Genomic DNA, 51,886 nt, shown 5'->3' on the forward strand with positions numbered 1-51,886 from the left:
AAATATAAAAAAAAAAAAAAACTATGGAGAACAGTTCTACTCTGACACACAAGTGGTCGCTGTGAGTTGGCATTGACTCCACAGCAACTGGTACTGGTAAGAAAACATACAGAGCACAGAATAAAAAATAAACCTCTTCTTAAACTTGCTGTTGTCCGGTCATTCTGACTCATAGTGACCCTATAGGACAGAGCAGAATCTTTACAGAAGCTGACTGCCACATCTTTTTCCTGCAGATTGGCTGGTGGGTTCAAACTGCCGAGCTTTCAGTTAGCAGCCAAGTTCTTAACCACTGCACCACCAGGGCTCCTAAACGTCTTCTCAGGAGGAGGAAAATAGAGCCTGTGCAAAAAGGAAAGTAGAGGCAGCGTAAGGCAGGACGGCTGTGTCACGAGGAGGAAGGGGCCAGCTCTCCATCAGCCTCAATCCCTGACGCTCTTCGGATCCCTGTTTCTGTTCCTGTTTCAGTCCATACTTTCAGTATAATAATTTCATTGGCAGTTTTTTTTCTTATTACAAAAGTACTTTAAATTTACCCTAGAATGTTTAGAAAATGTGAATAAACAGAACACAAGAAAATAAAGCACCATCCCTGATTCTATCATTCAAAGATAACCACGGAATATTCTTCATCTTTTTTCTACTAATTTTTAATCGGCTCTTACGGCCTGTATTATTTTGTAATCTGATTGTTGAGAATATTTAGCAACCTAGAAATATTAACAATATTAACAGTGTATGATGAACATTTTCCATGCTATCATTTCTTTATTAATGTACTTTTAATGACTACTTAGTAATCTGTTCTATAGCTGAACTATAATTTATTTAACCAATCTTCCCATTTGGACATTTAGAGTGCTTTAATTGTCACTACATAGGGTGATAAACGTCCTTGTGCTGATATCTTTCCCTATAATCTTTGTAAAGCGATAGAAAGTGGTATCTTGTTTTAGTTTGCATTTATTCAATTACTAGAAAGACTAAACATTTAATGTGTTAATTAGACATTTTTAATTTTCTTTTACTAATGCCTGTTTATATCATTTTTTACTGGATTTGTTTTCAATGACTTCCATTGTTGCTGTTAAGTGCTGTCGAGTCAGTTCCGACTCGTAGTGCAACCCTATGTCCAGGAGAACGAAACACTGCCCTGTCCTGCACCATCTTCATAATCATTGTCATGCCGGAGCCCATCATTGCAGCCACTGTATCAGTGCATCTCGTTGAGGGTCTTCCTCTCTTTCAGTGGCCCTCTGCTTTACCCAGCGTGATGCCCTTCTCCAGGGACTGGTCCCTCCTGATAACATGTTCAAAGTATGTGAGACTAAGTCTCATCATCCTTGCTTCTAAAGAGCATTCTGGCTGTACTTCTTCCAAGATAGATTTGTTCATTCTTCTGACAGTCCGTGGTATTTTCAATACTCTTCACCAACACTATAATTCAAAGACATCAGTTTTTCTTCGGTCTTCCTTATTCACTGTCCAGCTTTCGCATGCATATGAGGAGACTGAAAATACCATGGTTTAGGTGAGGTGCTCCTTAGTCCTCAGAGAAGCTCTTTATTTATCAAGGATATTAACCTTTGCCTTATATAGTACAAATTTTTTCCATAATTTATTTGTCTTTCAGTGTTGTTTATTGTGGTTAGAAATCCAAAAGCCATCTAATCCCAGCCCTTCTCTACAATAGAGGCTGGAAAGCTCACTTTTCCAGACTCCTTTGCAGCTAGAAGTGGTCACGTGACCAATTATGGCCAATAAGATATTAATGAAAGTTGCTGGGTGAAGTTTCTGGGAAAATTTTTTTTTTTTTGCTTTTTTAAATAAGAGGTAGACAAAATTTTGTCATTTTGCCTTCCTTCTGCCTGGAAAATGAATTTGAGCCTAGAGCACAGTGGTCATCGTGGAACAATGAGACGACTTGTATGAGGGCAAGCAATAGACCAAAGGGCAGGAAATGGAAGGATGGAGACAGTCTGGATCTTCTTGCCAAATGTCAGTCTGGACTAACAATCTCCAAATTTCTTGTTTCGTGAGGGAAATAAATCTTTAGCCATTTGAAATGCTGTTAATTAGGTTTCCTGTTACTAGCAGCCATGGATATTTCTAATGAATAAATTTATGGTAGTTTTATAAACATAAGTTTTAATGTAATAAAACCTACCATTTTTTCTTTTATAAGCCTACTAAGTGCCGAATATGTAACAGAAAAATAAATGAATAAATAGTTTATGCCTTTTGAATGTAAAGAAATACTTTCCTCACATCAAATATCATGTCAATATTCATCTATATGTACTTCTAATATTTACATATGTTTTACTATTAAATCAATTATCTGGAAATTTGTTTTATGGAGTGAGTTAAGAGAATCTAATTTTTTTCTCTAAATGACAATACAATTTTTAAAACACCATTTATTGTTGTTATGGATTAAATTGTGTCCTCCCAAAATATGTGAAGAAACCCTAACTTCTGTACCTGTGGAAGTAATCCTGTTTGGAAATAGCGGGGGATTTTTGTTATATTAATAAGATCACACCCAAGTAGGGTGGGTTCTAAATCTAATCACTGCTGAGTTCAAAAAGGAGCAGATCAGCCACAGAGGCACAGGGCTACCGGCAAGGTGGGATCTGACGTGGCCAGGACCCTGCTTGGACTTTTAGCCTCCAGAACTGTGAGAAAATAAATTTCTGTTCTTTAAAGTCACCCACTGGTGATATTTCTGTTACAGTAGTGCTAGGAAATTAAGACAATTAGGTAATCTTTTGTTTATTCAAAAAAAAAAACTTAAAATGTCGCCTTAGACTGTAATTATTCAACCCTTAGAATCCATTTCATATCTTGCAGAGCAAACCTAGTTCTACTCTTTTCCCCCAAAATATATTATTTAAGCCTATTATTTCGCACTTAATCATTGAGATCACTTTAAAATCATTTTGCCAAATTCCGAATATAATCCCTTTGAAATTTTGTTTGAAATTGAATTAAAACTATAGATTATTGATATCTCTAAATATTGATTCTTTTCATCCATTCACTCTGATTTATGTCTTTCAGTAATATTTTATAGCTTTCTCTCAATAAGTTTATTCCCAGGTATTTTATAGATTTTGTTGCTATTGTTGGTAGGATTTTGTTTATCTATTTTCTGACAGATTCTGTGTTAGATATGAAAGCAATGATTTTTGTTTGTTTTACATATGGATACCCTTTGATTTCCTATAATGCATTATAAAATGATTTTGCTTCTTCATATTTTTAGATACGTAATCATATAATCTTTAAATAATTATAATTTTGTCAGATGTGTGCCTCTAACTCTTAATGTTGTTTTATGCTTCAGCAGGGACCATAACACAGCTGGAATGCTTGAGTGGTGCCGACAGTTAAGCGCTTGATGCTAACTGCGAAGTTGATGGTTCAAACTCACCCAGGGAACCTTGGAAAAAAAGTCCTGACGATTTGCTTCTAAAAGGTCACAGCCTGGAAACCCTGACGGAATGCAGTTCCACTCTACACACAGAGGGTCACCACGAGTCCGAATCAACGTGACCGCACCAGGAACTGGCGACCACAATTATGAACTAAAGGTGGGAACAAGCACTGTGTGTTCAGCGAAGCTTCCTCCAGGGTTCACTACACCATCCGTGACACTGGTGGTTCATGTGTAAGAAGTAATCTTTAGCATGTAAACAAAACATATTTCTATTTTTTGGAAGAACTGTTTAATTTTATCAAAAGCCTTTTTTGGTATCCATTAAAATCATTTTTTTTCTATTGTTATAATTAATTATATTAAGAGAGTTCCTATATACAGAAAAACCCTGGAAAACTGAAATGAAAATTCTTGGCCATGATGTATTTTTGTGTGTCCTGGTGGAATTTTTTTGCTAATCTGTCACTTATACTTCTTTTAGTATATAGCCAGCATCAGAAACACCTAGAAGGCTTTTTAAAACAGATTGCTGACCCTCGCCACCTGACTTCTGAATCTGCACTTATAACAAGTTTCCAGATGATGCTGTTGGTTCAGGGCCACACTTTGAGAACCACTGCTCTGTACATCCACTGTCTGCTTCTCTGATCCTCTGAAATGCCGTAGCACTGAAAGGTCATGATTTCCAGAACACGCTTCTCAGGTTCTCCTCTCTCTGCACTTTCTTGCTCCACATCTCTCTGCGTTTCTCTTGTGAAGTCTTGAGAAGACAATGTGCCTCCACAATTCCTCATTCTGTGCAGTGATTTCTAGGCAGCTCTGACTTGAAGGAGCCGTGCAAAGATGATGGGGTGAGGAGTGGGAGGAGAAATGGCGTCAACAACTCCAGTGCCTGAGTTTCTGGTTAGCACTTAGGCCTGTTGAGCCCCCGAGACGAGGGAAAGGGAATTACGTGAAGTGTCTGTCTACAGTTTTTCAGGTTATTTCTATTTCACGTGGCCAAGAATGTGCCCATTTTTATCTATCTTTTTTTGTGTGTGTGTGGTTAGCATAGTTTTAGCTTAAATTTTGGCACTTGGTTGTTTTCTAGTCTGTAATTTTAATATTCATAGATGTTTCAGTAGGTCTTTGGTGAGAGCTATATCAGAGCCGAGGAGCCCTAGTGGCACAGTGGTTAAAGTGCTCAGCTACTAACTGAAACATCAGGGGTTCAAACCCACCAGCCACTCTGCAGGAGAAGGATGTGGCATTCTGCTTCTGTAAAGATTTACAGCCTTGGAAACCCTGTGGGGCAGTTATACTCTGTCCTGTAGGGTCACTATGAATCGGAACCGACTCAATGGCAATGGGTGTATTAGAGCCTATTATTGGCCAGGCACCATTTTGAACGAAGACATCATTTTGAACCAAAACTCTTTCGCACAACTTGGCCAAAATAGAAAGTTTAGAGATCTTGACTTTTTACTTTCACATCCATCCCATTCTTGACCCCATATAACAGAGAATCCAAGGATATAAACTTCAGGAAACTGAAGATTTATGTGACTAAGAGCAATCTGCCACTAATTCTATGTTTGAAGCTACTTAAATACAATCCTTCATGGAACATAGAGTGAAATGTTCCCAGGAAACCAGGCTCTTATACATATAGTGCATGTGACTGTGGCTACAACTCCTGTCTCCCCACGCGTTCTGAGACCCCAGCTTCTCCACAGACACCGTCACCACTGTTACTACTACCACCCCACTACCAGACCCCTCTAAATGGGCTCTTGAGTCTCGTCGACCACCTCAGGGCCGCGCCTTACCCAACCATCACCAGCCGAGCCAAGCCTACCTGTGGGTCTGCTGAAAGGATGGGCCGCAAAATGGTTTCCCAGGAGAACCGCAGCCCCCATACAGCATTCCAAGGACAGACAGACTTTTTAAAAAATGGAGGATAAACATTTCCTGGAATTGTTCACAGTCAGATTATAAAGAGAGAGAGAGTGCTCACAGGCACAAGCCACAGTAAGCTCATGAGCACTCAGAAACGCGGAAAGGGACATTTCTCTGTCGGTGACGATGCCTGTTGTACGACATGCAAACACCACAAGTGCTGTTCAGCTGCTTATAAGTCAGAAAAGGTGAGTGAAAACACTTATCTCCTTTGCAGAAAGGGGAGAGGAGGTGGCGAATTCTCTACACAAAGCCCCACTTGGACTTAAAATCCAGGGTAAGCAGCACTAGAAATCCGTCCACACAAAGCCCACCTGTTATGATTCTGAGCAAACAGGGAGCCTCGATCCCACAGGACTCTGTTGTTAATATACAGTTGTTATGTCAAGGACATGAAACAAAGCTGCTTTTCTTGTGTCTGTTTGAGCTCTCCTCGTTGATAACCACAGCGACTTCTGGGTCACAACCCCAAACAGGCGGCCACTGTGCCAGAGAAAACAGCCGAAGGGCTCCAATGAGACAGGCCACTAGGAATCCAGGCTTTCAGGCACCATGGCTGGGTCTCAGCAAAACTCAGACGGAGATGGAGTTTTACTCTGGGGTCTGTTTGTTCTCCTTACCTACCTCCTCGACGCACACAGTGCTCACCTGTTCTGTCTGCTCCAAGCCTCACCGGGAGCCACCCTCCTCCCAGGCAAGCTCCTGCCCCTGACTCTAAAACCTCTTGCTGTCGTATCAATTCCGACTCACAGTGACTCCATAGGACAGAGTAGAACTGCCCCACAGGGTTTCCAAGGCTGTAATCTTTACAGAAGCAGACTGCTACATTTTTCTCCCAAGGAGTGACTGGTGGGTTCGAACCATTGACCTTTCAGTTAGCAGCCAAGTGCTTAACCACTTCATCAGGGCTCCTTCCCTGACTCTGATGCCCCATGAAAGCCTTCCCTCAGAACCCTGATTTCTGCCAGTCCATTGTTGTTGTGTGCCATCAAGTCGATTCAGATGCAAAGTGACCCTGTGTGACCGAGTAGAACTGCCCCATAGAGTTTCCTAGGCTGTAATTCTTTATGGGAGCAGATCGCCAGGTCTTTTCTCCTTCGGAGTGGCTGATGGCTTTGAATGGCCATCCTTTCGGTTAGCAGCCAAGCGCTTAACCACTGCGCCATCAGGGCTCCTTCTGCCAGTCTAAGGTGGTGCAAATGGTTAAGGGCTCAGCTACTGGCTACTAACTGAAAGGCTGGTGGTTGGCGGTTCGAATCCACCCAGAAGCACTTGGAAGAAAGGCCTGGTGATCTTCCGAAAGATCGCAACCATTGAAAACCCCATGGAGCACGGTTCTACTCTGAAATACATGTGGTCACCATGAGTTGGAGTCAACTGGACGGAAGTTGACCTGCTGAAAGCTGTGGCTCTGACCGCTGATAGGTTAATCGGTCTTCCTGCCGGATAACTGGTGCACTTTGGTCCAGATAAAAGTGGCATTTTAACAGAGGCCTTGAGTGTCTAATCACAGCTGGGCAGGGAGATGGCCGTGGGGTGGGTGAGGAGGGAGGCCTCAGGTCCCTCCGCTGGCTCTGCCCCAGAACAGGACCAAACCAGCTTCTTCGCCATCACATCACACTGAGTTTTGGGACAGTGTTTCCTGGATCCCTGGCTTCACTTCTGACTGGCAAGTTCATCTAAAAATGTCTGAGAGGTTGAGTACCAGAAGTGAGGGACCGTCCAAGCTCGCCCTAAAGCTGTAATCTGAGCTTTCTGAGGCCCCGGCCTCTCAGAGAGGGCTCCCCTCCCTCACCCTGAAAGGCAAAGGCCACCTTCTAACATCCTTCTTGAAACAAGCTGCTTTTCAGATGCCCTTCAGAGCAGTTAACTCTCTCTCATGCACTTCTCTAGCACTCGTTGTCCTGTCATCTTGAACCACCCATCCGTGCCTGAGAGGCAAAATGGTGGCCTTGTCAGGCCAGCAAAGGCCAGTGCATGTCCCTCCTCTGATGAGCAGAGCCCCCGGGAACGGTCTGCGGAGAGAGCAGGCCTTCTGGGAGGGGCGGGAGGTGGAACCCCCTGGGAGCCGAGCACCGTGAGCCTGGGAGTGAATGGTGTCCACCCAGGAAGAACAAACAAAGGCCCGCTTCACCTCGAAATGGTCAAGAGGGAAGCAAGAAAGGATCGGCCTCCAAGAGCCGCTCCTAGTGGGTCAAATGTGCACTAGACACATGGGTGGCTGCTTGAGCTAGCCCGCATCAGCGGCTTTGCCGCCAAGTGGAATTCGTTGTATCTGCTGCCATATAAGCCACTTTCAACTTCTGCAGGGCAAGGAAGGGTGAAGGCTGATGGAAAGGGACCTGAATTTGCATTCAGCAGGACATTAATGGAAACTGGAGTGGATGAGCTTCTTCGGGAAAAAGTGGAAACCACGGCTAGCAAGTCTTCAGAAATAACCTCTTCTCTATCCCCACTGCCTTGGCCCATTCCAAGTCCATTGTCACTCAGTGACTCAGTTGCTGGGATTGTCACAAAACCCTTCTTACTCATTGCGGTTCCTGCCCTGCTTTTGTCTGATTCTACTCCCACCTCCATAGTATTTCCAGAGCGCTTATCTTGGAAGTAAATCCAAGCACACTGCTTCCTGGTGGAGGTCCCCCTGCCAAGCCCTCTGCCTGCAGAATGGAGACTGGATGTCTCAATCTGACTCTAAAGTATTTCTCTCTCCTGATGTCCACACAATTCCTACCCTGAGATCCTTGCTTTTCCCATTAAATATACTGGGCTCATCCACAATTCTGAGCTTTTGGGTACACTGGTCTTTTGGCCTGAAATGTCTTTTTATGGCCGTGATGACTTTATATCCCCCAGGAGCCAGCCACACACCTCTTCTGAAGCAGTTTCTGAGTTCCTCCTCACCTGGGCTGCCTCTGCATACCTCTGTCCTCATCTGCAGTACAGTGGGTTGTAAGTTGTCCCTGTGTCTCCTCCACTCAGCTCTGAGAGCCTTAGAAGTGAGGGGAAGCCTTCTGATCTTTGCATCAGTCTCTTGCTTAGTGTCTGGAATCAAGTAGATGCTCAGTACCTATTCAACAATGGGACCTGGGGGAAAATAAGCCTTCTCCATTCCTAGAGCTGATGTCATCTACATACAGAGCTTGCTGGGGAAGATGATTGCTAAACGCTCTGAACTCAACTAAGTAACCACCCACCCCACTTGATGCTCCCTCCTGCCGGTTTCCCACCTTTCATCTCCCACATGGCCCACAAGTCCCTGGGACTCTCTCCACTCCTAGAAGACCCTCTATTCTCCCAGGTAAAAGCCAGAATCTTTCATTAGAATGATGCTCAAAACTCACCTTCTTCCAGGCAGCCTTCCTTGAGTAATTGCACTCAGTCTGCTCATTCCTTCTGCCATGTCCCACCAGAAGAAGAGGCATATTTAATGCTTTATAATTCTACCCTTGGACTTCTTGAGGTTTTTCCGTCTTGTATGTGTGTGTCCAGCTCCCTGTGAGAGCCCAAGCTCCTATGAGCATTAACTGGAGGATCCCCCAACGCTTCTGCATCACACCAGGTATGACCATGTGGAGGAGGAAAAGGAGAGAATGCAACACCATCTTCTTTCTGCTTCAGATTTAATTTAGGGGCAATCGCATGAGTCATCACAAGGTACCTGCAGTGTCACACTTTTCTAGACTTCACGGGAGAGAGCCAAGGTGATGCCAAGTGAAGTCTGAAGTGTCAGAGCCCCAGCCCAGCTCAGAACATTCCAAATGAGCATGGGAATCTGTGAAGAAATTATATCTCAATTTGGGACAAATAGGATTTTCTATTCCAGATTTTTTTTTTTTTTTTTTTTTTAAATTTACAACCTTGCAGGAAATGAAATATTCTTAGAGCTTGGACTCCAACCATCAGGTCCAGGTGCTTAAAGCAATCTGCACATTTCCAGCTCCAGTTCCCCAGAGCAAAGTCAGTCTACTGAGGAGGATATGTGGGTTCTGCATCTTCTTGGGAAAGTTCACTCTTCAACCCAAAAAGTTGCAGAATCTGCTGGACATGAAGAAGCAGACACTGGAACAGACATCCCACTCCCTGCCCCCACCAAATAAAACCCCCACTGCCGCCCCCTTACCTTGGAGAAACCCATTGGAGCCTATCTGCCAGTCACAGTCAGCAGGACACTCTGCTTCTCTGAACCTCTAGAAGGCAGATCTCTATGCTCCTATAATACTGTGTAAACAGCCCTATTGTTGCAAACTGCACTCTGTTACAGGTTATAGATAGTTCAGTTTATGGGTAGGCTCAGGTTGGTCACAATCACAGTCACTAAGAGCCAGCTACCTGAGAGACACTGTGCATGAGCTGAGGATACAACAGTGAACAAGGTGGGGGCATCTCTGTTCCAAGAAGCTTGGATCTTGCTGAGAAGACAAGCGTTGTTTAGGTGATTCTAGGTGTGATGAACGCTGGGTGGGGGGGGAATACAAGGAGCTATGGGCACACAGGGGCCCTGGTGGCGCAGTGGTTAAGTGTTCAGCTGCTAACCAAAAGGTCGGCATTTCGAATCCACCAGCGGCTCCTTGGAAACCCTATGTTGCAGTTTTACTCTGTCGTATAGGGTCACCATGAGTTAGAATCAACTCCACGACAATGGGTTTGGTTTTATTTTATTTATTTATTTATTTAGTTTTGTATGGGCACGTAGGAGCCCTGGTGGCGCTGTGGTTAAGAGGTCTGCTGCTAACCAAAAGGTCAGCAGTTCAAATCTACCAGCCACTCCTCGGAAACTCTATGGAATAGTTCTACTCAGTCCTATAGGGTCGCTGTGAGTCGGAATTGACTTGATGACAACGGGTTACGAGCACGTATAACAGAGAGAGAAACTGGTCTGGGGTGGGAATCAGGAAGGGCCTGCTGGGGTGCATGGCTCCTAAGATGAGACTCTCAGATTAATAGAATGTAGTCAGTCAAAGGAGAGGGAACTGGATCTTCAAAGGCCAAAACAAGACCGAGAGAAAGGTAACACATGAAACGGACGGAAAATGTATCTGGAGCAGTGTGTGAAAAAATGTGGTGAGGTAAGAAAGGTAATAGTAACTTTGCATTTTTACCGTGTCCCTGACAGTATTCTAGGTGCTTCGTTTGTCTCATCTCAATGATACTCGTAATAACCTCAGATACCATTGTCATCCCTATTTTTAAAATGAGGAAATGGGCCCAGAGGAAATCCCTGGGTGGTGCAAATGTTAAAGAGTTGGGCTGCTAGCTAAAAGATTGTAGGTTTGTGTCCACCCAGAGATGCCTCAGGAGGAAGGCCTGGCAATCTACTTCCAAAAAACCAGCCATTGAAAACCCTATGGAGCACAGATCTACTGACGCACATGGGGTGGCCATGAGTCAGAGTAGACTCCACGGCAACAGGTTTTTTGGGAGAAGCCCAGAAAGTTTACATCTCTCACCCACAGTGCCATAGCTCAAAGTGGCAGAGCCAGGATTTAAACCCAAGCAGCCTGAAGACCAAGCCCATATTCTTAACCACTGCGCCCCATGATTGGGGGGCCATATCAGGCAGGGTCTTATTGGATGTTTTCCTGAGAGAAATGGGAGAAGTTGAAGATTTGTAAGCTAGGAAATGGCATGTTCATTCTTGGACTTTAAAAACCTCATTGAGGCTGCCGTCTTGAGGACAGATTGGAAGATGACAAAAATGTATTCAGGGAGATCACTGAGAAGACTGTCATAGTTATTCCAAGAAGACAAGATGATGGCCTGGGCCAGGGTGGAAGCAGTGGTAGTGGAGTAAAGTAAATAGGATCAAAAGACACACCGTTGGTAGAAATGTCAGGACTGACTTACTGACTGCATATAACTGGAAGGCAGGAATTACCAGATGTTCTCATATACCTTACCTTATTGTTTCCAACAATTTAGTTAAACAGACTTATTCTAATTTTCCACTTTGGGAAATGAAGATCTAAAGAGATGGGTAATCTCAAGGTTAATGAGTTACAAATGGTGAAGACAGGATTTGAACTTAGAACTCCAAGGTTTTGTACATAGGTCTGTCTTTCCACTCTTTGAGGGCTGGGCCCATGTTTTGGTCAGGTTTGTCTTCCCAGCCCAGGGGGCCCACGCCTGGCCCATGGCAGGGGCTCAATACATTACTGAATTATTGAGCAGGAGGAATGGAGGTCATGGGCTCCAGCTCCGCCCTGGTCATGCCTCCTAGGACATCATCACATGTTACACAGGTCATTCATCCCTCTAGATCCCACTGCCCAAATGGCACCATGAGAATCTTCCCAGCCTACTGAGCAGGGCTCACCCAAAAGTAGCCAGATGTAACCTTTCTCTGATTACCTGTCAGGCCACACAAGTGGCACCTGCCCACTGGCCTCCTCTCACCTGACCGTTTAGAGCCCTGTGTCTGCACTCTACATCCTCATCAGTCCCTTAGGTTAAAAAAAAAAAAAAAAATTAAGCTGGGCAGCTCAGATATTATTTAAGTTCCTCCAAAGTCTTAATAAATTTCACAAATATTTAACAAGGGAATTAATTTATGTAAAGAGCTGTACATATTTGATAAACATGAACCAATTTATTAAATCCTGTCCTATTTTAATCAATGCTGGATTAGGGTTAGACTTCCTACAAATAGTAAATACATAAAGAAAATATTTGTCATGTGTGTATATGCACTGTACCTGCTTTTTCAAAGATCAGGAAAAGATTGTCTTTGCTGTAAGGACTCACGCCATTACTCTGTGTTGTGTGTGTTTTTGTTGGGGGGCGGGGGAGGGGAGTGGGCTAGTGCGTGTTCAGACTATCAAGCTGGTGGTGACGTCATGGGCAAGATGGCATCCCAGAGAGAGTGCCAGAAGTTCAGAATGCGTAAAACTTCTAGGTAGAGTAAGGGGAAGGGTGAAACTGAGAGGGTCCAGAGAACCTACACTTTGTTTTCATAAAAGGCAAATGCCTCTCTCACTCATTCTTTCTCCCTGCATGGTTTCCAACTTTATCTGGCCGACAGACTTTCCCATCGTTGTTCAAGACTTAGCTCAGACATCCCCTCTTGTATGAGGCCTTCTTTAGCCCATCTCCACCTCCAGGCAGAGCTGGTATTTGCTGCCCTAGACTCGGAGAGCACCCTGTTAGTATCCACCAAAAGAAAACCCAACCAAACCTGTTGCTGTGGAGTAAAACTTCCCCATAGGGTTCCCAAGCAGGGGCTGGTTGATCTGAACTGCCGACCTTTCGGTTAACAGCTGAGCTCTTAACCACTATACCACCAGGGCTCCTCATACCCTTAGGATGGCTATTATCAGGAAAATGGAAAATAACAAGTGTTGGCGAAGGTGTGGAGAAATTGACACCCTCATGCATTGCTGGTGGAAATGTAAAACGGTGCAGCCGCTGTGGAAAACACTTCTGCGGTTTCTCAAAAAGTTAAACATAAAATTACCATATTACCCAGCAATTCTACTCTTAGGATATACCCAAAATAATTCAAAGCAGGAACTCAAACAGATACTTGTGCACTAATATTCATTCACAATAGACAAAAGGTCGAAACGACTCAAGTTCCATCAGCAGATGAACGGGTAAACAAAATGTGGTACATGCATACAATGGAATATTATTCAGCCATAAAGAGAAATGAAGTTCTGACGTAAGCTACAACGTGGATGAACCTTGAAAACGTTATGCTGAGTGAAAGAAGCCGGACACACAAGAGGACAAATATTGAATGACCCCACTTACATAAAATACCTGGAATAGACAAATTCATAGAAACAAAAGTAGATTGGTGGTTATGGGGATGGACAGAGGGGGGAATGGGGAGATATTATTTAATGGGTACCGAGTTTCTGTTTGAGGTGATGAAAAAGTTTTGGAAATAGTGGCAATGGCTGTACAACACGGTGAGTGGAATTAATGTCACTGAATTGTACACTTGAAAAATGGTTAAAATGGCATTTTTTTGTATATATTTTACATCAGTAAAATTTTTTAAAAAAAGACAGTGGCTTCTGTCTTGAGTGTTCTCTCTCATTTCCCCTAGGAAGAGCCAGCTGCCATGCTGTAAAGCAGTTCTGTGGAGAGGTCCACATGGCAAGACACCGATCTTGCCAGCAGCCACATGAATGAGCTTGTAAGTAAATCTTCAGAAGACTTCCAAAGCCACATACGTGAGCTTGGAAGCAGATCATTCCCCAGTTGAGCCTTGAGATGACCACAGCTCCAGCCAACAACTTGATTGTGACTTGTGAGAGACCTGGAGCCAGAACCACCTGGCTAAGCAGCACCTAGATTCCCAAACCACGGGAAATAATAAATATTCATTGTTTTCAGCTGCTATGGTTTTGGAGTAATTTTTTATGCAGTAATAGATAACTAATACAAATATATGACAGAATTCTAGGAATATGGAAGTATATGGAGGTATAACATGTGTTATTGTTCTCCTTTCTTAAATCTCTCCCTAAGGCAATTCAGTTAGTGTAGAAGGAAATCTTGTCCCATTACTGAAAAATAAGGTGGTGGTCTCACCCACATACATGAAAATTTGATTCCTGTGAAGAAAACATTCTAAGAATGGGGAGGAAAGCTTGCCTCTGGCCTCTCCTATCATACACACGTGGAAGAGACCCTTCTTCCGTGTCAGCTTCCTGGGACCTCTGCCCACTCCCTCACCACACCTGAGGAAAGCGGTTGGCTCTGCCAGGCAAGCAGCTACAGAAAGAGGGACTACTCAATGCGAAGGAAATCTCTCAAGCCACTCACCTTCCATATGGGATTTTGTTGGAAGCCAATAACACCACAGCTCACTCATCAGGAGGTACTCTTTTTGCTAGGATTTGTATACACTGTGGACACAGTTGCTACAGAAATACTGAGAGGTGCCTGGAGCTTCCACAGCTGCCCTTAATCAGAGGTTCTCTCTGGGCCAGATAGTTTTTTATTAGTCCCCAGCTTAGATGAATTGTCCAAATTCTCTGAAAGACACAAACTTCCAAAGCCCACTCAAGAAGAAATGGAACTCCCATACATTGCTGATGGGAATTCAAAACATATAACACTTTTGAAAAAGAGTTTGGCAATTTCTCACAAAGTTAAACATATACTTACTATACAACCCCTTAATTCCAAACATTTGTATACACAATGACTTCTACAAGAACTTTCATAGCATTTTTATTCATAATATCCAAAGCCTGGAAAACTGACCATCAACTGATGACTAAATACACAAGTTGTGTTGTGTCCATAAAAAGGAATGCTACTCAAGTATCAAAAGGAATGAACTATTGATACATAAAGTAACATGAATGAATCTCAAAAACATTATGCTAAATGAAAAAAGTCAGACAATAGAGAGTACAGAATAAATAATTCCATTTATATGAAATTCTTGAAAAGGCAAAACTGCAGTGACAGAAAACAGACTAGTGATTGTCAGGGATTAAGATAGGGGGAAGGGATTGGCTACAAATTGGCACAAGGGAAATTTTGGGGGTGATGGAAATATTCTATATGATGGTTGTGGTGATGGTTACACAAGTGTATACATTTGTCAAATGTTATTGAATTGTACACTTATGAGTGGTGGATGTTATTGTATATAAATTATGCCTCAGTAAAACTTATTTTTAAAAATAACAGCAGATTTCTATTTTTAAAACAGAGTTGGGATAACCTGAGAGCAGGAGAGTTATTGGGATTTTTTTTAATCATTAAAATAATAACTCAGTGGAGGACATGAATAACAGAATGTATGTTAATGAAAACTGATTTGTGATTTAGAAGACTGGCTTGAGGAATTCTCCCCAAATACATGGCAAAAAGACAAAACATTAGAATTTAAGAAGAAATGGTGGGAGTCATGAAAGATAGATCCAAAAGAACCAATCTCAATAAAAAAGATGTCCAAAAGAAAGGAAAGTAGTGGATGAGGGAGAATTAATAATCAAAGAACTAATAGAAGAAAAGTTCTCTATGCTGAACAAAGACCTAATCCTTCACATTGAAAAGGTTTGCCAAGTGTTAGAAGTAATAAAGAAAAAGATACAAAGTTAAACGTGTCTTGCCAAAAGTATGACATCCGAAGGATTAAGAAATACATACTGTGTAGGTTTCCAGATGGACAAAATCAGCAACAATTAAAAAAAAAATAACTCAGATCGTCATTGAATTCTCATAAGTAAGCCTATAAAAGAAAAGCTGGTTGAAAGATGTTTTGTATATAATTCTGGTATCAAAGGTTTGCCAAAAAATTCCCTACCTATTGCAGCAATTATTTCTGTGTGGGCACAGAAGAAGGGAATTGTTGACATGCAATTATTCAGAAATTCCACCATTATGTCTCTTTATGAAAAATTAATGGTGAAAATAATTCAGACACAAGAAACATCAATTTAAATGGAGAACTCATGAGAAAAGAAGACATAACGCACAAGAATTAATTGTGATCAGTGAAGCTAGATGTATAATTATTGAAAATAAGTGTTGATGATATGGCTATGCAAAAATATGGTTTCAAAAGAAGACATGATGTCAAAGAATAAGTATAAATCTTAAAATAAAAATTGAGATTTTATGAGATTCAAAGAAGAGCAGGAAAGAAAGAAGTAAATGCATGGTTAAATTTAAATTTTTATCTAAGAGAAAAATTTTAATTCATGAAATTGAATTAAAAAGACATCTTAAACTGTCTATTAAAAAGGTAAAGATGTCACTGGCTGAATACAATTAAAGACACTAAATTGCAAATCATTTGTGGAGGAGTGGAGAGGAACAACAATAAAGAGTATCACTGACACAAAGGTTAATAAAAAGAAAAGAAGAAAACCAAAGTACATAGTAAACAGAACAGAAATAATAAAAAACCGGAGTTCTACCAAACATAACACTTGTCCCAAATGGGTTAAATTCTCTTCTTGAAAAACAAAGATTCTCAAGTTAGTTTGAAAACATTAAAAACTGAAGCTAAATATAAGCTCTTTGTAAGAGATTTACTTAAAATAAAATGACACAAAAACAAAATGCTGAAAATAGAACGATAGGATTGTGCTTTTACATTTAAAATGTTTTCCTCTACTCCAGGCATAGAAATAATAAAAATTTTAATTAAGTTTAATTAAATTAGTGCAGAAGTCTTCCTGGTGGAGTGGGTGCCTCTGGGCACTTACTGGCAGAGCTAAAAGAGCTTTGTAACACTTGCCTGAGCTGGGTAGAGGCCAGGCCGAAGGTCAAGGGCTGAAAGGGAAGGCCTATCCTGAGGGGGGCTGAGATGAGCCTGCCCTGAGGGGGCTGAGAGGAGCCTGCCCTGAGGGGGCTGAGAGGAGCCTGTCCTGACAGGGCCAAGAGGAGCCTGTCCTGTGGGGGCTGAGAGGAGCCAGTCCTCTGGAGGCTGAGGGCCTAGTAACAGGGGCTGGAGAAGAAGCTGTCCTGATCAAAGTGTATCCTGAGTCATTCCTGATCCTGAATTATAACCTGTTACTTCTCTAATAAACTCCATAACTGTGAAAGAAAAAAAAAATTACATTTGAGAATGACACCTCACTTTGGTATTTAGAGTCTATTTTACATTACCACATCAACTGAAATTTCAATATCAATATCTCATTATACTACCAAGAACTTTGTTTCCACCCAGATTTTCTTTTCAACCTTATTTGAAACATTTACAAGAATGACTGCATTTCAGATAATGGTTTGAAAGAAATAACATCTTGTAAACCATGTTCTCTGATGATAGTGCAATTAATAAAAAATGAACAATAAAGAAACTTTTTTTTAAAAAAACTAAACATTTGGAAAGTAAAAATCAATCACCCAAATAACTCCTGAGTTAAAGAGCTTCTCTATAACTAGAGAAGCTCCATTTATCAAAGCTTGAAAGACGCAGCTAATGTTTTACTTAGAGGAAAATACATAGCCTTAAATTCATTTATCACAAATAAACAAGATTGAAATCAAATGAGTTACACATTTATTCAGCAAAGTAGCAAGAAAAAAAGGGAAAGCAGAAATACAACATACTAAGAATGAAAAGGGGAACGTAACTATAATTTTAAGAGAATTTTTTGAACGACATTGTATAATAGATAAAATGAAATGTTTTCTAGTATAATATAAATATCAAATATAGAAGAATATAAATTATCAAAAATATTTCAAAACAAAATGGAAAACAAACCAACAACCATTTTAAAAAATTGAATTGTTAGTGAGGTTTTCCCACTGCTGCTTTTCACCTCTCCAAAAAAAGAAAGAAAGAAACCAAGATCAACTGGTTTTACCAAATCTTCAGGGAGAGAAATTTTTTTCTTTTTAAAATAGAATAAGAGAGAGAGTCTCTCATTCATTGTATAATATGAGACTAGTATAACTTTGATATGCAAACAAAAAAATGACACAACAAAAAGAAAACATAGCTCTATCTCACAAATAAACATAGAAAAAAAATCATAAATATTATTTAGCAAGTTTAATCCAGCAGTGTACAAAAAATGTGTAATGTCCAAGAAGGATGTATTCCAGAAATGCAATGATAGTTTAACATCCAAAAACCAAACACACTGCCGTCAAGTCGATTCTGACGCCTAGCAACCCTATAGAACAGAGTGGAACTGCCCCATAGGGTTTACAAGGCTGTAAATCTTTGCAGAAGTAGACTGCCACATCTTTCTCCTGTGGAGCAGCAGTGGGTTCAAACTGCCAACGTTTCAGTTGGCAGCCGAGCGCTTTAAACACTGAGCCACCAGGGCTCCTAGTTTAACATCAGAACTCTCTAAAGTCATATCCCACATTAACAGCTTATGAATGTAATGACATTAAACATCATTCATGAAGGACTCTTAACTAGCTAGGAACAGAAAAGAATTTCCTTAATATTATAAAACATATCTACCAAAAAGCTACTTGTTACATAATGTTAAATAGTAGGAGAGAGAGTGGGGATCTCTTTTTCCTGACTTTAACAGAAAAACATCTATAATTTTACCATAAAGTTTTGCCATTAAATGTGCTATGTGCTGGAATTTTTGGTACAGGCCCTTGATCAGATCAAGGAAATTCCCCTCTGTTCCTCATTTATAAGACTTTTTATCCTAACACTAAGTCTTAGCCAAAGCAGTAAGAGAAGAATGAAATAAAATGACCACTATTTGCAGATAAACTTTTTTTTTCCAATTTTAAATACAATTTTATTTAAGACATTACAGTTTACACTTACAATGCGGTGCTAGTAAAGTGCAGTGTTGACTTCCTTTCCCTATGCATATTCCCTATTCAAGTATTGAGAAAACCCAGAAATTTAAGATAGCAGTGTAACTTTTAAAACTGCCATTGAATGTAGTACAAATTTGGGTCCTTCAAATTTTTACTGTGGAGCAATGCTAAGGTATCTGCTCAGAGTTTGGCTTAATCAACTTCTTCAATGGTGGGTCCAGAAGAGGCACCACCAGATGGAGGAACTCCATCACCAGGGAAGCGCCCAGGCATCCCTCCAGGCATGCCTCTGGCACTCTGGTATAGCTTGGTAATGATGGGATTGCAGACTTTCTCCAGCTCTTTCTGCTGAGGTTCAAATTCTTCCTTCTCGGCCGTCTGACTCTTACCAAGCCAGCTGATAATTTCATTACACTCGTCAAGAATCTCTTCTGTTTGTCCTCGTCATTGAGCTTGCCTTGAAGTTTTTCATCTTCAACTGCTGCCTTCATGTTGAATGCATAGGATTCAAGTGAATTCTTAGAAGACACCTTGTCCCTCTGTTTCTCGTCTTCAGCTTTGTACTCCTCAGCTTCCTGGACCATGCGCTCAATGTCTTCTTTACTCAAGCCGCCCTTGTCATTAGTGATGATAATCTTGTTCTCTTTTCCAGTACTCTTGTCCACAGCAGAGACGTTAAGGATACCATTGGCATCAATATCAAAGATGACCTCAATCTGAGGAACACCACAGGGTGCAGGAGGTATGCCCGTAAGTTCAAACTTGCCAAGCAGGTTGTCATCCTTGGTCATGGCACGCTCACCTTCATAAACCTGAATGAGCACACCAGGCTGGTTGTCAGAGTAGGTTGTGAAGGTCTGCGTCTGCTTGGTAGGAATGGTAGTATTGCGCTTGGTCAGGACAGTCATGACTCCACCAGCAGTTTCAATACCAAGGGAAAGAGGAGTGACGTCCAAGAGCAGCAAATCTTGAACATTTTCAGATTTTTCTCCAGATAAGATGGCTGCCTGGACAGCTGCACCATAAGCAACAGCCTCATCAGGGTTGATGCTCTTGTTCATTTCTTTTCCATTAAAGAAATCCTGAAGAAGTTTCTGAGTCTTGGGAATACGGGTAGAACCACCCACCAGGACAATGTCATGGATCTGTGACTTGTCTAGCTTGGTATCCCTAAGGGCTTTCTCCACAGGGTCCAGGGTGCCATGGAAGAGGTCAGCATTCAATTCCTCAAATTGGGCATGGGTAATGGAGGCATAGAGAGAATCAATCTCAATACTGGCCTGGGTGCTGAAAGACAGAGTGCGCTTTGCACGTTCTAAGCGGTGTGGAGGTGACGAACAGCCCTCTTGTTCTCACTGATGTCCTTCTTATGTTTGTACTTGAATTCGGCAGTGAAATGGTTCAGAATTCTGTGGTCAAAGTCTTCACCTAAGTGGGTGTCTCCTGCTGTAGATTTGACCTCAAAGATTCCACCTTCAATAGTGAGGACTGACACATCAAAAGGGCCACCTCCTAAGTCAAAGATCAGAACATTTCTTTCAGCCCCAACCTTTTTGTCTAAGCCATAAGCAATAGCAGCAGCAGTTGGCTCGTTGATGATTCTCAGTACAATGAGGCCAGCAATGGTTCCAGTATCTTTGGTAGCCTGACACTGTTTGTTTGCTGACTGCGGCCTCAAAAAATATCTCCTGGGGGGAAGACACAGTTGGCAAACAGACGTAGAAGGCGCACATTATTTACGTGAAAATACAGTGCTCTAGTTTCTCTGCCCCCTTATCTCCTCATCTTCGCTTGAGTAATTGTTGACCTTTTGATCTCACACAGACGGTTTTTAAGTAGAGCACCGACTTAATGGGTAATAACCTTTATTTTATGTGCCACTTTGCTATTTTCACTAAAAGGTAATCTCATGGGGATAGGCTTGGTTTTAGGTTTAAAGAGGGTCTCAGGGTGATAGTCAGGGAGTCCTTTGTTCTCTACTCTTCCAGTTTGTCTGGCATATATGTGTATATATGTGTGTATATATATATATATATATATAGTTGTTGTTGTTGTTAGGTGCCATACAGTCATTTCTGACTCATAGCAACCCTATGTACAACAGAACAAAACACTGCCCAGTGCTTGCACCATACTCACAATCCTTGTTACGCTTGAGCCCATTGTTGCAGCCATTGTGTCAGTCCATCTGGTTGAGGGTCTTCCTCTTTTTTGCTGACCATCTACTTTACCGAGCAGATGTCCTTCTCCAGGGACTGATCTCTCCTGATAATGGGTCCGAAGTATGGGAGACGAAGACTCACCATCCTTGCTTCCAAGGGGCATCTGGTCATACGTCTTCCAAGACAGATTTCTTTGTCCTTTTTTGGCAGTCCATGGTGTATTCAATATTCTTCACCAACACCACAATTCATAGGCATCAATTCTTCTTCCGTCTTCCTTATTCACTGTCCAGCTTTCACATGTGTATAAGGAGACTGAAAACTCCATGGCTTGGGTCAGGCGCGCCTTAGTCTTCAAGGTGACATCTTTGCTTTTCAGCACTTTTTTTCAGGTCTTCTTCAGCAGATTTGCCCAATGCAATGCATCTTTCGATCACTTGACTGCTACTTCCATGGGTATTGATTGTGGATCCAAGTGAAATGAAATCCTTGATAACTTCAGTCTTTTCTCCGTTTATCAGGATGTTGCTTATTGGTCCACTTGTGAGAATTTTTGTTTTCTTTATGTTGAGGTGTAATACTGAAGGCTGTGGTCTTTGATCTTCATCAATAAGTGCTCCAAGTCCTCTTCACTTTCAGCAAGCAAGGTTGTGTTATCTGCATATCACAAGTTGTCAATGAGTCTTCCTCCAATCCTGATGCCACATTCTTCTTCATGTAGTCCAGTTTCTCAGATAATTTGCTCAGCATACAGATTGAGTAAGTATGGTGAAAGGATACAACCCTGACGCACACCGTTCCTGATTTTAAACCAGGCAGTATCCCCTTGTTCTGTTTGAACAACTGTCTCTTGGTCTATATACAGGTTCTGCATGAGCAATTAAGTGTACTGGAATTCCTATTCTTCTTAATGTTATCCATAATTTGTTATGATCCACACAGTCAAATGCCCTAGCATAGTCAATAAAACACAAGTAAACATCTTTCTGGTATTCTCTGCTTTCAGCCAGGAACTATCTGACATCAGCAATGACATCCCTCATTCCATGTCCTCTTCTGAATCCTGATTGAATTTCTGGCAGTTTCCTGTCGATGTACTACTGCAACAGTTTTTGAATTACCTTCAGCAAAATTTTACTTTCATGTGATATTAATGATATTGTTCAATAATTTCTGCATTCTGTTGGATCAGCTTTCTTTGGAGTGGGCACAAATATGTAACTCTTCCATTCAGCTGGCCAGGTAGCTGTCTTCCAAATTTCTTGGCATAGACAAGTGAGCACTTCTGGAGCTGCATCCATTTGTTGAAATATCTCAGTTGGCATTCTGTCAATTTCTTGAGCTTCTGGAGCCTTGTTTTTCACCAATGTCTTCAATGCTGCTTTTCTTCCTCAAACACCATTAGTTCTTGATCATATGTTACTTCCTGAAATGGTTGAACATCAAGCAATTATTTTTGGTACAGTGACTCTGTGTATTCTTTCCATCTTTTCTTGATGCTTCTTGGGTTGTTCAATATTTTGCCCATAAACCAAACTAAAAAGCCAACCCATTGAGATCGAGTCAATTCCGACTCATAGTGACCCCTCCACATAAGACAGAGTAGAACTGCCCCATAGGGTTTCCAAGGAGCCAATGGTGGATTTGAACTGCCAACCTTTTGGTTAGCAGTCGAGTTCTTAACCACTATGCAACCAGGGCTCCCTTTTTCTTTGCCCATAGAACCCTTGAATATTGCAACTTGAGGCTTGAATTTTTCTTCAGTTTTTTTTCAGTTTGAGAAATGCTGAGCATGTTCTTCCCTTTAGGTTTTCTAACTCCAGGTCTTTGCACATGTCATTATAATACTATGTCTTCTCCAGTTGGCCTTTGAAATCTTTTGTTCAGCTCTTTTACTTCATCATTTCTTCCATTTGCTTTAGCTACTCTACATTCAAGAGCAAGTTTCAGAGTCTCTTCTGACATCCATTTTGATTTCTCCTTTCTTTCCTGTCTTTTTAATGACCTTTTCCTTTCTTCATGTACGATGTCCTTGATGTCATCCCACAACTTATCTGGTCTTTGGTCATTAGAGTTCAATGCATCAAATCTATTCTTGAGATGCTCTGTAAATTCAGGTGGGATATACTCAAGGTAGTACTATGGCTCTCGTGGACTTGTTCTAATTTTCTTCAGCTTCAACTTAGGCTTGCATATGAGTAATTGATGGTCTGTTCCACAGTCGGCTCCCAGTCTTTTTCTGACTGATGATATTGAGTTTTTCCATGGTCTCTTTCCACAGATGTAGTCGATTTGATTCCTGTGTATTCCATCTGGGGAGGTCCACAGGTATAGTTGCCATTTACGCTGTTGAAAATAGGTATTTGCAACGAAAACTTCGTTGTTCTTGCAAAATTCTGTCATACAATCTCCTGCATCCTTTCTATCACCAACACTGTATTTTGCAACCACTGTTCCTTCATCATTGTTTCCAGCTTTCGCATTCCAATCACCAGTAATTATCGGTGCATCTTGATTGCATGTTTGATCAATTTCAGGCTGCAGAATTTGGTAACAATCTTCAGTTTCTTCATCTTTGGCCTTAGTAGTTGGTGCATAAATTTAAATAATAGTCATATTAACTGGTCTTCTTGTAAGGTGTATGGATATTATCCTATCACTGAAAGGGTTGGACTTCAGGATAGATCTTGCAATGTTCTTTTTAACGATGAATACAATGCCATTCCTCTTCAATTTGTCATTTGCAGCATAGTAGACTACATGATTTTCTGGTTCAAAATGGTCAATGCCAGTCCATTTCAGCTCACTAATGCCTAGGATATCAACGTTTATGTGTTCCATTTCATTTTTGACAATTTCCAATTTTCCTAGATTCATACTTCCTACATTCCATGTTCCGATTACTAATGGATGTTTGCAGCTATTTCTTCTTATTTTGAGTCCCGCCACATTAACAAATGAAGTTGCCCAAAAGCTTGACTCCATGCACATCATTAAGGTCGACTCTACTTTGAGGAAGCAGCTCTTCCTCAGTTATATTTTGAATGCCTTCCAACCTGAGGGGCCCATCTTCCGGTACTATATCAGACAATATTCAGCTGCTATTCATAAGGTTTTCATTGGCTAATTTTTTTCAGCAGTAGACCACCAGATCCTTCTTCCTAGTCTTTCTCAGTCTGGAAGCTCTGCTGAAACCTGTCCACCATGGGTGACCCTACTGGTATTTGAAATGCTGGTAGTATAGCTTCCAGCATCACAGCAACACGCAAGCCACCAGAGTATAGAAAACTGACAGACGCGTGGGGATTAACATAGCTAGATCTTTAAAAAAATACATTAGGTTAAAAAAAAGTTTTGGAAAGTCATGTACAGTACTAGGTCTTTCAAGTCATTTTTTTTTTAAATGCCGAAAACGTTACTATGTATTATTAATGAATACATGCAATAAGCGTATAAAAATTCTGGACTGAGTACACACCAAATTCATGATAATTATTCCCTTGAAGAACGGATAGAAGGAAAGTGGACTAGAGAGGGAAATATAGGTTTTAACTTTATCTATAAGGTTTTATTTCAATAAAAACAAATCTGAAGCAAATAAGAAAAATATTAACAATTATTCATTTTGGGTGGTATGTATCTGGGTTTTATTATATTATTTTTTATACTTTTCTTTTTGTTCATTTATTTTCAAATAAAATATTTTAAAGAAAAAATGATGTAAAATATATATCTGCAACTGTAAGTTAAAGAAAGATAAAAATAAATATTTCGTGGTGACGAAGGGTACAACCCACAAAAGAGATATAACCGTCATAAACGTGTACACATCCAAGAAAGCAGAGAAATTAATAAGGTAAAGTCTATTAAAAGTGTAAGGAAACACTGCGAAAACCACAATAATAGTGGAAGATTGTAACTTGCCTTTCAAAAAATCAATAGATGAAGTAGATAAAAAAAAAATGATATAACAGATTTGAAGACCATAACCGCAACCCTGATTTAATAAATATATTTAGAACTTTGTCAGATAAAACCAAGAACTTTTTTCAAATAGTCTTGGAACATTTTGAAAACTGATCATACTATAAGCCGCAAATAAAATGTAAAATATCTAAAAAACAGAGCTATGAACAGCCTGGTGCCCTGGTTCCATCTTAGATCACGTTGGGAACCCATCAGGCTGCCGGAGAAGGCCCCCTGGGCCGGTCTCAGCACCACTGCGCATTTCAACACACTCCACCACCTTACCTCAGGGTCCAGGTCTCACCAGACCTCCTATGGACTTGGTAACGAAGCCCAGGCTAATTGCGTCCGTCTTTGGAAGTTTCCTGTTCCGAGGAGGAATAGGAGACTGAATTGGACGGAGAAAAGGCACAACCTGGATTCTTCTTGACCTAATTTACATAAGTCATAACTCATAGCCTCCAAATCCTCTCTTCTAGAGCAACGATTCTCTGTACATCCATTGTGGTTAAATTCCCCTTCCAGTCATAGGACTTGAGGTGAAAGCGGCAGAACACAAGGGAAGACAGAGGAGAGAGGAAGGCGGGGAACTGGTGACTCTCAAACGCCAGAGGGAAGTGCTATCCGCAAAGCATGTTCCTCAGGCTCCCAGACAAAATGCTTCTCTGGATGATTTAACAGATGTGCGCTGGATGTGCTCTCCGTGGTAAGAGTATATGTGAGGTAAGGGTATTTGGCCATGTGTAAAATGGCAGAGCAGACCAGGAACTCACCTTACCCATAAACCCGAGTCAGAAACAAATTGGAAGGTTTATAAAGGGAGGTACAATTCTTCAGCTCCATTGGTTCAAAGATGGTGAAGTAAATGAGTTAAGCCGTTCACTCAGAGTGTTTCACGAAGCAGATCTAACATGCAGTTTTGTGACCCGATGTGACATTAGTGCCTCCGTAAATCAAAAAGCTTAACAAATACTAAGATGGCAAAGACTACCTGTATGGGACAGAGTTGGTCTTTCATCCATTATCATTTAGGAAGTTAAGGGCTCCAGAAGCAAGCAGCCAGGGCGTCGTGAGACGGGGTGGAGGCACCGGGAGGGGCTGGGGGGTAGACGAACAGCCCCTGCCAAGAGCCTCATAAAATCAAAAAAATCAAACCCGTTGCCATCGAGTCGATTCCGACTCATAGCGACCCTATAGGACACAGCAGAACCACCCCATAGGGTTTCCAAGGAGCAGCTGGTGGATTCCAACTGCCGACCTTTTGGTTAACAGCCGAGCTTTTAACCGCTGCATCACCAGAGCTCATAGTAAATACTAATCTTTCCAATTCTTCAACATGGATGCCTGAGATTTACAATCACGGAAGTTTCCAGAAGGCGAGGACTGCCCCTTTGCTAAGTATTTCCTGAGGGCCTGTTTCAGCTCTGGACACCCCCTTGAAGCAGACCAGCTACACCTCTAGCACCCGTCACTGTGGTCCCCAGATTTAAGGCACTGCTGGTGACTCTCTTCGGGAAAAAATGTGAGTGTTTCCCAGGGCTACCTCAGATCTACTGGGAACATGCCATGGGGAGCAGATTTCTCCCAAAGGTGCAGTTGCAAGGGATTGGTTTTAAAAAACCAGCTGCTGACGAGTTGATTCAGACTCGTGATGACCCCATGTGTACCAGCGTACACCTGCCCTTGTAGGATTTTCAATGGCGGACTTTTCCGAGGTATACTCAAGGTCTTTCTTTCATGGTGCCACTGGGTGGATTTGAAGCTCCGACCTTTCAGTTACCAGCCGAGTACGTTATCATTTGCACTACCCAGTACTCCTAAGATTGACTTAGGAGATGCCAACGTATTAAACCTCTCCTTCCGAAGAGGGCCAACTAGTAGGCAAGCAAAAGCCAAAAGCACCACCCTCTTTTTTTTTTCTACATCACAGCCAATACCAGCGGCCAGGGATGGGCACCTGCCCATGAAATGCCCAGAACGTCCAGTCCCTAGAGCTGGAGAGACTTAGCAATCATCTAGGCCTGAGGGCTTCACAGGACTGGCGGGACCTGGACCTCCAGGGCCTTGCTGGGCCTTCTTCCTTGTTCTACCAAAACAGTTCTACTGCTATATATCTTACCTATTGAAATTTCACATCATATTTCTCGGAAAAAGAAAGGCTACCTCTGCTAATTTTACAGATGACAAAACTGAGGTTCAGAGATGAGACCAGCTGAGCACAGTACATAATCAAGCTATGAGAGTTTAAATGCTATAGGATTTTAAAGAAAGGAAGAAAAATTCCATGGCAGGGGAACAGCCTCCCTGTTATGGATTAAATTTTGTCCCCAAAATGTATGTGTTAGAATCCTAACCTGTGGATATAATCATGTTGGAAACAGGGCTTTCTTTGCATTAATTAGACCATACCCAAGTTATAAAAAGAGCAGATTAAGGACTCCCTGGGCAGTGCAAATGGTTAAGCACTCGGCTACTAACTGAAAGGCTGGTGGTTCAAATCTTACCCACTAGTGCCTCCCAGAAGAAAGGCCTGGCAATCTGCTTCCAAAAGGACACAGCCATGGAGTACAGTTCTACTCTGCAAGACATGGTGTCACCATGAGTCGGAACTGACAGGAAAGGAAAAAAAAAAGAAGAGCAAATTAGACACAGAGACAGACACACAGACAGACACACACACACACACACGAGGGAAGACAGACGCCACGTGAGGCTCGCCAAGGAACCAAAGAATGCCTGGGGTCAGCAACAAGGAAGGAATTGACACGGCCAAGACTCTGATTTGGTCTTTTTCCTCCAGAAATGTAGGAAAACAAATTTTTGTCCTTTAAACCCACACTCTTGCAGTATTTCTGTCGCAACAGCACTAGGAAACTAAGACACCCCCTGTCAGGGATCGAATTGTGTCCCCCCCAAAATATGGGTCAACTTGGCTAGGCCATGATTCCCAGTTTTGTGTGATTATCCTCCATTTTGTGATATGTTGTAAATCCTAGCCCCTACGCCTGTGGTTGGAGACCTGGTGGCCCAGCGGTTAAGAGCACAGCTGCTAACTAAACGGTTGGCAGTTCAAATCTACCAGCCACTCCTTGGAAACCGTATGGGGCAGTTCTACTCTGTCCTGTAGGGTCAGGATGAGTCAGAATTGACTCAATGGCAACCAGTTATGCCTGTGGTTATGGTTCCATTTGGGAATGAGCTGTCCGTTCTGTTAATGAGGCAGGATTAGGGTAGGATGCAACATTCTTACTCAGGTGACAGCCCTGATTCGATGTAAGGGGAGTTTCCCTGGGATGTGGCCTGCATCACCTTTTTATCTTACAGAGATAAGAGGACAGGGAAGCAAGCAGAGAGAGAGGGACCTGACTATCACCAAGAAAGAAGAGTCAGGAACAGAGTATGTCTTATGGACCTGGGGTCCCTGTGCTGAAAACTTCCTAGACCCAGGGGAAGATTGATGCCAAGACAGATGGAGATCTCCAAGGAATGCTGGGCCCAAAGATATTGAAAGGAGACAAGGACCTTCCCCCAGAGCCGAGAGGGAAAGCCATTCCCTAGAGCAGGCATGCTGAATTCAGACTTCTAGCCCCCTAAACTGTGAAAGAATAAACTTCGGTTTGTTAAAGCCATCCACTTGTGGTATTTCTGTTATAGCAGTACTAGATAACTAAGACATCCCCCTTGGTAAATATCCCTTGAAAAGGGAGATAAGCAGAGGAAAGTCAAGATTCTGGATCTCCAAGGTGGATGGGTGACTATGTTTGACATGCTGGCCCCTACAATGCAGAGGTAAGAAGTCTGTCCAAAATCACATGCACTTGTGCTTCCTTCAGGTACCCAGTTGTCTCCTAATAAAATGGCAGGAAGATGCCTTTTCCCCGAATTCTGCCCTCCACCAGCACAAAGACTTCCGGAATCAATGCTACAGTAAATCCAGTCTCTCCTCCTCACAGCTTCCAGGGGGCCCCAGTCGCCGGAGACTCGCCTTGGTGATGAGGCTTTGAGACCTCAGCTATTTCTCAGAGCTCAGGAAGAAACTTTCTCTTGTGTCCAGGGATTTGCCTTGACTTTGTTAAGAGCGAGAGGAGAGTGGAAGAAAGAAATGAGTTGTGCAGGTTTATATTGAACTCTGTCCTGATTAACCAAAATGACTGTGTTTTTTAATTTAAAATTTTTAAAGGTATTAGCCTTTGTTATTATTTGTCTGGGAGTCCATAATAATCCCATTTTATTAGATCCAAATTTCCTATTTAGACAACAGAGCCTAAGAGCCTCTTCAGAACAAGTAAATAATATGCATTTTCCAAAGTAATTTGCAGACACAAATACATATGTGCTCTTCTCAGGTTACCAAAAGGATAGAATCACTAGGAAGATGATGATGCTGTTTAATGATTTCAAAAACTAAACATATTTACACCCAAACAGAAATACTGACCATGTCCTGGAAATGTCCACTTCAGCCTGCCTGATAAATTACGCCTCATTTTACCACCTTCCATATGCCGTTTTTGATGGCTTTGAAAAGGCAGCTGGGAGAACATCATCTTGAAACTTGTATGGACTATTTTCAAGAACAGATTTTTCCCTGTCCCTCTCCCACTCCCAAAATCAACCACATGAAGTATTCTTGTGTCCATTTATAGAAACCACCTTCAGAAAGGGATTAGAGCACCTGTTTAGTGCAAGCTTCAGGTTCCTTCTGCTGGCTGTCTCCAAGCTCAGCTCTGTTTGGGGACTGGGCTGGAGGCAGAGCCCAGCTAATGGCTGACATCCGTCACGCACTCACAGACAGATCCATAGCATCAATTGCTCCATCTATCCTGAGCCCAGTAACAGTTGGTCTAAAATCAGTCAGAGGCCTGGGGACAGACTGCTGGGAAGGAGAATAGGGGGTAAGAGAGGGAGTGGAGAGAACAGCCTAGAAGACCAACTTGGAGAAGCATCTGTGGTATCTCCTAACTCCTTCTAAGGAGATTGTCTTAGTTTGCTAGGGCTGCTGTATCAAAATATTGCAAAGTGAGTGGTTTTAAAGAACAGAAACTTGTCTCATAGCTCTGAAAGCTAAGTCCAAATCAGGATATCAGCCGTGTTGATTCCTTCTGAGGGCTCTGAGAGAGAAACTCTTCCATGTGTCTCTCCTAGATCCTGGTGACTCCCGGCAATCCTTGGCGTTGCTTGGCTTGCATCTGCCCCCGTTGTCACATTGTTGTGCTTATTCTAACTCTCCATGTCTGTTCTCTTTTATAAGATGTCACTCAGAAGGGATTAGGGCCCACCCTACTCTGTATGACCTCATGTTAACTGATAGTATAGTCAAAGACCCAGTTTCCAAATAAGATCATGTTCACAGATACCAGGGGTTAGGACTTCAACATATGTTTTGCTGGGGGACACAATTCAATCCATAACAGAGTGCTGAGTTCTTCACTAGAGGCTGGATGGCAGCTGCCCCCGAACTTCAGCACAGACCTGCAGTCAATTACTCCCTCACCCTCAGCCCAGGCAAATCCAGTTCTATGCCTCCCCTCTAAAGTGTCCTTACCCCTCGTTTCTGCTAAATTCTAATTCTTCAAAACTCTCTACCTTCTCTGTGAAAACTTCCCTGAGTTAATCCCTATCAGTTTTGGAAGATTTGCTTTTGCAGACCATAATTTAAAAAGGTCAAAAGGATCAGAAGATTGGAAGTCATAAGTGGTATATATATTTTAAAGAAAATATTCCACAACCTGCATCTACCAGCTGCTCCTTTGAAACCCTATGGGGCAGTTCTACTCTGTCCTATAGGGTCACTATGAGTCAGAATCAACTCGATGGCAACGAGTGTGGTGTTTTTGGTTTTCTGGGTTTTTTTTTTTTTAAGTATTTGCTCTATTCTTTCCCATATAGATCACATGGGTTCAGTTTTCTTCTTAGGTATTTGCTAAAACAAAAGTAACAATCCTAACCACACGTTCCTTATGAGAGATTTATGACGTTTAACAAAACAAAAAACAAACGAAAGGAACTCAATACGTGTTGGCTGAGATGGGCACCGACTTGCAATAACTTCAGCAGACAGTCAATACTGCACAGTCAGTGTTCTGGAATATGTACTCCTACCCCCTACCCTCCTCACCACCCTCTCACCTCCTACCCTCCCCAATCCCTCCCACCTCCTACACAGGCAAGAAAGAGAAACCAGGGACTAGGCTGAGGTTCAGTGGCTTCACACCTCCTATAGTTTATTTGGGTCAGTTTTATGGTTAATGCAAAACGGAAAGGCCCCTGGCCACTATTCATCAGCAGATGATTTTGCTCAAAGTGCTGGTCTGTGTGTGTGTGTGTAATCAAGGAAGGAAAGGTGACTTCAGTTCTTGGCTTGACTCTGAACACCAGGGAAAGCTTGGTTGGCGGTGGCTGTTGCCATTGCCAGACTGATGGGTGTCACAAGTGGGCAAGAGAGACCAGTCTTCACCTTCAGCTGTAACATTCCCTAATATTTCTTTATTCTGTAAACAAGGGTCATTCACCTAGCTACAAAGACAGGGCCGATGTTCCACCCTAAGCATTTAAAATGGAGATGCCAAACCTGAAATATTTCCCAAAGCAGAGTTCATTACAGGTCCAGATTGCCATGCTAATATTTTGAAAGGTATTTCATTCAAGTGGATTTATAAATTCTGACATATTTGCTAAGAAATCAATCAAAGAACTTTAGAGTTCTTTGATAGAGGTCCTTGGTATAGTTCCACAAAACTACTTCTCGTTAAATATACTTACATGTCTTAGGAATGAGTATCCTTTATACTTTTAATAAAGCTCTTTTGTTTTATCCATTAGACTCTATGTTCCCCAAGGAAAAGAGCTGTGTTCATTTCTTCTAGAGCCACCCCACTTCATACTCATCCTCGGGCCCAAAACCCAGAGTACCCTCTAGATGGATGCCCCAAACAAGTTGTTGGCTTTGATGAGCTTTCCAGCTCTTGAGATTGACAGAGTTTCCATCTCCTGAAGACGTGCACATGCAGAACCAAATGCCCTAAACGCTGATTGTAGATAAGGACACCCATTGACAAACATCAAACATTGCTAATTTCCCAAAGCCTCACCGGCTCCATCCAAAGGCCAGCAGAGTCACAGTGGCTACTTGATGATGAAAGTCTTCAGGTGCTTTCATGTTAACGTGGTCCAATGCATGGCAAGCTCGGAAGAATAAAGGTTAATATATTCTATCAGTCCCAATTGTCATAAGAAATCTACCTAACAATATGGTTCATTAAATGCTGAATCTAACAATTATGTTCACCATAATAGAAATTATTCAGACACATATGATCTGAATAGTTGCGATTTATTAATTTAGACACAAATTTAATTAGCAGTTGATTTCAATTGTGTCTCCTCCTGAACAATAAGTTTTGTGAAAAAGTATACTGGAAAAAAATATCAAGTAAGAAACGCCAGGTAACAATAAAGACAGCAACCACCCTACTTTCAGAAATGCTGTTATGGCTTTTCCCTGGAACAATAACAACAAAAATACTCCTGGGCAGCTTGAAGAGGTGGCTATTTCCCCTCCATCTGAAACGCTGCTCCTGACCCCAGGAGTAATGACACCACAGCGAGTCCAAAGCTGTGCTGGTACAGACGCGCTCACAGCAGCAGAGGGATGTGACAGCCCCGTGTACTGCTGGCTCCATCGGAAACCCTATCTCCAGCTCCAGGTGTAAATGGGGAACTATTGCTGTGACTCCCAAATGCTGCTCCCTGGAAAATCCCCAAGAAGACCCAATGCCACCCCTCACCACCTCCGCAAACTTCTAATATCTCGTACTTGGAACCAACATTTTTAATTCCTTATTTGGTATCAAACAAACAAACAAAATATTATTCATTATCAAGAAATCTAGGCAGAGAGAAATAAAGAGGGATGCTGCGTCCTTAGAAGGGAAAAATGGAATTTTCCTTTCAGTGGCCCTTTAGTCAATCCCTTACACTCAACTCCATTCCTACCTCAACTACACCTAATAGACCAGTAACAATTTTCTGTTCAGGAAAAGGAAGAATTTGGCTTCTCATGATGCTTCGAGATTTGGGGTAAAAGAGAATGACAAATTGCAGAAGTCAGAGGAGGTAGAGGGGAAGAATAGGAATAGATGTCTTCTTTCTCCTAATTCTCTCTTCCACCAGCCTCTACAATAGCTGGCTTCCTGCCTACCGGCTCCATGCCTTGAACTATCAAAGACTGCTGACTATATCCCTGTAACAAATATGTATATTAATAATAGAAGTGGATGCTTGAGATTTTGGATTTAAATCTCCCTATACCCAGATTGTGGTCCCTAAATATTGTTTTCTAGTAAAAGGAACAGGGCTCCTTGGTGAAATGGTTTATTCTAAATCTGGGGCTGGAAATACACAAGATGACCTGGAACACCTTGTCATACCAGGCAGGAAGGAGGCTACCAAAGACTACTAGGGTCTTATCTAAAGGACTCTAGAGCCAGCTTAAAGGGGCTCCTGCTGCAAAATTTGGGAACAACTTTATTGAAACACATCAAATATATTATAAATCTACAAGTTCCTAATCTATCTCTCTCTGTCTCTCTGTCTCTGTCTCTCTCTCACACACACACACAAACATCTCATTGATCTCCTTTGGAAGATAAAATAAAATCAACTTATTGTTCTGAAAATTAGTACAAAGGGAAAGAATCAAGCATGTATCTGCATTTTCTGTATGAACTGTATCTCAAGGTAAACAAGTAGTTGATGAGGAAAAGTTTCTCCTTTAGAAGTATTCTACTCAATAAATAAAGGAAGAATAACAAAATTTGAATACCACTATTTTGCAACACTAATAAATAATGAATCAAGACAATGATCTTCAATAGTTACAAACACCACAAAAAGAAAGACAGCCAGACATTACGCCCCTCTGAGTGGATGTGCAGGACAGCATCTGTGAAGTCTCCTTGTGGAAACACTGAGTTTGGTCAATCCACTAGATCTAATTACCAGCTTTCAAGACCTACTGGAGGTAGAAGAACATGTTCAATTATATCACACAGCTGCATCCAGAAAAACCAACCACTTGTTTACAGAACAAATTGCTTTTTTTCCAAACCATAAGCTGCAAGGAAAACCCAAAACAAAACGTAGCAAACAACAACAACGAAAAAGGTTGGGGGAACTGATGGGTTGACACGGACTTCGAGCCATATCAAGTGCAACGCTCTAAGACCTTGTCTGGATCCTCCTTTGGAAACACCAGCCTAAAAGAATAGTAGGACAAAATCAGGGAAATTGGAACACAGACTGGATATTTAATGATGTTAAGGAATTACTGCTATTTTTAAGCATGACAGTGATAGTATAGTTATGTGGGCTTCTTAATTAAAGAGTTTTTGGCTTATGGAGATACAGACTGAAATATATACTGATGAAATGAGATGATGCACTGCAGGGAATAGAGTGGGGCAAGCCAGGCCCCTGGGGGAGAACATTAAAGAAGGCCCCTACTCAGGGGGCAGCTGAGCATGAAGGCCTCCTTCAATGTTGCTCCCTAGGCACCTTGTTGCCTCACCCGAGTGTTGGTCCTAATGTAATTTCTGGAAGTGCTTCCAAATAATCTAACAGTAGGGAGAGAATCATAGGTGGGAATATTCATGAAACAAGACTTAAAACTTTCTATAATTTTTTTTAAAAAAATAAGTCATGCTATTTTAAAATTTTTTAAGTAGACATTCACTTTTGAAGTCACTGACAGTAATTACTGTTTTCAGTTTGCTACCAATCAGCACTAATCCGTGAGCTCTTTCACATCAAGTCTTATTCAGCTTTGATTGATTCACTCAGAAACATGCATTGCAGATCCCTGCCAGGCAGGCTGTGTGCCAGGAGACGGAGACATTAATGCAGAAGAAGACAGTCCCTGCCCACGTGGCACTTACATTCCAGTAAAGGACAAAAGCAAAAAGGAGCAAACCAGTCCAAAAAGAGGAGAGGGGTGCCAACACAGAAAATCACTAAAGGGTGTGTCCTTTGGGAAGGAGCCTAGGAAAGGCCTCTCCGGGGAGGCGACGCTTAGGCTGGGCTTCAAGGAAGAGAAAGGTCCGCCATGTGAGGAGTGACGGGAAACTCCAGGCAGAGGCAACAGGAACCAAGTGTACAAAGGCCGTAAATCCAGAAAGACTGGCATGTTCAAGAAAACAAAATAAGGCCTGTGTGGCTGGCACATGGTGTGCAAGGGGCAGAAAGGAGCAGATGACTTGGAAGAGATCAGCTCCCGCTAGATCATTTCAGGCCTCAAAAAAGATCTTTGCTTGTTTCTTTTTTAGTCTTACAGCCACTAAAACAACCAGAATAGTGCATAATAAACTCACTGTGTTGAACTGGATTGACTCCTTTCTATATTTGGAAAGTTGCTCCGTTAGGAGCTCAGACGTATGCTCTTTATGGAATAATTCTAACATTTGTATTACCAGTAATGACGGTCCTGTTGATAGCTCAACTCTTCCTGTTTACTTTGGGAAACCTATTGAAAACCTGGTGTATTTAACTCCTTCCCTCCTCAGCAAAGGTTTGGCAGAGGATAGACTATGAATGAAGCTGGGAGTCCTTCGTGTTTTTCCACAGCTTGAAGTGAGTTGCAAGGTGCAATTAATTGGGGTTGGCAGGGCTGAAAATTGAGCCTAGCCTCGTACTTCCAGTGGCATGGAGTCTTCCCAGTTTGGCTTCCCAATTTGGTCTGAAATAAATTTTTGGAATGTCAAACATTCCCATTTTCAAAGGCAAGTATATATGTATATTCCAAAGCCAAATAAAAATGTCTTTTGGATTATCTGCCATCTCCGATCTCTCTCGATACAGTTCCCCTCGTTTCGTCCTATGATCAAGAGTTAACATTCGACCTCAAACACAAACGAGTGGGAAAGGTAACTGAGGGGAAAGGCTTTCAAAGTACTCAGATTGAACCAGTCTGTCCATGTCTAATTTGTTGCGCAAAGGGGCTTTCACCTGTTCGGAGAGCAAGGTAATCTAGTTTGAGATCTTGAAAGAACAAATGTTCTCTTTTTTCATAATTGTTCACATATAATGGCATTACAAGAGCATAGTAACTATTCAAAACTGAAAGCAATTTAATGAAAATGTATGCATATTGGTGGCATTGATATGTTAATGCTAGGGTTGAAATACAACCTTGGGGGAAACCAATGCTATAGAAGCCACCAAGAGGCTTTGTTCATCCCGTCACCATTAAGTCGGGCTCCAGAGAATAACCTGGAGCAAGTTCTCCCTTCCTGTGCCCTACAGGCTGTGGATGCAGAGAACTCAGGTGGATGGAGATGGGAAGATGGTCAACTAGGTCTCTGTGGTCTGAAGCCACCACTGAAGGAGAAACTTCCACCTCCTGGAACCATCCCCCTGTCCTCCACCTCAATCTGGGTCTTCGTTTGCCTGAAACAGGCACATGTCAAACTCATCTCCTTTAGCAAATCTTCCCTGATTAACCCCATCCAAATCAGTCACTCCACTCGGGTTCCACTTATGGACCGAACTTTTGCACATGTTGATGTATTGCTTCGAAGAATGCAATTTGCTGATACATTGTTTCAGATCATTTAATCTGAGTATTTTTTGTGTTCATTTGAGGATTCAGGTGCCTGGAACTTTTCCCTTTCATTTGAGAATTCAGGTATAAAGTCAATTTTCTGTAAATGCTTCTGGCATTATTCCCAGAGGGGAAACTATTGGATGACATTTCCATCAGAGATGAAAACTGGCCTGTCATTTTATTTAAACATAGCCTGGTCGCTGAAATTCCCATTCAGCTGAGATAATTTGTATTGATTCCTCCCACATGTTCCTTCATTAACTCCCACCATCTTCACTTCCTTCTCCTGCCCCTTGACAAGTTGATCCTAGGAGCAAAGACATCTCGTTAGAGGCAATCAGTTCTGCTGCCAATATGGAGTTTCATCCCCTCCACCCTCAAAAAAAAGTTAAAAAAAAAAAAAAAAGAAGAAGAAGAAAGAAAACTCTAAAAGAGATAGTCTTTGACTCCTTTTCTTAAGGCTCTTGAGGTTGCTTCAAATCTGCTGACTGGTTTCCTCCACTCTGTAGACTGGACATGTGGTCATTTCTTTTCACAGCTGACTGGTCATCTTCTCGGATGATCAGTGACCCTGCCTGTCAGAGAAAACCAGAGCCTCTTCAGCAGCCCTATCCTTTCCTTCTTATCTCCACCCCAAAATCTCAGGAGGAAGGAGCCTAAGACTATGAACCAGAAAAACAGTGTTGCTGGTGGTGGAGATGCGTAAGAGTGACGCTCGGTCTCACCTAGAGCAGATTCCTAGGGCATCTCAAAAAGCTAACTTGATTTCAGCTTCCTCTTATTTCTCCACACGAAGAAGCATGGAATGTGTGCAACCGGGAGCAGAAGAGATATTATCGGCTCCCCCTCCTTTTCTCTGCCATTTCTCTGGTACCACCTCAAACGCCATCTCCTGGGTAAGTGCTCTTTGACAGTACCAGGACGGATTAGCCTCGCTCCTGGGCACGTCTAGAGCGCTCTGCCCACACTGTGCGCTTGGTGTTCGCTCTTGTCCCTTTGGGCACGCATGCCATGTCTAGCCATCAGACTGTGTATTTTGAGGGAAGAGACCAAGTTCACTCATCTTATATTCCCCAGATACCAGAATAGTGTCAATAAACAATTTTACAATAAATCTTTGATCATCTAAAGCCTTAACTTTTAAATGAGCAGATCTTTGTTACGTATTTTAAGTGGCATCCCAAACGAAGTAAAAGAAGAAATCCATCCCCATTATTTCCTCCGAGTTCCAGGCATTCTCCTATCCCACACTTTTCATTGTGAAAAGCCAAAAGATTTCTTTTTCTAATAAGAAGAGAGAGGGGAATCATTGCTTAGGGGACCACATGTAAAAATTATTGAATTATTGAAAACATTCTGTTATATATATATTTTACCACAATAATTTTAAAAAAAGAGAAAGAGAGGGCAGTCTACAGTATGACTTTAGTAGAGTGATGGGGTAGGGATGGCGGTAGAAATGAAGGTGGGGATTGAGTCCTGGAATTAATGCCGTCAGAGTGGGAGGGGCCTAAAAGGGTCTCTTAGTCCAACTTCCATATTTTATAGATAAGAAAACTGAGGTCCAGAGAGGGTAGTGACTGGCCCTAGGTACCGGAGCTGATCCTGGATAACAGAGATTGGACTCCAGGTTCCCTGACCCCTGGCTCTGTACTTTGTACTGCATATTTTTTAATTAAAATGATATTAATAACGGAAGTGAACATCCAGGATTAGCTATTAAAAGATGGAGACCCACTGATGGAGGTTTTTAAAAACTACCTATAAACAGCCTCTGAGGGACACACCTAGAGTCACCCAGGAAAGTCATAGTAACGGGATGGTAATATGAATGTTGGGACACTGGTGGCTCAATGGTAGAATTTCCACCTTCCATGCAGACCCAGGTTCGATTCCTGGCCAACGCACCTCACGTGCAGCTATCACTCGTCTGTCATGGCAATTTGCATGTTGCTGTGATGCTGAACAGGTTTCAGCAGAGCTTCCAGACTAAGACAGAGTAGGAAGAAAGGCCTAGAAATCTACTTTCAAAAATCAACCAGTGAAAATCCTGTGGATCACAGCAGTCCGATCTGCAGCTGATCACGGGGACAGCAGAGGACCAGGCAGCACTTTATTCCATTGTGCATGGGGTCGCCGTGAGTTGGGGGCCAACTGGATGGCAGCTAACAACAACGATAATATTTAACACGATAAAAAGATGGTGAAGAATCTATTGTATTAAAATATATATGAACCCAGCAAAGAAGTTCTTGATTCAACTCTTACTTGCAGTAGACACACAGATACCAAATTAAAATCATTCTGTTCCCAAATCATTTTTTCCTACTATATCTAGAGTACACCACTTTTTTGTTCACTTTGCACTCAAAGAGGGATTAAACAGGCTCCTATGTAGCGTAACCAAATGTAGGGAATCAGGAAGGAGGCTGAACTCAGACAAGGTGGATGAGTGCAGAGCTGAGTGGTCCAGCCAGCGATGCATAACCAGTGATGTGCAAAAAGGACAGGTGAAAGGCAGGCAGTCTCTCCACTCAGTGCGAAGGGGTGCCTGGGAAGCCCCTAATGAGTTAACTAATGGCGGCAGAAGGTCCCTGGAGGGTTCATCAGCGTCACGTGCTGCTGGGTCTTTCCTGGAAGCCAAATGGTCAAAGCAAATCAGAGGAACCATTCGTGCTTTGGAATCCCCAGAGAGCCCAGGTCAGCCAGCTGGCCGAGGTCCTGGGCTGCTGAGGGCGGCGTGGAGCTGGGAGTTTCTCACTCGAGGCTCGGGGCTCCCCCAGGCGCAGCCTTGGATCAGAAACAGACAGCTGGGAAGGACGGAGCAATTGCATCAAAGAACCTTTGGGCTGGATCAGACCTTGAGAAGTCACCAACTCTCCCCGCCAGCCCTCAAAGATGTAGGAGGGCCTCCTCCCCCCCTTTTTTTTTTTTTTAACATTATTACTATTATTTCTTCTTGGATTTACTTTTTACTATTTTTTTCCATTTTTTCTTATTCTGCTTTAGGTGAAAGTTTACAGCTCAAGTTAGTTTCTCTTTCAAAGATTTATACACATATTGTTTTGTGACATTGGTTGCAATCCCCACAGTGTGACAGCACACTCCCCTTTCTACCCCGGGCTCCCTGTGTCCCTTCGTCCAGTTCCTGTCCTTTCCTGCCTTCTTGTCCTGCTTTTAGGCAGGAGCTGCCCACTTGGTCTCGTATATTTGACTGAACTAGGAAGCATGTTCCTCACATGTGTTGTTGTTTGTTTTCTAGGCCTGTCTAATCTTGGAGAAGTAGGCTTCGGGAATGGCTTCAGTTCTGAGTTAGCAGGGTGTCTGGGGGCCGTAGTCTCAGGGGTTCCTCCAGTCTCTGTCAGACCGGTAAGTCTAGCCTTTTTCCATGAATTTGAATTTTGTTCTACATTTTTCTGTGAGCTGCCATCTAAGATACACCTATTGGTCCCATCCCTGGGCCGGAGCAAAGGAGAATGAAGAAAACCGAAGGCACAAGGAAAACATTACTATTATTTTAAAGAAAATATTCCATAACTTGCGTCTGTCAGGAAGTTCTGCCTGAGTTCTAGCCCAAATTCCCCTTGGGATATTTTGAAACATTTTCTATCCTTAGAAGAGCTAGAGATGAAGCCCAAAAAATATACTGACTAACTTCCTTGGATTAAAAAGAGATTCAAACCCATTTTAAGAAACTATACAACAATTCCATTCTTATAAAATAGGTAAACTGTGGGATGACAGGGAGATGGATACGGGAAGGTGAGTTGCTGTGTTATAAAGGGAGGTTACCTTAAAATCAGAATCACGCATGGCCCTTAGCTACACTGTTATTGTTCTATGCTTAAGTGGGTGTTTTTGGAATAGTGACTGCTTCACAGAGATGTTTAGTAGGCAAAGAAAGTTAAATTAGCCATTGCCCACTGCCTGTCTGTAAATCAAAAAAGCATAAATTCATAGGTTTAGCCCGCCCCAGCCCCCACAGCCAGACCATGAGGCCTACTGGGAACTTCATGTGGCAGGTGGGAAAGGGAGTCGGCCAGAACAGTAGGCCTAGCTGGGGAGCCCAGCAATCAGAACCAAAATGCCCAAAGAAAGGCGGTGAACTAAGACATGAAAAGCACACACACTGGAATCAAATGCATCCAGTTGCCAAACAGGTGGCTTCATTATGCTTCCTGGGAGGTTTATCTAGAGTGAAGCGGGACCACAGCCAAGAGCTGGTACACAGGACACAGGGACCAACCTCCACAAGCCAACAGGGACTCAGGCCTCTAGACCCAATGGAGACCAAGACAGAAGCCCAAAGAGAAGGCACGCTGTGGGGGAGGCACTCTACACGCCAAGCTATAAGCACAAAACTAATTCCAAGCCCATCTACTAGCAGGAATGGGATGACTACTATGTATTCAGTTGGTTCTTATTGGCTGTGGATTTGATGATGGCAGATGCTCGGTGGGACTGAAGCAGGTGGGAGCAGTGTGAGGGACCAGTTGTGAGAAGATGGTCATCAAGTAGCAAATCATCTCATAGACACGTAGACTGTATGTTAGAGATTGTTTTGTTTAGTGACTTTTGGACTTTGGCCTATTGCTGCTGTTAATTGCCATTGAGTTGACTCCAACTCATGGCAACCCCATGTATTACAGAACAAAGCGTTGCCCAGTCTTGTGTCATTTTCGTGATCATTGGTATGTCTGAGACCACTGATGTGACCATTGTGTCAATTCATCTCACTGAGGGTTTCCCTTATTGGCCCTCCACTTTACCAAGCATGATGTCTTTCTCAAGCAATCAGTCCCTCCTGATGACACATCCAAAGTAAGTCACATGAAGTCTCAGACAATATTCTGTGATCCAAGGGGTTTTTGTTGGCTAATTCTCAGAAGTAGATCACCAGGCCCTTTTTCCATTAGTAAGTGGTAAAATTTAGCAGCTAAATTTTAAACTCAGTGGTTCTTCTTATTGTTGTTGTGAATAGAATAGTACGGAATGGAATCAAGTGCATTGCATATAGTAAGGCTAAGAATTGTTTCATGGAAATTTATTTCAGTTGTGTGTGTGGGTGTGTGTTTGTGAGAGAGAGAGAGAAATGATGTCGTGTGATGGAAAAGTAATTTCCACTATGGGTCACAGTCAAAGAAGTTAGAAAGTTATTGAACAAGTCAGCTTCTCTTGTTTTACTGACAAGTAAATTAAGAACCAAGGAGGGGAAGAGACCATAGATGGCTGTCCAACTAAATGGTGGTAAAGCTGGGACTAAAGCCAGATCTCCACGTCAGAATCCTTCTGCCATACCCATTTACAAAGACCATACTTTATGAATAAAAAAGTCAGAAGACATCAAAATTTTATTTATACGACTATCCTTAACAAGAACCCTGGTGGCACAGTGGTTAAGAGTTTGGCTGCTAACCAAAGGACTGACAGTTCAAATCCACCAGCCACTCCTTGGAAACCCTATGGAGCAGTTCTAATCTATCCTATAGGGTCGCTATGAGTCGAAATTGGGTTTGTACTTAACAGGTATGAAATAAAATTACATTTTGTTGTGAATTTAACAAATTGTGCTAATTGAACAGAATAAAACTTCAAAAGAAGAAAAAGGACTTTGTCAGAAAAATCTAAGCTCTATGGTTACCATAACTATAGCCTGTAGCCTCTCTCAAGGTACATTCTAATCTTTTTCCCCAAAAAAACTAAGCCTGCAATTTAGGTATTCAGCCACTAGATGTCATGCCACAAAGACACATTCTGAGCAACAAGGTGTAGGTGTTTCCTTTGTTAATAAAACAATACAATTTGATATTGTAACATAATTATAAAACTACCCAAAAAATAATTATTTTAAAGCAAAAAAAAATTAAATATTCCTAATGTACAGTTCATTGTCTTTCTCTCGGATCCTTAATGCAATTTTTATCAGTTCACCCTGAATTTTAATTTAGTCAAAAATCCCTGTTGTTGGTTTATCCTCAGCTCTTAGATTTCCTTGGCACCAAGCCCCCTAAGTCACTCAGCTATGAATAGCCCAGTATAAAGCCATATTTTGTCTAGACTTATGAGATCATTAAAGGAAGGACTTAGTTTGTTTTGTCAACCTCCTTGTTCTCAGATTTTTGCATCTTTTCATTCCACTGAGCAGAAGGAACAGAGAGGAGGTTGGGGTGACATGAGGTCACAAATACCTCTCAGATCGTTGTTCGCCCAAACTTTTCTCCTTAATCTTTTCTATTCTCCCCTACACTTTCAGTGTAACCCTGCTTGGACTGGGACTTAATTTGTGTTCTCTATCCATTTGTATTGGCATAGAAAACCCTATCCTTTCCTAAGCCACGTCCATTATTGAGTTTGACTCTTGGACTGATCCTGCAGAGAAGTATTCCTATAAATGAGGAATTTAAGGTTCAGAAAGGTGAAAAGACTTTTCTGATGTCTCACCACTAAGTAAAATCAGGACGTCAGATTCTGTGGCTACGAATGCAGTGTTCTTTCTATTGTTTACTGTATTAGTCCAGGTCAAGCTAGGAGACGAGGAGCCTTGGTGGTGCAACGGTTAAGCGCTCAGCTACTAACCAAAAGGCTGATAGTTCAAACCCACCAGCCACTCTGCAGGAGAAAGACCTGGAGATCTGCTCCCGTAAAGATTACAGCCAAGAAAACTCTGTGAGGAGACTGAAGAAACCCCAAGGGTATGGTCCCCGGACACCCTTTTAGCTCAGTAATGAAGTCACTCCCGAGGTTCACCCTTCAGCCAAAGATTAGACAGGCCCATAAAACAAAACAAGACTAATGGGGCACAACAGCCCAGGGACAAGGACAAGAAGGCAGGAGGGGACAGGAAAGCTGGTAATGGGAAGCCCAAGGTCGAGAAGGGAGAGTGTTGACATGCTGTGGTGTCGTTAACCAATGTCATAAAACAATATGCGTACTGTTTAATGAGAAACTAGTTTGTTCTGTAAACCTTCATCTAAAGCACAGTAAAAAAAGAAAATTCTGTGGGGCAGCTCTACTCTGTCACATGGGGTCACTATGAGTCAGAATTGACTCAATGTCACTCAACAACAGTAATCAGAAAACCGAAACTCTACAGCAGTTTAAACAAGGAAAGTTTAATAGAAAGAATTATTAACTAATGATAGTGGATTAACTTCCAAGGGGTAAAGAACACTCTGAGGAATAAAGGAACTGCAGATGTAGGGAGCAGGTGTAGGGAGCAGCCCTTACCTCCAAGGCAGAGGCAGAGCACCTACGGCAGGAAACCGACCCCGGGGCTGCGGGCCAGACCTCGCTGCGGAGGGTGTGGCCGCGCCCACTGGATGGTGGAGAAGTCCACTGGGTTGCTGCGTGCTGGAGCTGGAAGGCTGGAAACTCTCTTCTGGGGATGGGGGACGGGGGGAGGTCACCGGCAAGACTCCCTGGGAAGCCACCCACTGCAGTGCCCGGGAAACATGCTGGAGGGTGCGCACCACTGGGCAGTCCACAAGCCGCCGGCCACAGGGCTGGAACAAGAAAGAAGGAGCACACAGAAGCCAGGAGAGGCTCCTCCTCCTGCACTGACCTACAGCGCCCTCTGCTGGCAAGGCTAATACCGCACCAGCTGCAAAGGAGAAGCGTTTGGGCATCGAGCTCCAGTGCCACAAAGCGGGGTGGAAAAGGGTGGATTCGGAGCTGAGAGGCATCAACCCAAACGTGAGTGGTGTTCAATAAATACAAGCACACCTGTAATTTCTCTGAAAGGCAATTTGTAGATGCTGGTTTCTCCAGAATATGAGGATTGTTTCCCAGTAGTAATGGAAGAGGGTGTTTCCTTTCAGATGATGACCTCTGAAGTGTTATAAAAGCCGACAGCCAAACACGAGAACCGTGGGATCTAATTCAGGTTACCACTGAGGGGAGAGTTGGGGAGGGTGATCAGGAAGGGGTACACGGAGGGCCTTCAGCTGTGCTGAAGCAGCAGGGGACCCAGGGGTGTTTGCTGTGTTCGTCTAGACTATACGTTTTTGAATGTCTGCCATACTTTATGGTAAAGATAAATGAATAAATTAAGAAGTAAATAAAATTTTAAAAGACACATGAGGCAAAGATTCAAAATTGCTTCTTAGAATTGGATAATCTTCCTTACTGTCTTCTTAAGCCCTGTTACAGTTTTTGTTCCCTGGCCTGCTGCTTAAAAACTGGTTTTTCTCAAGGCTCTGTCCTGAGTCCACCCATCCCTCCACTTCCTCTGCAAGCTCTCTGAGTGATCTTTCTAATTCCAAGACTTGCCTCTCCTGCTATATGTGAATGACACCCAAATTTTATTTTTCTAACTTGGATAAAGCTCCTAAGCTAGAGTCCTATTCAGTCAATTGTTAATTTGACATTAAAATTCGGATAGGCCACAGGTACCTCATATCCCGTATGTCCAGGCTGAACACAGTATCTTTCCCTCTAAATCTGCCCTTACTTTGTCTGCCATCTTGGTAGCTAACATCACCATCCACTCCGCTGCCCAAACAGGTAATCCACGCACTGTCCTTAATTTGTAGAAACATTCATAGAGTGTTTCCCTCATTCTACAAATTCAGTCACCAAGTTCTGTCCAGTCCACTTTTGAATGTCCTCTTAAATGGATCTGTTTCTCTCTATCCCCACTATGAATTTCCTGGTTGTGAGCACCACAATCCCTCCTCCTGATCACCAATGCTTTCTACCTCTGCCTCCTTCCTGATCCCCTCAAACTCTGTCCACGCTGGAGTCAGAGTCAGATCACGAGGTTGGATGGCCCGGAAGCTCCGGGGCACCAGCTTATGAGACACATTGAATCATCACTCCCAGAGATCTGATACACTGTATCAATTAACTCGGTTACATAATTGACAAAATGTACATGGCCCCAGTTCTGCCCGAGTAGATGGTGGCCATATCAGCTGACCTAGCTCTCCTGAGTATTTTTAGTGGCAAAATGTGATTGTTTAGCTCCAGTCTAAGCCACACCGCCCACCTGAGAGCAGCCAGGTGACATGCATCTGAAGCCATCATTGTTGTCAGCTGCAACTTTGAAGCTGAGTTATTTATGGAGCAGTTCTGATTAGCAAACTGGCCTGTTTTGTCTAAATCTGAAGTCTTTTAATATGCTTCCCAAGAAATTGTTTCATTCAGAAAGTCACACAAACACACAAAAAAAATTACTAAAGAAAGGAAAAGAATTCAGAAACGTGAGAGCACTTTTATCCACATGAAATCTAGAAAAACAAGAAATTTAAAAAATATTTTTAACAAGATTGTGTAAGCACATCTGTGTAAGTTACTCCTGTGTGTAATTAACATTTCTGAGGTATAAATGGCGGAAGAACATAATCTAAATATGTTAAATTACTCAGGGGGAAAAATTAACTCCTTATTTTGAACAGAAAGAAAGAGGTATACCATTTTTGTGAATAGAAAATCAGTTTCTTCTTATCTTCTAAAATAAATGTTAAACTAATAGTTTTTTGTTTTGTTTTGTTTTTTAAATAGCCCCTTGAAGAGGCATCAGATTCCTAGCCAGCCCAGGACATCCGAAGACAGCCTCCCTCAGGGTTAGCAGCCAGAGAGGCTGGAATAAAGCCCAAGGTCCTCTCCATTTCTGCAAGAGCCTTCATGAGCTTCCCCACACCCACTTCCCAGCCCCCACCCCTCACATCTCCAGCCTCATCCCTCTGCCCTCCAGCCCCTGCGCTCTGTGCTCCAGCCACACTGAACGCCTTACAGATCCTCAGTCCCTCATATGCACATATACAGGCAATGAAAAAGGAAGACAGCAAGAATTGATGCATTTGAATTGTGTTGGCAAAGAATACTGAATGTACCATGGTCTGCCAGAAGAACAAACAAATGAGCTTTAGAAGACGTACAGCCAGAATGCTCCTTAGAAGCAAGGATGGTGAGACTTCAGCTCAGTTACTTTGAACAAGTTATCGGGAAAGACCAACAGCCAGAAAAGGACATCCTGGTTGGTGAAGTAGAGGGTCAGTGAAAACGAGGGGAACCCTCCATGGAATGAGTTGACGCAACAGCCACAACAACAGACTCAAACATACCAGCGATTGTGAAGACGGCACAGGACCAGCCCAAAGACACAGAGTAATGACAGCAAAAGAAAGCCCACTATCCAGGCACGAGCCTCTGCTGGTTCTTAGCACAAGGTGCTCCGCTGCCTGCAACATTCCCTGCCCTCTAATTCCTGGAACAATTCCTGCGCTTTCTCAGGTTTGGGATGAGATGTCTCCTCTTCTTAAAAGTCCCTCCTGTCCCCCCAAGAAATCCCTGTTAGGTGTCACTATCACTACCAGGTGCTCTGATTCACCTGTTCCTCTCCCATCACACCCCTTATCACACTTATGTCTGTGGACTTGACTGCCTTTCTCACCCGTGTGTAAGCTCCATCAGCTCCATGATGGCTTCAGAGTTGCTTCCTCAGCCCCTAATACAGTGCCTACCAAAGAAGCCAACCCAGTTGCCATTGAGTTGGTTCTAACTCATGGCGACTCCATGTGTTTCAGAGTAGAACCATGCTCCATAGGGTCTTCAATGGCTGTGAGTTTTCAGAGTAGATGGCCAGGCCATGGGTGGGTTTGAACCACCAACCTTTCAGTTAGTAGCTGAGAGCTTAACTGTTTGCACCACCCAAACAGTTGTACCCTGACATGATGACAACACATAGTAGATATTTACTGACTGTTGAATGAATGAGCCCATTCATAAATTACTTCCCTTACCGTCAAAGAATAGAAATGAGTCAAGATACTGTATGAGACCCAGATACTTAGAGTGGATGAGAATAAACCAGGAGAAATGACCACAAGCACAGCCAGCTCAGTGATGTTATAGGTGGATTACCTTTGTCAGATTCCAGAATGTTACTAAGGTGCTATCCTCACCAGCAATCTGTGGGCATATTGAAAATGCTAATGACATTCACCCAAGCAAAGTGGAAACCGCCAGGTAAATCTGTCCTGTACAAATGACACAAGGCCTTGCAAAGCCAAGTAGAAATGAATATTGGATTAGCCCTCCACTCATGCAGATAATTGACAGTGAGTCCAGTTTGGGGTTTGTTTGCACTTGTACTTCTAAATCCTGGGCATGGGATCTGGCCAGCCTGAAGGAAAGGGGGCTGGCAAGACAGGGCAGGGCAAAGCCTGCTACCGGGGAGGCCGCTGCCCTGAGGGGAAGGAGGGTGGAGGGTAGTGCTGGTCACCACCTGTGAGGAGCACTGCTGAGACCTACTGGGTGGGGATCTGAGAGCTACGAAGTCTGCACCAAGATTCTTCATTATTTCCACCAGCCCTGAGAAAACGCGGGAGAGAGGGCTAACAGCCTTTTATCTAGGTGTTAGAAGCGCCTACCAAGAAGCAATAAGAATTTGTATAACAAGCACATTGTCCTCAGAGAGAAAAGAAGAAAGGGAAAAAAGGAATCCACCCGACCATGGATGCCAAGTCACAAAATTTAATTAGGAAGATAAGAATTGGGGGTGAGATTGGGTTGATGTTCCTTTTTTTTTTTCCTAGTTATGAGCTCGGGGAGAGGAGTCAGAGAAATAATTTAAGCGCAGAATTAACATCTTCTAATAATCTTAGACAAAGCCCAACTTTGTTTTGCTTTGGTCTGTAAATTTGCTCATGATTAAAGTGTCTCTTCAGCCAGGCGCCATTGTCTTGCACGGCCTGTTTGCTGAATGCCGCCCTGACCTGAGCACCCTCCTAGCTCAAGTGCAAGATTCCAGAATGTGAGGGAACAATTATTACAAAGTGAAGTACTTGTAGTTTTGCTGCAAAATCAATGAAATTTTCAAGTGATTTTTATCATATTTTGCAGCTGCTCTGTTGGATTTTGAGTGATTATCACACCATCAGCCCCAGTGTTTTTAAACAGCCTTGTTCTTCTCAAAGCCTCCCCTTTTCCTGGAAGAGCAGCTGGTGCTGGGCTGGCCGGGGAGCCAGGCTGAGAGGAACTTTCCAGGCGATAGTGTGAGTTAGGGTGTTCTTGGGTGGTGCGAACGGTTAATGCACTCAGCTGCTAGCCGAAAGGTTGCCGATTTGAGTCCACCCAGAAGCGCCTTGGAAGAAAGTTCTGGTGATCTACTTCCGAGAAACTCAGCCATTGAAAACCCTGTGGCGCACAGTTCTCCTCTGACATACATGGGGTCACCATGAGTCAGAGACAACTGGACAGTGACTGGTGGAGGGACTGGTATAGTGTGAGTCAGGGCAAGCGATCGGTCCATCCTTTGACCTTTAAGTATCTTTGGCAGTTCTGGGCTGGCTTCTTGCCCTGGCTTAGGTTCACCGGGCTCACCTCAGAGAGAAACTCCAGGAAAGCCCATCTTGCATATTCTGTCACAAGCTGGTAGGAATGCAAAGGGCAAAGATTAAGTAGCCTTTGTGAGGCTGAGGCTCAGGGAGAACTCGGGAGCTGCCTAAGAGTAACCCCTCCAAAAAAACTCATGGAGTCGATTCCGACTCACAGCAACCCTATAGGAGAGAGGAGAACTCTCCCATAGGGTTTCCAAGGAGCAGCTGGTGGATTCGAACTGTCAAGCTTTGGTTAGCAGTGGAGTTCTTAATCACTGCACCACAAAAGAAATCATACTAGAAAGACAGACCTTGATGATTAAAAGTCATTGTACACCCTGGGACCACATGCCACTCTCCCACACTTTCTGAGGGGTCAAGGGGGCGCCCAGGAGGGAGTGAGACAGTGGAAGTCAACACAGCTACGGAGGGAAGGAGAAGGTAAAGGAAGGTCCCTGTTCTAGACAATCTTCTCCTAGCAAATGAATTTATACCATGTCCTTCAGACCCTGAATGAGTTAAGCTTGAAGACACTGAAAGTAAAATCCAACAAGAGTCTTTGCTTAAAACATATTTGGTTCATTTTCTCATAGTCACTGATAATCCAGGTGACCCACATAAAATACTGAAGCTTCAATGTACAGGTTACTTAAATTGACTCTAAACTGGGCCTGTTTCATAATATTCAATAATAAAACCACCTTTAGTTGTGATACTTAAATAGTGAGAAATCTGAAATGCCCTCACTGTCCTCGTCCTTCCCTACTGGTCCAGAACTCAATGGACTAACACCACGATAGAAAAACCAGAATAATCCCCTGGAGGGTAGATTTGACCCAGGTGAGTGCTCTTTTTATTATTATTATTGTTGCACTTTAGGTGAAGGTTTACAGAACAAATAGTTTCTCATTAAACAGTACACGTATTGTTTTACGACAATTGTTAACAACCCTATGACATGTCAACACACTCCGTTCTCCACCTTGGGTTCCCTATTACCAGCTTTCCTGTCCTCTCCTGCCTTCTAGTCCTTGTCCCTGGGCTGGTGTGCCCCATTATCTTGGTTTGTTTTATGGGGCTGTCTAATCTTTGGCTGAAGGGTGAACTTCAGGAGTGACTTCATTACTGAGCTAAAAGGGTGTCCGGGGGCCATACTCTCCAGGTTTCTCCAGTCTCTGTCAGGCCAGTAAGTCTGGTCTTTTTTTGTGAGTTAGAATTTTGCTCTACATCTTTCTCCAGCTCTGTCTGGGAACCTCTGTTGTGATCCCTGTCAGAACAGTCAGTGTTGATAGCCGGGCACCATCTAGTTGTACTGGATTCAGTCTGGTGGAGGCCGTGGTAGTTGTGGTCCATTAGTCCTTTGAACTAATCTTTGTCTCGTATCTTGATTTCTTCATTCTCCCTTGCTCCCGAAGGGGTGAGACCAGTGGAGTATCTTACATGGCTGTTCACAGGTTTTAAGACCCCAGATGCTACTCACCAAGGTAGAATGTAGAACATTTTCTTTATAAACATTTATGCCAATTGAACTAGATATTCCCCAAGACCATGGTCTGCACAGCCCTCTGCCCAGCAATTCAGTCCCTCAGGGAGTTTGGATGTGTCTATGGAGCTTCCATGACCTTTCCTTGTACAAGTTGTGCTGGCTTCCCCAGTATTGTGTACTGTCTTACCCTTCACCAAAGCTACCACTTAACTATTGTCTATTTAGTATTCCCCCCACCTCTCATCCCTCATAACCAACAAAGATTTTTTCTTTTTGTGTGTAAACCTTTTCATGAGTTTTTACAGTAGTGGTCTCATACAATATTTGTCCTTTTGTGATTCACTTATTTCACTCAGCATAATGTTCTCCAGTTTCATCCATTGTTATGAGATGCTTCACAGATTCATCATTGTTCTTTATTGTTGTGTAATACTCCATTGTGTGTATGTACCATAGTTTGTTTATCCATTCATCTGTTAATGGGCATGGGTTGTTTCCATCTTATTGCAGTTGTGAACAATGCTGCAATGAACATGGGTGTGCATATGTCTATTCGTGTGACTGCTCTTGTTTCTCTAGGATATAATCCTCGGAGTGAGATTGCTAGATAATATGGTATTTCTATTTCTAGCTTTCTAAGGAAGCACCATATCATTTTCCAAAATGGTTATATCATTTTGCATTCCCACCAGCAGTGCATAAGAGTTCCGATCTCCCCACAGCCTCTCCAACATTTGTTATTTCCAATGTTTTTGATTCGTGCCAGTAATGCCAGGGTGAGATGGTATCTAATTGTGGTTTTAATCTGCATTTCTCTAATGGCTAAAGATCCCGAGCATTTCCTCACATGTCAGTTGGCTGCTTGAATGTCTTGTTTGGTGAAGTGTCTGTTCATTTCCTTTGCCCATTTTTTAGTTGGTTTATTTGTCTTTTGTTGTAGAGGTGTTGGATTTTCTTGTAGATTTTAGAGATTAGACCCTTGTCTGACTTGTAATGTCCAAAAATTTTTCCCAGTCTGTAGGTTCTCTTTTTACTTTTTTGGTGAAGTCTTTTGATGAGCATAAGTGTTTAATTTTTAGAAGATCCCACTTATCTAGCTTATCTTCTAGAGTTTGTGTGTTGTTGGTTATGGTTTGTATCCTGTTAATGCTGTGTATTATGGCCTCTAGAGTTGATCTTATTTTTTCTTCTATGATCTTTATAGTTTTTAGTTTTGTATTTAGGTCTTTGATCCATTTTGAATTAGTTTTTATACACTGTGTAAGGTATGGGTCCTGTTTCATTTTTTTGCAGATGGACATCCAGTTTTGCCAGCACCATTTGTTGAAAAGACTATTTCCCATTTGATGGACTTTGGGCCTTGTTGAAGATCAGGTGACCATAGGTGGATGGATTTACATCTGGGTTCTCAATTCTGTCCCACTGGTCAATGTATCTGTCATCGTACCAGTGCCAAGCTGTTTTGACTTCCATAGCTGTATAGTAGGTTCTGAGGTCAGGTAGTGTGAGTCGTCCTACTTTATTCTTCTTCTTTAATAGTGCTTTGCTTATCTGGGGCTTCTTCTCTTTCCATATAAAGTTAATGATCAGTTTTTCCATCTCTTAAAGAATGTTGTTGGTATTTGGAGTGAGATTGCATTTTATTTGTAAATTGCTTTGGGTAAATTGTCATTTTCACAATGTTGAGTCTACCTATCCATGAGCATGGTACGTTTTTCCATTTATGTAGATCTCTTTTGGTTTCTTGCAGTA

At 42.4% G+C, this 51,886-nt stretch overlaps 1 protein-coding gene across 1 annotated transcript; it reads right to left on the reverse strand.

Annotated features, from left to right (window-relative positions):
- Positions 1–18,692: 18,692 nt before the first annotated feature.
- Positions 18,693–43,953, reverse strand: LOC101356837 (heat shock 70 kDa protein-like). Its single transcript, XM_012558808.2, is given in 6 exon segments — positions 18,693–19,030; positions 19,033–19,919; positions 19,922–20,289; positions 43,582–43,706; positions 43,759–43,830; positions 43,921–43,953. Coding segments are annotated over 6 exon segments (1,722 nt in total). The 3' UTR covers positions 18,693–18,793.
- Positions 43,954–51,886: the final 7,933 nt, after the last annotated feature.

Source organism: Trichechus manatus, unplaced genomic scaffold (assembly GCF_000243295.1).
Source record: "Trichechus manatus latirostris isolate Lorelei unplaced genomic scaffold, TriManLat1.0 scaffold00187, whole genome shotgun sequence".
Taxonomy (NCBI): domain Eukaryota; kingdom Metazoa; phylum Chordata; class Mammalia; order Sirenia; family Trichechidae; genus Trichechus; species Trichechus manatus.